Genomic DNA, 57,590 nt, shown 5'->3' with positions numbered 1-57,590 from the left:
TGTCATCATAAATGTCAGTTGCTGAAAATGTTTCTAAACATCCAAAGTCCATTGGCTTCATGAAGGAGATCGCTTTAGACGTTAGATTTTACAGTCTCATAGTCTCTCTACGTTCTCTCCTATGTCCTTCAGATCGCCTCACAGAGGATCTGTCTACAGACACTCTTCAAAGTCATCTAAGTCCAAGTCCTCTCACTCCTACCCGTCAAGCAGATCTAGATCACGTTCCAGGTCCAGGTCCAGGTCCAAAGGCAGTCCAAGGTATAAATATGATCTTTTGTATTTCTTTTAATGTGTTGTAGGAGGACAAAAATACTGATAAGAAGAAGAAATACCTGCATCCCCTAAGCTGTTCTCCTCTCTTTGTCACTCAGGTCACCTCACAGAGGATCAGCCTATAGACGCTCTTCAAAGTTGTTCAAGTCCAAATCATCTCACTCTTACCCTTCAAGCAGATCCAGGTCCAGGTCCAGATCCAAAGGCAGATCAAGGTATTTTGTGCCCTTTTTTTTTTATGTCAATTCAGATTGGTAATCACCTGCATTGTAATTATGAAGGCCTGACAAGTACTGATGTGATTTTAAGGGTGTTGGAAAAATGTGAAAATGCTAAAACAGTAAATAGTGTGCAACGGATTTTAGCCCCTTATGGATCCTGCAAAATTTGCCTAAAAAAATCCTATCCGAGGAAATTGATTGCTGCCCTTGAACCGTTACGGACTACAACATAATACGTAAGACATGAATGAATATAATCCTTTTTTAACATTTTTCCAGGCCCCACTCATCTTCCTCCCGCCACAGAGATCACCGCACCAGCTCCCATTCCTCCCATGCTTACAGCTTTGGTTACAAGCGCTCGCACTCTCCTACAACGTCCTCGTCCTCTTCACCTCGAGCAGGTAACCATTCCAGGCATGAGTCACCATCACATCATCCCCATCATAGAAAGAAATCAGCTACAAGCAGGTCCAGGAAGGGAGGAGAGCACCACAGTGAAGAGGGAGGCTCTGCTGGAAGTTCAGCTGGTTACATGTATCCTCAGAATGCAGAGCAAACGAGCAGCCCAGAGATGGACAGGCAGCGCTACCTTCAATGGAAAAGAGAATACAAAGAGTGGTGTGAGAAACATTTGAGCAGCTACCTGGAGCACTTCCACCAGCTGCCTCCTCTTCCTCCTTTTCCCTTTCCTCCTGGCGGGGACAAAGAAAAAAGCAAATATAACAAGCACGCCAATTTGCGTGACCAGCACCAAGGACGATGTGCTTCCCGGACACATTACCACTCCCCTCCGTCACAGTCCTCCAGTGACAGCTGCTCGACTTCATCTCAGTCTTCAAGTGACAGCAGCTCCAAATCATCTCATGCATCTAGCGACACAAGCTCCTCCCCAACACATTCAACAAACCGCATTCGTTCCCCTACTTCTCTGAATTCCAGTGACAGTCGCTCAACTCAGTCTGAAGACGGAGCTCAGCAGAGGTGCGACGAGAAGTACAGCAAGCGGCCAGACACGCATAAAAAGGAAAGTGAGGGGGTCGGAATAAGAGAAAATAAAAATGTGAAACAGCTTAAAGTGAAGAATTTGGAGAATGTAAGCACCCTAAAACAAGAGGAAAGAAGAGGAGAGGAGTCTTCAATGGACGACTGCAAAAAGGACAACAAGAGCCAAAGTATCTGTAATGATGGTTCCACAGTAGAAGAAGAGGCAACCGGCAGCAAGGCCAGTGACAGTCGCTTAACTCAGTCTGAAGACGGCGCTAAGCAGAGGTGCGACGAGACGTACAGCCAGCGGCCAGACACACATAAAAAGGAAAGTGAGGAGGTTGGAATAAGAGAAAATAAAAATGTGAAACAGCTTAAAGTGAAGAATTTGGAGAATGTAAGCACCCTAAAACAAGAGGAAAGAAGAGGAGAGGAGTCTTCAATGGACGACTGCAAAAAGGACAACAAGAGCCAAAGTGTCTGTAATGATGGTTCCTCAGTAGAAGAAGAGGCAACCGGCAGCAAGGCCTCAGAATCAGCCAAACAACACATGAAACCAGATAAGTATTTGGATAAAGACTATGACAGAGAAAGCAGGGAACAAAGGAATACAGATGTAGAGAAAGGAATGCGAAGAGACAAGTGCTCAGACTCCAGGATTTCGAGAGATGTCACAAAGAACAAAGAAAGATCCAGCACAGGGAAGCACGGGATGGAGAAACACAGACACAGACACCCCATAGCTTCTGACTCCAGATCTGAAAAGAATAGAAAAAGAAAAGGAGAGGACATGGAGAGAAGATCTGAAAAGGCTCAAAGCAGCAAATGGCTGAAAACTAAAACTACAGAGGTCCCTGAACCCCTCCAGGGGGAATCCCAAAATCCATTTGAGAGAACAAAGCAGAAACCAGAGAAGAAATATGAGAAGAAAGCATGGTCTCTGGCAGTCAAAGACATCTGGGAGGATGGGATGAAAGTAAAACCACAGAAGAAGATAAGCATCAACATCAAGCTGGATACAAAACCGAACGAAGACAAAACTGAAGCACATGCCACGTCTTATTCAAAGGAACAAATTGAGCAGGCGGGTGCTAGAGAGGAGGAGATTGGGATTAGAGGAGAAATGGAAACTGACACAGATCAAAACAAGGAATCCAGCAGAGACCAAGAAGAACAAAAAGTAAAGATAGAAGGAGAGGCAAGACAGCTGTGGGCGAAAAATACCTTCAAAGAGGAGACGGTAGATAAAACAGACGTTAGAGGTAAGAAAGAGGACAGAGAATATGAGGAATTGGACAAATGGGACTTTGAGGAGGAGAGGGAAGAGGAGGAAAGTAAAAACTTGTGGGTGGATAAAGAAAGGATGAAGGCCAGTGATAGAGAAGAAGTGATGGATGATGAAGAGAGGAGTGTGAGAGGAAGAAAGGAAAAAGAAAGAGGGGTAAGGAGCGATTGCAGAGGTCAAGAGATGGGAGAGGTGTTTTTAAGTACCGAGAAAGGGGGAGCCAAAGGTGAAATCGCAGGCAAGGAAAACAGAGAAACCCTGCTGGAGAAGGCAGAGCCGAAGGAGATGGAGGGGAGGACAAAAGAAAGAGACGTATCGATGTCAAAGTCACAGAGGAGCAGAAGTGAAAGCAACCAAGAGCAACCGAACACCACTCTGGATGAAGACAGGTTAGGATGTTTCTTCTTTCTTCTTTTAATCTTCTTTGTTCAAAATTTTAATCTTAGATCTTAATTTAACAGATCACTAATCTAAATCACATATTTAAATACATATCCTGTGATTTTCTTCAAACGAAAACCAGTTAAATATTTCAGCATGCACTAGCAGTAAAGATGGGTATCATCCGGATTTTATCGACACCAATGCTGCTTATCGATACACAAAACTTAACGATACGTATACATAATACTCTTCATTATTTGGTATAACAAATAAAGCCATGCCATAAAAGATATCTTAATGTAAAAGATTCTGATAGTAGCATATAAACTCTTATTGTTATACTTTTATTTTCTCATTAATTAGGCTATTAAGAATCAGGCTAATAGTTTACGACGCGCTCTCTGATGCGTCTTGCGTTACGTTAGAACGTCAGTCTGTAAAAAATTATAACCACTCATTTAATCCTGAACTAATTCCAGTACCTATGTTATTGATTACTTTAATCAACAACCCAAGACTACTTCAGATTTACATGAAACGGTGTCAGTAGTGTATGGTATATTTTTTTATTTTCTTTCACCTCTTTGAAATCACAAGTAATTAGACAGTCGTTATATGTAAAAGCTACTTACACAGTGATCCTTCTTCCAGTTCTTTTTTATAGAATAGATTTAAAATGAAAGAATACAGAACATACAAAAAAAAAAAGGGAAGTAAACGGAGCCACGCATGTATAAACACAGGTTTTCCTACTACTCTGTATTCTGTGTGTTTGTGTGTTAAAGCAGCAGCTCTGAGGGTTGTCAGGAGAGAAAAGGGTTGCTGAAAACTCTGGAGGAATACACTGATGACACAGCTGCTGACGAGCTCGTTCTCAAACAGGTTTGTGTTAGGGAGTAGCCTGCAGAATGACACTAAAGAAATTAAAATGTGTGACTCAACAGTAGTTCTGCAGGTGTTTTGTATTATTAGTAACTCTTTAATTGTACTACAAGTTTGAATTGTTATTTTTAGTTAAGAGGTTTATTCTGCAAGAGATTTACAGCCTCAGCACACATGGATACACGTCAGACAAAAACAACTTGTTTTCTCAGTCTTTACTCTCTCTGTCAGGTCCCACGCTCCAAATGGAAGAAGGAAGAGTCTGAGGACAAAGTGTGTCTGCCCTCCACGTCTGTGTCTGTGACAGCAGAGGCAACAACCATCCAAGAAACCGGGAGAGAGACCGCACGTCAGAGAGAGACGTCAACTGAAATAGTTAGAGAAAAGGTGAAGGACGGAGGTAGAGGCAGGGATGGGGAGAAAAACTCACACAGAAGTGTGGCTCCCTCTAGTGGCAGAGACCGACAAGACAACACCCCTTGTTCAGACAGAGACAAGGTGGGAGAGAGGGAGAGTGAGAGATGGAGGGAAAAGCATAAGGAGAGCATAAGATCAAAAGTGAGAACAAGGGAGGAGGATAAAGGGAGAGACAGGGAGAGAGAGAGGAATACTTCCAGGAATGTCCCCCCCTTGTCTCACTCTCACTCCTCTTTGACAAAACATGACTCAGGGAGGAGAGAGAAGCATCCAGAGGGTGATCAGAGCAGGAAGAAGAGTTCCTCATTCCCTGTTGGGAATTCCTTCAGTGGCAAAAGCTGTGAAAGCAGCGCAATAAGTAACGCTTTCAAACTGCCTGATGAAAATGTGCACAAAAGAGATAGAAACATGTCACTTGACTGGAAATGTAAAGACAAAGATCGTCCCAGTTACAGCTGGGAGAGAGACCAACTCTCTTCCAAATCGTCTGAAGGGTCAGCGATTAGTAAGCCCAGAATAGGCAGCTCCGGTCGAGAAGTAACGCACAGCAGTAGAAATGAGAGCAAGGTTGAAAATAAAGAATGGAAGGAGAAAAAAATGAATAAAGTGACAAAAGAAAGAAAAGAAAATCAGGGATTTTTCGCAAGAGAGAAGGAGGTAGTGGACGGAGGCATGAGGCGTAAATCTGGGCAGATGGACTACGCTGACAGGAAAAAGATGGAGGATGGGGAGAGGCCGAGCAGCCGCAGCAGCAACAGTTCTTCATCGAGCCAGGAGAGCTGCAGGGACAACCGGAGAGTAAGAGAAGATGCACAAAAGCTGCTGGAGGAAAAAGGAGGCCTTGTGAAAAGCAAAGATGAGGAGAGTGACGGAGGGGTGAAGGACCACACCAAGCTCTGCTCAGTTACGTCATCTAATCGTCATGGAAAGAAAATCTAATTTACTTGAATAATGTTTTTTTCTTTCTCTGTGCAAAAGTGCCTGGATTATTCTTTTTTTCTTTTTTTTCGTTTCACTTTAAAATATCTCGTATCAGACATGCATCACTCTATGAAAGTAAACAAAATGTGAAGCTAAAGCACTTTAAGAATACAAATGAAAAAAGCAAATGAATGTGAATGACATCAAGTGTAAAACCTTTGACTTCTTGATACTTAATAGTTTGAGTAATTTGCACAATTTGCAGGACTGCCAACAGCGATGGTTTACCTACTGAACATGCAGGATCACAACTAGCAGAAAAAGAAAATATTTATTTTGACAGCAGGCCAGTCGGTCTCATACAGGAGCACAAAGTGCGTCGAGTTTTGCTGAACGCAGTTTGTGATCAATTGAAAACAAATACTGTCCATATTTATGATTTGAACCTCTGTGTTGTATTTAATTTTAATTATTAATTTTGTAAATATTTGGTTTAAATAAAGGAAATGCTGGATGAATGATGAATGCATAACCAGAGGAAAGTTTAGTTTTTTCCTATTTTGAAGGAAATAAAAAAGAAACATCCTTAAAATGTTTGGTGTCTCAATCGTCTTTCTTTATTTTTTATGTTCTCTCTATTTTATTATACATTAGCAATTAGCAGGCTAGTGCTAGCTCGTGAGCATCATGCTCCCCTTTGACACATAATAATAATAATAATAATAATAATAACTTTATTTATATAGCACCTTTTAAAAACACAGGTTTACAAAGTGCTTTGCCGAACAGCAAAAACAAGAACAAAGCAAACTAAATCAAACACAGAAGAATATAAACAACAGCAAGAACATAACAAATGCAAAATACAAAAAATAATTAAATACAATTCAACAGAAAAGAACCCAAAGTGCACGATACACAACAGCCATATATAACCCGACCATCACAAGAACCATCATAAGAACCCAGGAAACACAAGAACCATCATAAGAACCCAACAACACGAGCTGAGACCAAGAGGAACCAAAGATATAAAAAGATGAAAGAAACTAAAAGAGCTGAAAAAAATAAATAAAAAGATAAGAGCAATAAGAAGGTAAGAGCAGTAAAAGAAATAGAAACAAATGGTTAAAGGATCAAAAAACCCCAAACTATAATATTAATAAAAATAAAAAGTAAATCTAAATATGAAACATAAATAGACAAAGTAAGATAAGAAATTACCAAATTAAAACACAAGAGGCGGTTAAGATATGAACATAAATAGGAGATAAGAGCATAAATAAAAGAACAGTAAGAAGTAAAAGAAGATAAAAATAGTAAAACCAGTAAGAGAAGACATTAAGAAGAACATGCACTCCTGAAGATTTTTAAGACATTTCAGGACATGTTGCCCCTGAAATCTTTCTCATGGTGTATTCACACATGCACAAAGTCCTAAATATGTCAGCACATTTCCATGATAAGCTGCATGTGTGAAGACTCTGACTTTAGTCTTAATTCTTTCCTGCCAGCCCCCTAGAAATATTGCGCCGATCGGGTGACTGCAGCAGGTAATCTTCACGATCAAGCTGGAGTAGCTGATGACCTGCTTCATACTCTGCACACCAGCATGATCTTTTTGATTGGTTCGTTGATACTGTTAATAAATACAATCACACGAAGAATTGATTGTATGGCAAAAACCGTCATTATATTGTTGGCCGCCATCTTGGATTTCCACTACATCAAGTCCTGCCTCCTGTGGGATGTTTCAATAAGAAGCTCTGGAAGAGTTCAGGGCCCCCTGTCTGAAACTTTTCTAGAAATGATCTGTAGTTTATGTGTTGTAGTTTAAGTGGCTCAAGTTTCACTTTCACACGTCACTCACTGATGGACAATTTCCTTTGTCAGACAAGAGAGGAGGGGTCTCGAGAGCGCAATCATTGGGGTTAAAGGGACCATGTGGAAGTCACAGTTTGCTTACAACATTTCCAAGATGGCAAGTGAAGCCACAGTGTCTAACACTACAATAACAGTGTTTGTATCCACAGTGTTGTACCGTGAAGATTTTAAAGATATAGTAACCCAATGCAGAGAAATCAATGTCTAAAGTACAGGACAATGATCTCAGTTTGTTCGTTTGTTTATTTGGATCCCCATTAGCTTGAGCATAAGCAATAACTTATTCCTCCTGGTAGATTCACATTCTAAATCAGGGCACACAAACATTACACAACGTACATCACATCTACAGTGACAGAAAAAACAATCAACACAAACTTAAAGAAACAGAAGACAGAAAGACTTTGTCTGAATCTGATATCCAAAATCTAAAAAGGTAAATAGCATTAAATAAGAGGGTTAAAGGGAGCTGAGATAAATGTGTAAGGAATGAACTTGCATGCTTTTTAGCATCATGTCTGTGCTGTCCTTGGGGTTTGTTTGCTCGTTGCCATGACATTGCTTTTTACCTCAAAATAAACTAAAATGTGAAGGTGTCTCGTCTTCCTACAGGTTGTTCTCTGTTAGCCTCTGTAGTGTTTTTTTTCCCTTAGTGTAGGATATTGGAAGATGTTAAAAACAAACAAAGACATGTTCAATATGTCTAGCGCCCGGCTTGTGTTATTGTGTGTGTACGTGTGTGTGAGAGAGTTGATGCTTGAAGTGTATCCAAGCTTTTCTCGCCTCATTAACTCACCACAGGGAAGACATGGCAGAGCTCCAGCCGCCTGTGTCTCTTTCTGTCTCCTCACTATGTTGTCGATGTGACCGTGAGCGCTTGTGACGGTTGTGCCAAGGCATGCTGGGATTGAACAGGGGAAATCTGGTGGGTGTGAGGATGCTCGACCTGGCTCGTGTCCCAAATGTTGGACTGAAGGGTGACCGGAGAGTCTGAAACACATTCCAATGGCTTGTGGCGCTTCGCTGCGTGTCCTCCAAGATGGCTTCCAAGCTCTCTGGGACGCCCTGTTTCCTACTGTGTTTCATCTGCAGTTGTTTTTTTGTTTGGTTTTTTTGGGGGGGCTCTGACTGCTTTTGTGCTGTCTGGCATATCGTGTGTGTGTGTGTGTGGGTTAACACTGCAGACACATACACATAGATGGTAGCAGACTATAACTATATATTTCAGGCTGGCCTTGGATGCTAAAAATAGAAAAACTTAAGAGACAAAATATAGATAAATACACAGACATGCACAGAGAGACACGTCCAGACAGACAGATTCAGATGGACAGACAGGTAGTTGCTCTGATTGAACAATAAAGCAAAATGTACATTAAGATGTCAAAAAAAACCCACTCAGACACTGACCCTGTGTAACACAAAGGCACATTAGAAAATATGAGACATCAGGCAGACAGATGCTCAGACAAAGATCCAGACATGCAGACGGATCGAGACACAGACAGGTGGACCCTGTAGCAATCAGGAGCAACATCCCTCCTGTTCTACCCTGTGTGGCGAGGATCAGAAACGAGGTACGCTTTGTCAGATTTATCTTCAGTCTGCTTTATTTCCGTCGTCCCACCACCCACTTTGTTTCCTCCTCTCTTCTTATTTTAGCCTCTTCTTTTATTGTTGACGTGTCTTTCATTTTGTGTCTGGGTTTCCTTCCATCCTTTTGTGCCTGTGATGTGTGCCGACGTCTCAGGGCGCCGTGCCAGCGCTGCCTGATGAAGACCGAGCTGTGTGTGCTCTTGTTTGTGTGTGTGTGTTGGTGTATGCAGATTGGCTTGTTTTGGGGCGCCGGTGGCAGCTGCAAACACTTGTTTATTGGCACCGCAAGGAAATGGACTTGCTGCCAGTCTGCCCTTTGAAATAACAAAACCCATACTTTAGAATTTGCAATGTCAGAAATGTCCATCAATGTGGACAACAAATCCCTTTTTTTTGGTGCATTCGAGGTCATTTAAAACAAAAACATGTTTGAAATTGCAGTTTGCAGAATCCTCCTTTCTCCACCCTGATTCCATTTTTTATATTATGTTGCAGCTTATTGCTCCTTGATTATTTATCAGAAAATATGATGCATCAGGAAATAATTAAGATAATAAGAAAGCAGAAACAAAATCAGTATAAAAACATATCGTAAGTGTATTCACTATGGCAGCAGTAATGGAAAGCAGATGCATATGATAGTCAGTAATAAATACATAATCATGCAGCAGAAATACCTTTACCTTCTTAGGTTTAATCACTCACTTAGGTTAAAGGTGCACTACTGCAATATTGAAATACTGCATGACAAGTAGACGGTGTGCACATAAATATCTGCTAAAATACTCTCCACAAATTGAAAGTAAAAGCACAATATGTTTCATTAAAAGTTGCCATGTTTGTCCTTGCATATTAGATTATGAGATCCATTTTATGAATGCATCAGTGTGTGAGAAGCATTTTACTCTTACACTAAACTACCTTCAAGAACTAAGTAAAATGCTTCTCACACACTGATGCATTCATAAAATGGACATATTCTAATGATATGATCATATTTTATATTTCTGTATAAAGCACAGTATCCCTCCTCTGGGATGTAGTGGAATAGCATAAAATACAATTGCCTTAAAATGCTGTTTCTATGTGTACATACTACTCCTAGAGCAGTGTGTGTGTGTGTGCGCGGGAGAGAGAGAGTAAGAAATCAGTTCCAACTTAAACATTGCATTAAGTCTGTTACAAGGTCTGAGGTCAGAGGAAACTAAACATCGTTTTTTTTCATTTGTTAGTTTTTTATTTTAATGTCTAAACAAGTGACAAAAAGGTGATGTGTAAATAAGTCGTAGGTTAAGTGTCCTCTAGTGGGGAGTTGTGGTAAAACAGGGACATTCAAACCAATAAAGCCAAAACTTTAGTCCAAAGTTCCATCATTCTTATCATTGTAGAGGATTATTTCAGTGTTGGTTAATTTTTAAAACATTTTTTACAAACAGACAGCACGTTGTGGTTTTACTCTTCTTTCTGTCGCACCCTTCTCAAACTATTAAAAAAGTTTAAAGAGGTAAGGCGGCATTGATAGAATGAGTGTAGTGGTGGCAGATGTTACTCTGGCAGTGATGAAATTTAGACGTGTGTGTGTGTGTGTGTGTGTGTGTGTGTGTGTGTGTGTGTGTGTGTGTGTGTGTGTGTGTGTGTGTGTGTGTGTGTGGTACTACGTGCCATTGTGTATATGCAAATTAGTACTGCTTTTGTGTTTCTTAATCTTGTATGGTATTTAGCATTTGTAATGTGTCATGACACCATGTGCCCCATGGTGTGTGTGTGTGTGTGTGTGTGTGTGTGTGTGTGTGTGTGTGTGTGTGTGTGTGTGTGTGTGTGTGTGTGTGTGTGTGTGTGTGTGTGCATGTCTGAACTCCAGCATGGTCATGTCTGTGACCACAATTGTGTGCAGAATAACAATGAGCATCTTAGGATACCCTGACTTTGTGTGTGAGTGTGTGTTTCTGTAAATGGGAGTATGAGTGAGCATGTGTGTGTTTATTTTCCTACACACACACACACACACACACACACACACACACACACACACACACACACACACACACGCACACATGCACACATGCACACGCTGACTGACTGAATCCATCCTCTCATCCACTCTGCAGTGTGTAGCAGGTTTTTTAGACAAGGTTTTGGACCCCAGAAACAGCTACTAGACAAAAAACAATATCCCCCCTCTCTAATTATAAGCCGTTAAACTCAATAATATGATATAGACATTATTAGTAAAATGAGCTTTTGTAAAAAAAAGACGCTTAAGTTACCAGGAACCTTCATCCATGTTTTGAGATCATTTAAAAAAAAATTCAGCTTTAAAAATATTCTTCTACTGTTCATTTAGATACCTCCAGGTTCATTATTCTGCATGTGTAAGTGTGTGTTCATGAGCAGGAGTCGTGATGAATCAGTCTCTCCTGAAGGAGGAGACAGATCATACATATTTATATAAAGCCTCTCTGCTCTCTCTCCCCTACTCCCATCACTCTGTTGATTTGTATGTTCAACACACAGCAGAGGGCAGACTGTCGCCTGTGCTCGTCTAGACATCTTATTAATGGCTGTGTGTTCTTGTGTTGGTGGCCATCCTCAGAAAACAAGTAGGCATGTCACTTTAAACACACACACACACACACACATCCATTAGTGTGTACTTACAGAAGATGAAAGAGTGATTCTGGTTTGTGCCAAGTATTTATGTATGTTTGGGTTTTCTGTCTGTCATACTTTTTAATCAGCATGTGTGTGTTTTTGTGTGTATGCGTGTCTATGTGTGCGTACACGTGTTTGTGTTAGAGCTCTAACCCCACCACAACACCAGACCGAACTAAGTTTGTGTCTGTTTGGGTGATGTGTACATTCCTCTGTACTCCTGATTGAGTGAACGAGTGAGTCTGCAGCTTTCTGTATAATTAGCGTATCCCCGGCAACTGCTAATTAACATGCAGAGGGGAGGGGCAATAGAGGGTCGGCGGTGGGAATAATGCAAATTGGTGGGCTGTCTTGTGGTCAGACAAAAGCTGAAATGTCATTCTGACACACACACACACACACACACACACACACACACACTCACATCTTTACACACACATTCAATCACTGCTAATATTTGAGCCACTCTCACTGAAGTTTGAGTTTTAAGTCTGAGTAGCTGCATTTCAGGTATAAGGCACGAAAAAAATGTATTTATATTTTTCAAGTTTCATGTTTTTCAGTTTGTTCTGCCTCTGCTATTTTGGGCGCAATAATCCTTCTGTAAACAAGTTTTTTCTTTTCTCTGGAACAGCCTCAAGCTTCATTAAAGAAAAACAAATAAAAATGTTGAGTAATAAAGCGCTCTCTCGCACGCTCTCTCTCTCTCTCTCTCTCTCTCTCTCGCTCTCTCTCTTACTGTTACAACATACAAAAGCCAACTATAGACCATTAGAGAGAGTTCTACTTATACTGACAATGTCTGTTTATCATTAACGCCTAAAAGTTGGTGTGAGCTGATTTGTGAATGCAGCAGGTAATCTTCAGCAAAACTCACCGCAACCAGCTTGGGGCTGATGAAGTTCATAACACAGGACACGTGCGATGTTAGTGCACATAAAACATTCAGATTTTTTTGTTCTATGTATTCTCTTTTCAGCTGATAGTCAATCTGAAGCTGATAAAATAATAATTTGACCGCTGACAATGATTTTTTTTCCAACCTGGAACACATCAGTTTTACATGATAACAGCACTTCCCCGCCCTGGTTGTGAAGCCAGACAGATTACCATCATATGGATATATGTAATATCTTTATTTGGCTCTGACACATCTACTGGCGTTTCTCCACTTGTGACTACTGAGTGGAAATACCCGCAGAGCTTCCTCCACTTTGCTAAGTCGTTCTTTCTCTTTCACTTTCACCCCCCCAACACACATTTCCGATTATAGGAGATATCTATTAATGGTTCAAGAAGGCCAAAATCAAAGTTGTATAAAGGCCTTTCCGAATGTCTATGAATTATATAGGCTATATTTCACACATTTTTATATGAACATTAGTCCTACATATACATACCCTTATTTAAATAGCAGGTTATTGAGACAGGAATTTGGTTGGTGGTATCTGTTGCTGATTATATGTATACACCATAAAGGCTACATAAACGTTCGACCTATTGATCTGTGAGATTATTAACTCACCAGAAAGTCTTATTTCATTCCTATATATGAACTCTGGCCCTCTGAGCTTTACACCCACATCCAGAGATCATATTTACTGTGACAGTAATGAGAAAAACAGAACAGGGCGTTATAAATAAACACAGTGCTCTAATCGACCTGGAGCTGCATCGTCACACACCTCCTACACATTTTTTTTTTCCCTGTTGCTCTGCACTCAGACTGAGCGAGTGTTTGAAGCACATACATAACCCATTTACACGTCGTCATATTGTTGATCACATAAGAGGATGCAAACTGAAGTTAAGGCAAGGCAACTTTATTTGGATAGCACATTTCGGCAACAAGAGAAATTCATGACAAAGGAGAAGAGAGACATTCAAATAACATTTCAAAATAATTCAGACAAAACATTAACAATCACAGAGAAGAGGCCAGATTTGTATTTCAATCATTAAATGTGTCAACGGCAGAAGCTTGTTTCTATGCTGTAGCCCGAGTAACATCATCGACAACTAAGCATTGACTTGTTGCATACATTGTCAACTATCATATTTTGCTGACAAAGACGGGGATTCCAGACGGATGATGATGATGTTATGTATAAAGAAAGAATGTTTAAATTTGAAAATTCCTGTTCAAGAGATTCAAATATGTCATTGTGTGTGATTTAGAAATTCTGTTTTTCCAGGTTTCTCCATGGTTATCTGCTGCTGAGATGTTTGTCTGACGGTAACTCAATGCCGCTATGAATAAGTCATGAAAACTGAAACTCTACACACACTACACACACACTTTCATTAACACAGGAAGATTCCTATGGACTCACTTCAGGACACATCTTTTCTGTTATACACCTACCTTCTTTGTCTCTTTGTTGTGTGACATCTCCTGATTGAATAAGGAAACCCTCCCGATTTCCTCCATTACCAAAAACAATAAATCTCATGGGGCTTACATGCTGCATGGTGGCACATCTCGATGGGACTCAATATTTGATGGAACACCGACAGCGCTGTGTGTGCGCATGTTTGAATGTTTGTGTATGTGAAGCTCCAATGCAATATTAAATCACAAAGTGGAACACCAATATTATGGTATTGCAGATGCAATGTGTGAGGACAAAGACGTAATAGATAGATAGATAGATAGATAGATAGATAGATGGGTAGATAGGTAGATAGAAACCTTATTAATGACAGTGGCGCTACGTTATGGCAGTGTTGCTAAACAACAATGTGTAAAAAAGACACTCGAGGAAATGCATTCTTTTGAAATTTCACATTGGCTTAATTTTTCAAGGTTGACACTTGGTATACATACTTATTAGATAATTGACTTTGGGTTAGGGTTAGCAAGTTAGGGGCTCTTTTGAAACCATTTTATCTTCTAACAGGTAATACAAGATGTAGATTCTCTGTGTCCAGCATGTGTATATGTGTATGTGTGTGTGTGTGTGTGTGTGTGTTTGTTTTCAAGATGATTGCAGGCAGCCAATAATCCATCTGAGTGCAGATGAGAATTTAGGAGTTCATCCTTTATGATTAAATCTAGAAAAATCTATCTGAATGGCTAACTTAAAGTCTGCTACCCCTTAACTTTGTTCATGTGTGTGCATGCATGTGTGTGTGTGTGTGTGTGTGTGTGTGTGTGTGCGCGCGTGCGTGCGTGCATTTGTGTGTGTTTCTTTCCTGTAGAAATATGATGCATTGCATCTGGAACTTGGAGCTTGCTCTGTCGTTGCCTTGGTGACGCCCGTCATGCTGGCAGGCCCCCATTGCACACTCAAACACGCACACACATTCACACACACACACACACACACACACACACTCCAACACGAAAGCACACACATATACACACACACACACACACACACACACACACACACACACACAGTAGTAATGAGAGACTGAGGGACTGGCAGCGTGCCAGGACAATCTACACACACCCCTTCCCCCCTTGCACTAGAACATTCTGAGCACACGTCCAACATATTCACACATGGACTTTGGTTTAGGCCCCTCTGACTGGCACATGGGGGTTGGGGCAGTGTGCGTGTGTGTGTGTTGTGTGTGTGTGTGTGTGTGTGTGTGTGTGTGTGTGTGTGTGTGTGTGTGTGTGTGTGTTTATCTGTGTGCAGAAAAAACAGAAAAGTGTACAATCAATGATTTTGACAGGGTGATTTAAGAATACTTAAACGCGAGTGTGCATAGTTTAATGCGACAAAGTCCTTCACTGTCATGATGAGCTCTCTCTCTCTCTCAGTCATTCCTGTCAGCTACTGTCTCTTTTTTTTCCACTCTCAACACCCCCTCCATCACATCATTCTCCTCTTTGTCATTCACACTTTGAACTGCAGTTACACACTCGCTTATTCTCCACAAGAGGTCTGCTAGCCTGCAGCACTAACAAAAGACCAGCAGTGGCTCTGTCCATGACAATGGACTCTCAGGTCAGCCTGCATGCCACACATTGCATCACAGCCCAGCAGAGAAACTAAACTGGGCTTAATGTTACAAACTGTACAAAAACTCAACCCCTTCAGCAATCTAAACTTCAGACTTATAACGCTTTAAAGGCTACAGCAGTGAACACATCTCAGGAAACAAATGACTAGAACATATAAATAGTAAAGGACGAGGAAAGTAGCAAAATCCAAATCCACATCTCAGATGCTGCTCTTTTGATTTTGGAATCAACAAAACCATTCAGCCCTGGTTAAATATTTCAACACACAAATAGTTAGCCGTCTTACCAGCTGAGGATACTTATACAGTAGCATTTATATAAAGTCTGTATTTGATCATTCTCATTCAACACCTCTGTACCAGTCTTGGCCAGACCAATTTAAAAAGTGAAATTGTATCAATAAGAGATTCAGTGTTTTCTGCTGGAAAGATCTAGAAAACTACATTTTTGCGAAAGTCGACTGAGCAATAAATGACATTCTTCCTTTTAAGTCATCTGTTCTTCACTCCGTCTACCTCCACAGAAACAAGCATGAAAATGACTGAACAGCACAGCCTTCTGTTTACCACTTTTACTGACTGACCTTAGCAAGTTGTTGAGGGCTCATTTTTAGCGTTTGGCTGTATACATGTAATGAAATTGCTTTTTTTCTTTTTTGGTGTGAGGGTTTGTGTGGTACTCCTTGCTGTAGATCAAGTTGACCCTCAGGGACAATAAGGAAATCCTTGATCCTTGGAAGGTACTGTGTGTATCAGTGTAAATGTAAAACAGTCTAATGTCTCCATCTCTGAATAGTAAAATATGTACAAGAGGGATGAATGAAAATAAAACCAGCCAGTCAATGTACCCTGTGACCGGCGATCTGCATGAGTTCCTGTGAATAGGGGAGCAAGGCCAGTATTGGATGAGTGATATGAATATAAATGAGAGTGAATTTGAATAAAGGGGGAACGTTTGAATATGTTATACTGTCACCTAGCACACTTATCAAGACTATCTGCACATCCAAGCCCTGGTGATGGATTATAGGGACGTAAATGAGAAGATCTGTTGGAAATAAAGAAATATTATCTTTCTACGGAGCAGAAAAAAAACTGCATTTGTTTATAATCTGCATGCAAAACACAGTTTGCAAGGGTAAATTAGAGACATCAGGATGTAAAAAAGTCACAAGGAACAGGTTTGATGGATTAGGTTGATATTCAGCTTGTTGGGTGCCAACGAATTGCATGAGAGCAAGAGGGGGGGGGATAAATATTAAGGTAATTGGTAGGTGTTTGTTAATCCACAATAAGTCCATAACAGAGCTGGTACTCTGGGAAAAAGACATGGAGAATCACAGATTGTGAAGCAATGAAGCTTCAACTATTTGTTCTTCTTTTTCTGGTTCAATGCCACACGAAGTACCTGTACCATCCTAAGAGAGCCTCACGTTTTACCGGACACATCATTCCACAGTACATGAAAATTGTTTCCAGCTGATTACTTTCTTAAGGGGGTTGAAGTCACCTCACAGTATATGTTTTTTACAAATATTATTTGATCAAATTAATTAGAGTTAGCGCATCTGTGTGTCTATGATGATAGAAAGTGAAGGAGAAGGTTGGTATAAAGGAGAAGATAATGACCTTAGAAATGGAGAAGGTAAAGACTGATGAAAAGTAAAGGCTGGACGGTGACAGTTTGAAGAAGAGGAAGAAGCAGAGTGACATCAGTCACTAACACACTTAAATAGACATATACTCTAGATGTAATATGAAATACAGAGTAAAATGGAGACAGCAGCAGTTATGTTTTTGGGAGGGCTGCAGTGGCAGCTCGTTGACGCCTGCAGACCACAGAGAGAAACAATGCACTGCATGATGCACCTGCAACAAGCTGCAGCTTAGCAGTGTGCTCAGGACAAGCCTATTACTACTTGACATGCAAATCTCTTTTCTAACCTTCCTCTGCCTGTGAGTCGGTGTGTCTGTCTGTCTGTCTCTTGCATTCTCACCGCTCAACATGAACACTCTCCTCTCACAGACTTTCTGTTCCCCTTCTCTTGCTTGCTGACTTGCCGTCCTGCAACTGTAACAAGAATGTATTTCTGTGTGTGTGTGTGTGTGTGTGTGTGTGTGTGTGTGTGTGTGTGTGTGTGTGTGTGTGTGTGTGTGTGTGTGTGTGTGTGTGTGTGTGTGTGCTCGCATGTTTTTGTTTGTATGCACTTGTAATAAATGCAACCAAATTCACAAAACAATAAAATATTGGGGAAAATTGAAAAAATGTAGCAACCTTTTAACATTTCTTTGCTCATGTAACCAGGATCTCTTTCCTGCATTTGAACTTGTGTGTGTCCGTGTGTGTGTGTGTGTGTGTGTGTGTGTGTGTGTGTGTGCATGTATGTGAATGATTAAACGTCTGCCTGGTCTGCCTGTCAAGGTGACTGACTTATTGCAGACTATTACAAAAGTTTTGGACTTCAGTGCCCCTGCTTTCTGTCTAGTAAACCGTGTTATGCAAACACACACACACACACACACACACACACACACACACACACACACACACACACACACACACACACACACACACCGCTGATTTTAAAATTGTATAATAATCCTTCATTTTAATAAGAGGACAAAAACTGTAATTAATTTGCTGTAATCACTCACATGTGCTTGTTTCGAGACCATTCTTAAAATAAAAATTAGAGGCTTAAGATTTTGTATAAATTCTTTAGATGTCACCACATTTTACAATGTGGCTCTATTCTGTCAAATATTTCTGTCATGTTGCTATCCAGGTTTGATTACCGGCTGTCTCTCGAAATTCCTGCGTTGTGTAAGCCTATCAGCTTATAGGTCCCATATTATGTAAAAAACACTTCACCATGTTTTTTTTAATACTAATATGTGTCCCTTCCCTGTCAACCACCACAAATCATGAGAAAAGGCCCTAGGTGTTTGTTCTGCCCTCTGAGTCTGCCTTTCCACCATACACAATATGGCATGGCACGAGAAAGCCCAGCCACATCACCTTCTAAAGGGGCGTGGTCAGACACAGCTCACTTGCATTTAAAGCCACAGAAACAGAAACAGCCTGTTCTGAGCAGGGCTGAAATAGAGGAGTTTATGGGCATGATCTAATTCTGGATCAGAGTGGATATAAAACAAGAAACTTTGCAGTGTTCACATGTTTTAGGGAGCTCTGAGATGAATTAAATTATTGAAAAGGAGTATTATGACCTTTAATTGAATGTTAGTTTGACTCAGTAAGTGATGCATGAGCAGATTGTTAAGAGACAAGCTAGATAACTTGCAGGTCTTTTGTAGAGGCCTACTTTCGTAGACTTTTTCAAATACACCAGACTTGATAAATTCTGAGTTTAGACATTTGGTACCAATGTAGTTTCGGTCAGAATGCTCCAGCAACACTTGTAGTAAGAATTTAGACCGACGCGTTTCGGCTCGTGGCCTTCATCAGGGACCCTGATGAAGGCCACGAGCCAAAACGCGTCGGTCTAAATTGTTAATAAAGTTGATCTTCTTACTACAAGTGTTGCTGGAGTATTCTGACCTCTTCTAAGCCTTTCACTCTTCATGCACCTTGTCAGTTGGTGAAGTTTGTGCCAGAAAATCCTCTTTTTCACCAATGTAGTTTCACCCAGAGTTACAACCCGACAGGTGTATGAGCTCTGTGGTTTGTTTGTATGGATGTGTCAAAGTGCCCCCGACTATCTACTCCAAATGTCAGCATGTCCTTTACTGCCCCATATGTTCCATGTATTACCAATATTAGCCTAGCCTAGTGTATATTGGGATTTTTCGGTAAGAGGGCATTTTTAACTGTATACATAAATTTCTTGTTACACTAAAATACCATCAACTATCCCGGCCATCTCACGGGGGGTTGTAGACAAACTAGAGAATATTTGTGTTAGAAAACATGGTAAAGTCTATTTTATATATATAATACATATTTAATAAATATGCATTACATCTCATTGTTAGCATTCTCTCATTGTGAATGTTAAAAGCATGGTGATGTTAGCATTAAGCTTAAAGCACCACTTTTCTGTAGACTCTTGTTAGCCTGTGTGTTTTGGCTTTAGCTTCTGGACTTTACACTGGTTATAAACATCCTTTAATAACTATCGCAGCATGTATACAATGATTACCTGTCTGGCTGTTAACTGTCACCACAAAATGCGAGTTGGAAATAAGAACTTTCAGAAAAAGTGCATGAAGGGTGGATTTATCACAAATCAGACATTGTAGAGTAAAGGGGGAAATAAATGATTGTTTAAACAAATGCAAGCCAATAACTGACTTTCTAATGATAATGATCATCAGAATAAAAACTATAACAACCTATTGGCAGCAGTGCCCCACCTTTGAGAGTTTACTCACTTGTTTACATATTGTAAAATCTAATCTCCCTGTCTTTGATACAGGGTCAAATAAAATCACTGTCTGCCAGGATGAACTCTACACCTCTTTCCCTCTCCCTCGAAGTCAAATAAACACAGATAAGAGAGGTAATTTGTGCACAAGGATGGGGGTTGTTTTTGCCAATGACAGTTCAATGGTCATTGCTCTGCACACACGTATTGCTGGTGTCTCCTGTTAGCAGCTTTTGTCCGGTTGGTGAAATGTTGCAGTTGGCAGATTCCTCTCTGTATTTGTTTCTCTGATGTTTAGTCATGCCTCCTCTCTTTTTCCTGTTTGTTAGAGTTGTTTCCTGACATTACAGTTAAAGACATTAGCGGTGCCGTTGTTGGGCCCCAGCACCAAACAGTGTTTGTGTTTTTTGATGTTGAATTTTTTTATGTATCATTATGATGACCTTGCTATAAGATAAGCAACCCCAGACTGTTGAGCGTAATGTGTCAAATATGAACTACACCTGGCCAGTAGCATAACAAATAAAACAGTAGGTGCATTGTTCTCACTCTAGTATTTTTAGACTCAATTTGGGTTCTTTTAGGTGGAAAAAAAAGAGATTAATAGGCTTGAAAAGTTGCCTTGACTTTTCAGGATTGTATTTAGAAAATGCTTTGAAGCACATTTTTTTCCTTGATGCAAGGAAGTTTAAATAATATACCTTGACCTTTCATACAAATCAAATGAAATTCAAAGTGCTTTACAGCGACTGAAAACAAGCAAAATAATAAAATGGTACAAACAGAAATGGATTTAGACTAATGTACACCAATGGCAATAAAATGTACTAAATAAAAAGGTAAAAAATATGTATGATAGATGTAGGATACAAAATCATAATTTTACAGCAGATTGTGCGGTGCAGCCAAAAATGAAACATATTTTCCTGTATGACGTAGGGCTGGGAAATATATCGAGTTTTTAAGATATATCGATATATTTTCAAACAAGATATAGGGTAAGAAAATATCGTTATTATCGATATAGTTTAAGTTGCATTAAAATAACGTTACAGAGGTGCCAGGTCACTTTTTTCTCATCTCACTGCTGATGACTGACTGTCTGTCCCTCTTTACCCTGCTCCTCCTCTCTCTCTCTCTTTTATTGTATTTAAGGAACATTTTTATTTTATAATATTACTTTTTAAATTCACAAACAGGTAGTTTATTTTCCATGTGTTTTCACTGTTAATAAAATACATATCAATATATTTCGAGTATCGCCATTCAGCTAAACAATATCAAGATATGAGTTTTGGTCCATATCGCCCAGCCCTAGTATGACGGATTAATAAAACATTACAGTAGGTGGGCTGTGCCTGTGTTAATATTTTATGTTGAACATTTCCTGCTCTGATAAGGCTGTTTTTCTTACTAATGAATATGGAGAATACCTATAATTAGGCCACTGCAAAATGATCAAAACATAATAAATGACTATTCTCATATATCTTTATATTCTCAGCTCTGATTGCAGTGAATAGAATAGAAAAGAATAGATGTTTATTGCCATTTGCACAGGTACAGGACAGTACAGGTACATTGGAATTCTTGTGCGTTTCTCCCTGAGTCAGCTTCTACAAAAAAAAATAAATAAAATAGACTAGCATTGTAAGAAAAAAAGAGTAGAAAAAAGTACAAAAAAGTAAAAGTAAAAATAAGTAAGTTGTATTAACAGCTAAGTAAATTCAAATAAACTGTACAGAAGTTATACACTGTATTAAAGCAACGATATAATAATAATAATAACTTTATTTATATAGCACCTTTTAAAAACACAGGTTTACAAAGTGCTTTGACAAACAGCAAAAACAAGAACAAAGCAAACTAAACCAAACACAGAAGAATATAAACAACAGCAAGAACATAACAAATGCAAAATACAAAAAATAATTAAATACAATTCAACAGAAAAGAACCCAAAGTGCACGATACCCAACAGACATATTCAACCCGACCATCACAAGAACCATCATAAGAACCCAGGCAACACAAGAACCCAACAACACGAGCTGAGACCAAGAGGAACCAAAGATTTAAAAAGATGTAAGAAACTAAGAGCTGAAAAAAAAGAAGATAAGAGCAATAAGAAGGTAAGAGCAGTAAAAGAAATAGAAACAAGTGGTTAAAGGATCAAAAAACCCAAAACTATAATATTAATAAAAATAAAAAGTAAATATAAATATGAAACATAAATAGACAAAGTAAGATAAGAAATTACCAAATTAAAACACAAGAGGAGATTACGATATGAGCATAAATACGAGATAAGAGCATAAATAAAAGAACAGTAAGAAGTAAAAGAAGATAAAAAAATAGTAAAACCAATAAGAGAAGACATTAAGAAGACGACATCACATAAAAGCAAGTCTGTGAAAGTATGTTTTAAGAAGGGATTTAAAAGAATTGAGGGAATCTGAAGATATAAGTGGTGACATTAGTTGTGGTTTTATTGATTTTAATGAACTGAGCAGCTAAGCTTAACCAGCGTTTACACAAATATCGATAAAGTTGAACTACCTAAAGTTGTTCACTTCTCGCCATTATATTGTATAGTTTCTGTTTATAATATGTCTGCACTCATGCACTTTAACTTATGTCAATACTGTCCATTTACTACTGTTTTTGCACATTTACATTCAATCTTTCATATTTAATCTTCATATTTAAGACTTAGTAATGCTTAGTGAAATCCTGGTTTTATATATTCACATTCTTAGTTTTGATATTTTTAGTACTTATTTACTTTGTAGTTAATATTATATTGTGTTTAGATTTGCTAACATTGTGTTGTTGTTTTTTTTACTCATATTGTGTGTTTGGAGAACCAGCTGCTGTAACACCACAATTTCCCAGTTTGGGATCAATGAAGTAATTCTATTATATTCTATTCTACCTTGTTCTGTGTTTGGTTTTTCTAATTCAGGGGAAGTGGTGGTGAATGTGTTTCCTGCCCTGTGTCTCCCCCCTCCAGAAACACACACACACACACACGCACACACACAGCCGTAGCTTAAGTGAATGCAGAGAGAGAGAGAGAGAGAGAGAGAGAGAGAGAGAGAGAGGAGGGGAAAGCAGAGCTTAAGCGAAAGAAGGTTAGCCCAGCAGTGAGTTAAGAAAATGGCGATCATGCAGGACGGATGCCTCCCCCCGCAGATGCTGCAAACGCGTTGAAAATTTCTTTTTTTTTTTTAGCCTTACAGCCGGCTTTCCTTTCCACTCTGTTGCACTTTATACTTCAATGAGGTACGTTTTGCTTTCACCTTTAACACGATTATACACAATATAACCACGTATTTTTTTTTATTTTTTTATGTCGAGCTTTATGTACACACACAAGCCGAGAGAGAGAGAGAGAGAGAGAGAGAGAGAGCCCGGAGCCGGAGGAGACCTGGCGTTAAGACAAGCTGAGCAGCCCGCTGTTGTTTAGTTAGCTGCGACGCGGCTAAGCTAAGCTAACTAGCCTCCTCCTCCTCCGGCGGCTCGATTGGCATTTTTGCAAACAGACAAACAAAAAGGAGGATTTGCGGGTTTTTTATTTTTTTTCCTTCTGCAGGTTGCTGAACACTTCACGTCGTGTTTGTGTGACAGGCAAGACCTTTGTTTCCCCCCCCCCCTGTATTCGTTAAGGTGCAGGTTGTTCACCTTTTTTTAGTGTGCTAACGCTAACTGTGATCGAGTGTTGGGTTAACCTTAGCTCGGACAGTTGTGCGTACTTACTGACAAAACGCGAGGAAATTATGTTTATTACTGTTTCATAGCGGTTGTTTAAGCGCGATATTTAACAGCTTACATATTCCATCAACCACCGGTTTTTATTTTAAGTCGTTATCTCGCTTAATTTTAAGGGGAAATATCGAGCCGCTTCGTAACGTTAGCTTTCTGGTAGCATTAGCAGCTATGCGATTTTTTTTTTTTTGACGACGCAGGTTTTCCCTTCAGGCGGCGACTCCTGCAGCGCATTACTCCACTGTTTTGTTATGAAATGCAAGCTGGAGACTGACTTTAACGTGTCTTTAAATTATTATTTTTTTTAAAAAAGGTGTACAGTCGCGTTGTGTGAATGCACAATTTTATTGGGTGTTGTAAAAACCTGCAGAAATGTCGGAGTTTTTAACCCCCTCTGTCGGCGGAAAGACGACGCAGCTTCACTATGGCTGGCTTTTGCCGTCGTATTCTCCTTGTGTTTTTTGCAACACTTCTCTGCAAATACAGCAAAGCCGAATCCTATTTTTTTTGTTTCTATCCACTGATATAGGTGCGATATTAAGGTCGTTGTTAGTCTTGGCTGAAGCTGGGGGAAGGGGGGGGGTACCAGACTCACTAGAAGCCATGTTGGTTAAGCTGTAAGTCAGGCAACAGCTGAGATAATGGCCGATCAGGACCCGAGCTGCAACTCTGACCTACGCACACACACACACACACTCTCACTCTGTGGTTTATCTTTCATTCTCACACACGTATTCTCCAGTCACCTTGTAGGGGCCCCAGCTGTACGTGCACTGCCCTGTTATGCAGCTCGACCTGCATTTCAACTAATGGGCATACTCTTCATTCCGCAATTACTGGCTGCTAAGTTTGTTTGTTTGTTTGTTTATGCCTGTCTGTGGGTGGATTTTGTGGGTGAGGTGCATGGCTTTAACCCCGAGCACTGTTTAAAAAAAGAAATGTCAGTGCAGTTACAAAACCAATCACAATCACAATGGGTGGTGAAGGTTGAGGTACTAAACTTCTTTTTTCTCTCGCTTCTTTCTCTTGCAGAGATTCGGAATTGGAAGCTGTTGCCACCAAAGAAGCAGAAGCATCTAAACAGGTTAGTGTACAAAGCACAAGATCCTCGGATGCTTCTGTTTGGCTTTGAGTACAACCTAGTAGTGTGTACCTCTGTATGGTTGGGCTGCTAAAAAGGGGGTGTGTGGGTCAGGGGAGTGGGGGGGGGGGCACAACTGCTGCTTATGCAAGCACATGCAGTTCCGTTTGAATTGAATTGGAGGGTCTGGGTTGGTCTAGGCTGCATTGTGCTGAGTAAGCTTTGCTGTTTTAAAATCGCTAAATGAGAAGCCAGTGTCCTGATGTTTTGTGTGAGGAGAGGTGTTTGTGCAGCACATTGTGTCCAAACAGTTGGTTGAGCAGGCACACAAAAAAGAGAGCCACAGACCAAACTAGTGACCCGCCTGCTCTGAAGGCTACATTTAATCTGATTTGAAATCCTAAACGTGTTTGCAAGTATTGATATTGAGCACAGTTTTCGAGAATAATTATTTTGGACTGTGTGTGGTCATAGAACACCTCTGTATCCATGCATCTTTATTGTTGCTGTTTGTTGTTTTCAGTGTTTAAGGGGGGGGGTGGGGTTTGTTGTTGCTGGTTTATACCCATCTCCTTCAATGTATTTGTTGTGATTCATGGTCTGAAAATAGTTTCTTACTAATGACGTGATGTTATTTCTATTGTGCTGGTTTATTTTGGTTGCTTGCCAAAGCCAGTTGAAGATGATATCTTTGGATTACAGGGACATAATGTCTATTAATGTGTATGTGGGAGTATTTTAAGGGTTAACTATTCAATAAATGAATAGTAAGAAGTTTAGGTTTTTTTTATGTGTTGCCCACAATTGTTTTAAAATTTATCACACTGGTATCATACATACTTTTTTTAACCTCTAATTTAACACAATGTAACACTTAATTGTGTTTATGTTCAAAGGAATCAGTTCTTAAATAAACCTAGATTCAGTCTTTATTTTGTTTCTATAAATAACACACTGCCAGCAGTACAGCACTGCTTAAGGGCATCTCTGTTTCAGTTCATAGTTGGTAAAGTGGTTTCAATTTGATATAATCAGGAGAAGTCCTGTCGTGTGGATGTTTCTATAAAAGGAAAAACCCCGGCAGCGTAAATGTGATACATTTATACGTTTTGTGGCACCAGTGGGGACCACATCCTTCGGGGGCAAAAACTGAAACAGTTTTAAGCGCTCAAACTCTGAAGCCCTCTAGTTACGCATAAACAAATCCGACTGTGAGTCAGTCTCTAGACACAGCCTCACCGTGCAGCATGCTCACAGATACTCACAAATCCAGTTTCTTTCTTGTGGGTCTGTAATCATAACCCAGTGTAAAAATAGCGTATGATTAAGTGTGACTTGTGTTTATAAAATCGCCTGCTCTCTTGGTCCACTTTCGTTTTATTTTTTTTGGTTGTCTGGCTCCATTCTCGAAACTATTGTTCTCTAACTTCTCGTCTAAAAATATCCAGCGACTTCCCAAGAGGTTTAAGAGGTGTTGAAGCCGAAGCACTGTACACTATATTTGGAATTTGGTACAGCAGTGCTATAAATTCATAGCTGCTTTGCTTGAGGATTATGTAGTGACCATTGCCCCTGTGAGCAGTAAAGCCACACCTGCAGATAGTCATGAGACTGAAAACAAGCTTTTGATGCCGTCGTCTACACACTCGGGCAGGGTACATAGATTCAAAGACAATTTGAAGTGAGCATGTTATTTTGGCTATATCCAGCAGCTGATGTGCCTTGGCTTTACAGTGCTTATTGATCAATGGAGCTGACATAATAACTTGTCAAAAACATACTTTTGAAACTTGAACAGGTTTAGACCTGTATAACTTAATTGTAAAGCTCCTGTGAGGTTTTCTTAGCTAGTTATAAAACAGAATCTGCTATAATGACAATGTGATCAGGATGAGACTCTCGATTTAGAAAAATACTGCGTTCAATTGTTCAGGACTCATTTAGCAAAGAGAAATCATTCCTTACGTTGTCCACAGGGGGCATCAAAAACAACATAAACCAAAAGTTTCTTACAGGAGCTTTACATATTTGTCAGGGGTGTCACTGTTCAGAGAGGTCACAGTTTGGTACATACGTCGGTTTTGGGGTCAGTTTCCGTTCAACAGGAAACATAAAATCTGGGATGCATTTTTCTAGGTTTCTCTCATTTATTTTAAACTGGCGTATCACAGTTTATTTAATCTTGTGTCATTCTGAATCTGGGCTACTGCTTGACGCGTATTAAAAATTAAACAAAAAAAAAAAGCTAAAATAGAAAACGACACATAAATTAAGAACATATCCTGATATGACAAATAAAATATGTGCCTTTAGGAGCAATATATCATTTATGATTCATTTTTATTTTATTATGCACCTCTTACCAGCTCGAAATGATCACTCCCAAAGGGTGCCGTCACTGTGAGCAGGATTGGACATTATGCACTGTAATACAAACTTGAATCCGGGGCCCTCTACTACTGCATTAGCACACATACCCAAATGAGCTTCGCTAATGTCTGTGACTCTCTCTGCTTTCACATCCAGAGGCTTTTTAAAAACAGCGGGGATAGGTTGTTCGGGACCTTTTTCTTCTTTCTTTTGCCTAGCTCCAGTGTTTGGCACCTCAGGGTGATGCAGTCTAATTTTTCATTAGCATTTTCGGCATTCTCCCAATGAAAAACCAAACTCGCACCCAAAGTTTCTCTGCTCAACTGATCTTAAGAGGCAGCTGGATACTTCAGGCTACGCTGTATCATCTGGCTGCGGTATATTACTCTGCTGCTTTGTGTGTTTTGTTGCTTCTGCTACTACATCTTCTTCTCTTGCCAGAAAAAAAAAAGAAGTTTCATGACCTGAGATGCACCGACCTGATTTTGACTGCAACGTCATGTTTAATGTAGTCGGGCAGGAAATGTCACGTCTTGCAGTGCCTCACAAAGCCTTCGCTCTCGGGCTGTTTGTGATGAGGAGGCACTTGCTGTCATTGGCTAATTGAGTGATGGCTTCCCTGAACGGAGCCTCCAGTGTTCAGCATCTGTGAGAACATGCTAATTCAAATTGATGCAAATGATGTAATGTTGTACATGCAAATTAGCCACGCGACTACCCCCCTGGCTTTTGTTCTTCAGGCACAGACAGAGTCTTTGGAGTGTTTTCTGATGCTAGTGTTCCTCAGCTTGTGTTTGGGTGTTTGTCTGGCGTGGATGTGTGAAACCTCACACGATCAATACCCCGTCTCCTATAAATTATAAAGTACTTGCTATCTTCACTGTATGACTCAATTTGAAGGAGAAAAACACTCCTACAGGGTCATGGGATGCATCTCTACGAAGTCTTAGAATTCTTTATATCTCTACTGCCTCAGAGACACAAATATCTTTGCTTATTAAATTTTTTTTTTTTAGCTTTCTTTGACAGAAGGCGGAAAGAAAAGAGCAGGCTGTGATTCCTACATGTGTTAGGGTGAAGGGATTGAATGCTTGACTGTAAGCAGGAGATCAAAGGCACTTTAAATTACCACCTTACACATGTTTTGAATGTTTTTAAGTAGATTCTAAGTCTACTTTGTGGACTATAGAAGATTAAATTTGCCTTTAGATAAATATTTGCAGTAATACGCTTTGTCCCATTTATGTGAAGCACATTGGAATGTGAATTTAAAACAAATGTATTTTTATTAACGTTAAATCTAGAGATGGCACTGCCGAATAAATGAAACTCATTTGTGATATATAGTCATTACGTACCAGTTCTTCCTCTTGAACCCTGACCCTTGTCCTGATACACACAGATGCAGCCATGAGCTTTAAAGGTGAAAGTTGAGATGATTAGCCAACCCAGTGTTGTTTGCCAGTTAAATTTCATTTTGACTCTGAGGGTCACTAAACTTGGAGGCTTAATGTTGTTTCTGCACAGTTATAATACATTATACAATTGTAAAACAAAGACAGAAGGAAGCATTTAACTACAGCTGCTTTTCTGGTTCAGAACAGTTTTATTGTTTTGAAGATGTTGCTCTGCTTCTTTAAGTGAAGGAAACTGTCCGCAATAAAAAAAAATTACAATGTGGGGCGCCGTATAGATTAGCGGTTATGTTGAGAACCCCATGTACAGCGGCTACAGTCCTCGTAGCAGCAGTGGGTTCAAATCCGGCCTCAAACCCTTACTGCATGTCATTCCCTCACTCTCCTTCTTTCATTTCCTGTGTCTCTTTAGCTGTCTCATCCAATAAACGCAAAAATGGCCCAAAAACATAACTTTGTAACATTCATTGTAAGCTTTTTTTTGGGGGGGGTTCAAGTTTTTCTCTTCTTGATTTTTAATGACATGTAAAAGTAGGAACCACAAAATGTATAACAAATTCATGCTTGGTCTTCCTCCCTCTCATCTAACACCCTCCTTCCCCTCCCCTGTCAGCTGTAGCTGTCGGGGGTTGGGCAATTGTTGGCCCATTCATAAACAGATGCTGTCCATGGTGTTTATGTGTGCTCTCCAGGAGGGCCCCCACCATGCTTCGCTGCTGTTGTTGTTGTTGAGTCCGGTGCCATCTGCTGAAGTGCTTGATGGTTGGAGAGGAGTGCAGGAAGGAGATGGGGGGGAGTGTGGGAACAGAGGGAGGGAGGGGTGTGTCTGTGTGTGAAGGTGGTAGGCTGCACTGTGTGTGCATTTATACTTAATTATTATAGATAAAGGCAATCGGTTGATGTTATCTGGTATTTATGAATGTTTAAAGAAAAGTTAAATCCATTTCGGCGGGGTTAGGATTTTTATGGATTAATCTGGACTTCTGACCTGAAGATGTGTGATCTTGTGAATCATGCAAATCTTTAAAATAGTAATCCAGGGGTTGGCTATACCATTGTGTACTTACTAAAAATAAAAAGTCAACAGTGTTTCTAAGATCAGTACAGAATTGCAAGTGATGATAATGGGTACATCATTTTGTCGAAGGTTTATTTTTGGGCTTTTGATGCCTTTATTTCGAGATGGGACAGTGGATAGAGTCAGAAATCGGGGAACGACATGCTGGAAAGTTGCCACAGTTTGGATTCAAACCCAGGCCATCCGCTTGGAGGACTACAGCCTCTGTACACCGGGGAATGCGCTAGAGCCACTACACTACCAGCGGCCCCATTTTATTTTATTTTATTCATTATGTAGCAAAGGACTTGTTGTATTGAAATCAAGGTGAAAAATGTGTTTTTGTTCTTTGCTTGATGTCAGTTACTGCAAGCGAACCCATAAACTATCTACTGTGGTGAAGTCGTGCACGTGTCTGAAATGTTTTTATCATGTGGACGACATGTGCCCATTATTACATCCCCAGATGTCTTGTTCGTTTTGCACAACCCAAAGAAGTATTTAGTTTACTGTCACAGAGAAGCCCGACAAACCAGAAACGATTCCTGTATTTTTAAGCTCAAATGAGAGAAAATGTCCTTTACATCTTTAAATATTATTGAAATCATCGATTATCAAACCAGTCAGTGAATCATTTAATGGTTGACACTTTATATATTATTGTTGCAGCTGTAATTGTCCTTCCATCACTTTCCTAATACAATAACATTTCCCAAATGATGACATTGTATTGTACTTAGATTAATTATCCCATATTAGAACATTTCAATATTTCTAGTCAATGTGCATATTATCCATATACTATTCCAATGATTGAAACAGTGCAATGTGCAGACATGCTGTCTGTTGAGTGGTGTGAGCATCTCCGTACGTATGTCTGTTTATAGCTAAACTAAGTGCTGTACTCTAATCCCATTATAGGATTAGTCTGCAGCCTGCAGCTTTCTCCTGCAGGCTAAATGGCACACCCACCACGACGACCAGTGCAGCTAAATGCAACAATCAGTAAAAGAGCCACAGTCTGATTACATTTCTAGTTGGAAGACCTTCATTTTAGTATATTGTCTAAAAAAAATAATATTCTTCTCAGTAAAGTGTTGTGAAGAAGTTTAATTTAAAACCTTTTGATGAAAACATTGATGCCATCACATGCTGCTGTAGCTTTCTTGTCTTATTTGAGGATTTTTCTGTGGTACTCTCATCCTCTGTAACAGCCGTCTTAAGTTCAGCTTGTAGGAACCATAGTGCTTCCCACACAGACTGTAACTGGGCAGGCGGTCCAAGTATCAGCGCTGTTGTCATAACCAAATATTATTGAGTTCCACATTTGAAAACAGAAGTTGTGTTGTTTGGGCAACTTTTAAAAACGTACAGCTGATGAATATGGACCTGCAGTGGTAGGGCACATGCTATTTGGTCTTTAACTTGAAACCAAGAATGCATTTTATGTTCAATATAAGTAGTGTTGCCTCCTGTTGTTCACAGGGTACATACCCATAGAGGGAAGAACAGTGGATGGAAGAGAGAGAGAGACGGAGAGTGTGAAGAGGAAGAAGGATAAGACGATACAGGTCTGGTCAAAAGGTAAGAAAGGATAGTACGGTGTCTGTCACGTCAATTCAGGATGTGAAGTTTCATCTGTCAGGGTCCGTTCAAACATGATACCATCATTCATAGGGAGGTGCAACTGTATTGATTGAGTTGTTTCCTGTTTGATTTATTAGAAGCCCCTGCTACAAGGATACTCACTTCTATTCTTACACAGAAACTCTGCTTCAAATTACTAGATGGTTAAAAGAAGAGGTCCGATTACATTATCTTTCCCTGATTACAAGTTGTTTTCTTCCTTCTTACATTGCACTTGTAGCCTTTGTTTAATAATGGTGGTCACCAAATTTAGGAAAGAATGAGCTAAGTATTTGCCAGTACTGTGCATTTTGAATTTGGCTCTAAATTGGGTTGTACCTCCTTTTCAAGAGGACCATTTTGCCAAACATTTCATGTATTTCTAAGGATAATTTGATAATCTTGTGTAATGGCAGAATTGTACTCTTGGTAGTTGAAAAAACAATGCCTTCAGTGCTACAGTTTAGTTGTGATTCAACTGTGAGGCCTGTAATACATATAGCAATTGTTGCAGTATGAGATATCTCACTGATTCACCTGTGAATCCTTTCACAATATAAGTGTGTATTTTTTACAACTTTTTTTTTTTTTTTTTAAGCTTGAATGGTCTGTGTTGTCTTTTATGGTTTTCCCCCCAGTGCAGTGTGCTTTGCTCCTGTGACACCACTCGTGTCCTTTGCCATGTGACGCAGTAAGGTTTTCCATTTGAAGTGCAGTTACAGTTTCCATTGAGTCCTGTGTTTACAAGCCTACTACAGTTACACCTGAAACCCCGGTCACGGCTAATGTAGGCAGGATGTCTGATAGCGTCTATCTCTGACCTTGAGCTAGTCTTTATGTGTCCGTCGCGCCTCTCCATCCCTCCCCTTCAGTTTGCTGTTAAAAGTCTGTTGTGTGTCAGTACAATCAGATCAGTCTCTGTAGTACCAGAGTGTGAGGTGAAACGTCACAGAGGCTCCCTGACTGATAATGCTTATACAAAAACAAGAGTGGGGTCATTGTTTCTCTGAAAAGACGCAGTGTCTATACTGACTGTGTCGTACTTACAGCTGCAGTCTATAGGCTGATTTACCCTCAGTGGTCTGCAGCTCTTCATCTGGAACCAGCTACATCAGCTTGTCTTCATTCCAGTAGGAATATAAAATGATTCCATCTGTACCACTTGTGACAATTTATTAACATTCAAATTTCATTTTCATTAAAAAATAACGTAGAGTTTATCTGGTCCAAGCTTCTCAAATGTAAAAATTTGCAAGGTTTCCTCATATTATATGAAAAAACCTTGGGAGTTCACCCCTAAAGTCCAGTTTTTTTGACTAGTGCGAGTGCTTCCTTGTTCCTGGCATGGTTGGGAGAGGTGTGCACGGGTACTGACTAAAATGACTCGAAATAAGCCACAAAGTCAGTAAAGTAGCTGTCCTGTCCGATCGCCCTTTTATTTGTTTATTTTCAAGCTGCCTGACTTGTTAACTAAGCACGCTTCATGATTGCGTAAAGCCATTCGTGTGTTGTGTTACGACGTTATGTACAAGAGGTAACCGTGCTCAGGCCCGGTTAAAAGAAAAATCCCTAGTTATGATCCCTTCTAATGGAAATGGACAAATGAACCAACAGTTTCAAAATCCCTCAGTGCTGCAGTTTAGTTTTCAGATCCAAACCAGGTCATGCTTTATAAAAAAAACTATCACAGTATAAAACAACTATTTCAGAACAATTTTGAGAATCCAATCAGGAAAGTGACTTTAATCTTATAGACTGGTTGTTGAGATGATAAAAGTTTTGTGTGTTTGGACAGATTAAGTTATTAATATGTCCAATGGATGGCTGAATGATGGACAAACCAGCTGAATAAGTTAAAATCTAAAGATAGTACTTAGTGCAGACGTGTCGTTTGGTGTTTGCGTGTGCCCCTCTGCGCCCCTCCCAACGATGACGTGAAGGTGGTAGACTGTATGATGAGTGCGCTTATCACCTCTTGCACACATTTTCCCCACACGCATGCAATATCACCTCCTGCGCACTGTTTGGATAGGCACTGATAATGACACCTGGACTCTAGTAAAAGTTTTTTTTTTTTTACACTTGCTCGTGCTCTTCTGTCCTCCATGATGGTCTTACCTGAAACGCGGAAATAAAACTCCAGGCCTGCTTGAGCTTCTCTAATTTACCAGGAGGGGTTTTGCATATTGGAGAGAGACAGACAGACATCTTGCACAGACAAGCCCAGAGGAATTGGGAGTGTTCAGGCGTGTTGCTATGACAACATGGTCTTTTCAAACAACATCTCCAGAAAATACATTTGGGAGATTTTCCCCAACTAGAGTTACAACGATTTCAAAAGAAATCAATTAAATAATCTATAACAATATACGTACTAAGTTTATACAGTTTAGAGAATCAACATTTCAAAGTTGCAGGTTATGTTCAGGATAAGAAATCAGCTTGTAGAAAGAAATGCACACTCGCCAATCAGATCTCTTAATCATGCAGCTCTGTAAACTGATAATGTGAGAAGGAAGCCCAACTAACACCTCGTCTTATCTCTTTTTTTCTTTTACAAAGGAAAAATATGAATGTGAGCTATAAATGTTGCTATTCTGATATCATCATACAACAGAGACTGGAGCCTTGTTGACCTAAAATCACGTGTAGGCGAGGGCTGCACGATATTGAAAAAAGCTCAGATTACAATCTCAAGATAGCTATTAGCTGCCGTCAGAATAACTGATGATAATTAAGTGGTTGGAAAATGTGCTTTTCTTTTTTGGATATATTTTGGGATTTAGGAGCGACATGCTGGAAACACAGGTATTTGTAAAGCCTAATGAACAGGAGAAATACATAGAAACTGACTTATAGATACTATGCACGCTAACATTTATTTATTCCTCGCACTACATATAATCATTGAAATATTGAACAATGTCCAGGCACTTTGCATATTTTACTCATATCATGCAGGCCTAATATGGACTACCTTCATGAATATGTTCAAATAGTCAGCTTTTACAGAATCTTTCAAATGCTGTAAAGGCCAGCCTTTTCTTGCTATTCAGATTTACCTTTGTTTAAGTCCAACTCTTAACAAATACTTCTACCCTCCACCTGAGGTTTCTACAAAGGTAGAAAACGGGGTCAAAAACTCTGTATTCAAGTTAGTCTTTTGATCCTTTAGCTCTCTCTGTGCCCTTGCAGCAGTTGGCTGCTTGGACTCTTTTGCACCCAGAGGTAACCGAGTACACATTGTACTGGGTTCATGACTGACTTCAGGAAGTTGACCTCTGCTTTTTATACATGTTAGAAGCTGCAGCTGCATTCCTCTCTCATCAACCGCAATGACAGGCTCTTTACGCCGGCCTCTTTTTCACATTCCACTCCTCCCTCTCCTTACTTGAGAATCATTCATTTTTTTTCCTATTCTGTTAACATTTCTTTTTCTCACTCTCCCTCAGCCACACTCGCCATGTTTGTGTCTTGTCCCTATATTCCCTCTACCCCCACCCTCTCTTTCTCGCTCTCTCTCTCGGTCTGTCCGTCTGTAAGATGATAGCAGCAGTTGGGCTGCTGCCAGCTCCAGGGGCCCTCATGAAAGCCGTTCTCAGATGGAAGCAGGAGCCGAGATGAACAAACTGTACTCTGTGTACTGAACAGTGGCACTGAACATACTTGTATGGACTAGGGTTGAGCCTCAAGTTTTTAATTGTGGCTATTCAAGAATAACGTAAAAAGAGAATGCAATGGGAGCTGTAATCATTTATCAGCTAAATAAACAGCTGGTAGGTTTTTTTTTGCCTGAAACCTTATAGCAGCATTGTGTTTAAAGGTACATTGTGTTATGTATTTTAAAAAAATCAGTCTCATTGGTCATGTTGTAAAAAACAACATTTCAGCACTTGAAAACTTCAACACAATAAATAGACAAACAAATTGTGCACAATAAGTCCATCTGTCTGCATTACTTTGATTAATTCTGCCTTATAAGGACAACAGCCCTGTGTGTCTCTGCTTTGAATCGAATGCTTTGGTGTTGACGGAGGTGTTTCCATGCGGGACGGTTGAGTCAAGATCCAGAAGTGTAAACAAGCACAGCTTTCTGGAAAGAGGCTTGTACTTTTAAAGTGCTGCAGCTGCTGGAGGGAGCAAGTCAACTCAGAAGGCAATGCTTAAACCTCCTGCTCTGTTTATTTTAAGGAACAAGCATCATTTTAAGAGGCAAGATGAACAATACTTTTCAAATGCTTTGATGGGTGGGAGGTCGTTTTGTTATGATGACTTCATTGTACTGTAGTTTTGATCGTTTCCAGAGAACAGCGAGCGTCTTCTGGCAGCCTTTTCTGTTTAGATGTTGAAATGGTGGCGTATCTCCTCGGTTAACCTCTTCTGTGGAATTCTAAATGAACTCGCTCTCGGATAGGCACTGCATCAGTTTATTTTTTGTTATAATGAAGTTGTACTTGACACTAAACCATAAACGGGCCACTCGACTTATTAAAGTCAATCATTTGGAAAAACATGCCCCAAACTTGTAGCCTTGCATGCTTCATTGCATGTGCACACACAGGCCGCAGTGCACACACGGGTTTGTTTGTTCTCTTATCGTGCTGGCTAGTGAACGGAGTGGTTGCTATTTGCACTAAAGGTTTATAAATAGACATGTGTACTGCTGCAGAAGGCAGTGAGAGCAAGCACACTCTGTAACCTGCAGGAAGAAAAGGTCAGGAGACACGCAGACACACACTTTACTTTCTCGCTGTCAAACACACCGGTCCACTCTTACTGAAGGATGACTGCATCCGTCTTCTCTCTGTTGATCTCTTATTGTTTCTTGTCACTTCACTCTCTTGCATTCCTGTTTTCCCTCTCCTCTAAGATAAGCGGTTGTGGTTACCACTGTGTCCTAGGACAGTGCTGCCAGCTTTAAGCTGGTTGTATAACCCTAATCTAGTCCCATACACATTATATCCCCTTAGTAGAGGGTAGGTAAAAAAAAAAGTAGTGTGAAGGCTTAAGTAAAATTACCATCTTGCACATTTGTGCTTATACATGTATCATACTTCAGTTTACCTTCAACAGGAGGGATGGGAATTATTAGTCTCGCTCAGTGGGTGTAAGAACAGAGTCAAATGATAAGACCTTGTGCACTGAGTCATTACATTAGTAGAGTGGAAGTGGCTAATGTAAAATAGAGCAGATTTTGTTCCACCGCATCAAGCCTGCACCATCTCCTAACTTACTAACTCACTGTCACCAGATGCTGTGGCAACTAAGGGGGTTCCAGGAGGGGACTATAAAATCAGTGATCAGCTGTGGTTGTTTGTGGAGGGTGGGGTTGGTAGAGAGTGAAAAACAACATTAAGAAATCCAATCTTTTGCCTTTTAGCAATGCCAGAAATAATCCTCATATGTGGAATGAAGAATTTAACCACAATTAGTCATGCTGTTACGCCCCATGCTGGGGAATCAAACCCACCAGTTAATGAACCAGTGACAACACCTGGGTAAGCAACTGCTCAGGGACATTCAACCAGACGGCAAACTGGCAATCACATCAGGGGTTAAGATCAGGACCCTTAAGTTGGTGAGGCATTCAGAGAAAACCTAGTTACAGAAGACTGCAGTAATAGTAACTTTGTCATTTGACTAGGTGTGGGGAAAAAACAAATGATAGTGGGGGCCTTTTGCTAATTTAGTAAGTCTGTCCTCCACTAATATCATGTGTTAGATGTAGAAGCAACCAATTTCCTTTAACTTGATGTTTCACACCTTGGTATTCTTGATATTATTGTTCTTTAACAGATCACAGTATTATGGTTGATCTTGCTGGAGACAGTGAAATGGTGCTGTGGTTATGAGTCAAACAGGTGACACATGAAATGCTCCTGAAGCTCTTTAAAAAAAAAAAAAGAAAAAGGGAAAAAAAAGAATACAAATAAAATGTTGGTTTTTGACAGATGTATCGTTTGACTGGTGCTTTTCTTTGGAATTTTTGGTTGCTTACACTCTCTTATCTCTTTTTTTTTTTTTACCTTTTTCTGCAGTGCCAGAGCATACCAAGTGAAGGCAGAGTCCGAAATCTACAACGCACCCCCCCTTCCCCCTCCCCAAACACACACATACACACCAAAACGCACACACTTACAGTCCTCAGCAATGCCAAGGAGGCCTGATCAGCCTGCTGCCCGCTCTGACAAGCCCTGCCTCTTCACCTCAGACCCTTGAGGCTACGCCCTCTGAACTTCAAACTTTGGCCTCCCCTTCGGCGACCTGGGAACCAAAGGTCACCTGTTCGCCACTGAACGCGGGGACACCCTCCTGCCCAGCCGGGAGCTGCTGCCAGGAGCCGCACTCACAGGTAAATACTGAAAAGAGCCAACAGCAGGGAATGACAGTCAAGTCAGAATCCTCAAACACATTCAGGGCCTACACAAGCACAATGTCTGCCAATAATCAAACACTTGAATAAGTATGAAATCAATTTGACAATCACATTTTAATGTCAGTAAATGTTAACATGTGAGTTTGTTATTACACATAGGTGCTGATGAGTTTCAGCTTGTACTTCTGTCCTTGTAGTGCAAAATTGAATCATCCATTCAGAATGAAAACAAACTTTTTTTATGACTGGAATTAATTCATACTGTTGGCTGCTCTAAATGGCATCTTTTAAACATGAGTCATTTGGAGAGAAAGAAACCCTTACTTGTTGCTTCTTTTTCTTTTAAGGACAAAAAATATATATAGTGCAACATTGACCTTTTCTGTTTGGTTTCTTAAGTGTTTCTATATGTGCACTAATTTTCTGACTGTTAACTAAATGCATATCATGACAGCACAATTGATTGTTTGTCAAGCTTTATAATTAAGAAACACTAAAAATTAAATGTCAGCTCAAAAACATCACTCTGAATTATGCAGATCTCTATACCAAACAACTTATTAGCAGAGTAAATTGAATTCAAATATTGGATTAATCCCTTTTTTTTTATTTATTTTTTTATAAATGCTAACTTTGGTAGCTGCCAGCTGGGGCTGTCCACCAATACTTTTGTACTTGCAAGCCTTTTTTGCTTTAAACCCCTCTGACACTAACACACTTTTTCTTCTACATTTGCTTGATTCCCATTGAATATCCTATCTGTGCTTTGCCTAACATCTCCCCACTTTTTGTTTGCTGTCTCTCTCTTACTCCCTCCGAGTCTGTTTGACAGCCTGTCCTCTCTTTCTTTCCAGACATGGCTCCCATTCGGGATTCCGTCAGCCACTCCCCTAATCAAACAGGTGACTACACATTTCCTTCTTCCTTCTCCTGCGTCCCATTCTTGATCCAATGTCTTACTTTGGCTCTCTGCTTTGTGAGGGTCCCACTTGGTAGACCTTGTCTGTCCTGAACTTGAAAGATGGTGCTTTGTATTAGTGGCACATCAGAGAAACGCAGGGAAGAATGAGTGAGGTGAAGGGTGTGAGAGGATACAAGTGAGGACTTGGCAAGCACACTTTAACAGCGGCACAGAGAGCTGGGAACCAGACTATTTGAAAGAGAGAGCTGTGAAGTGAGATGTAAAAAGTGGTGAAAACTTGTATACAGCCATTTCTTTTCAGAGGACTGCTGGTGAAGAATCTGGAAAACAAATCTGTCATTCATCTGTGGTACTGTAACACCACATGGTGCAAGTATCCATCTACCATGTTTAAGTTAGAATTACTAAACCAAATCAAATCTGCTCAAAATTCCAGACTTTTTAAACTTTATTATGATTCACTTTTAACAATACCTTAATGTTTAAATATTGACAAAAGTTAATATATGGATCCATGGCGGTTGAAGCATGTAGAGGGGTTGCTGTTGATTTGAAAATACAGGCAGTTGACATTGTACTTAAATTAAGTGGCCATAAAAGCGAAATCAGGTCAAAATAGATTACTGGAGTCTTTTTTTAGAGACTCTCCAGGAGAATTCTGATGAGACGGTTTCTATTTATTTGGGAAAGTCATTAAGTTTCAAACAAAGTCTTATTCTTTAAGTTGCTACCACCTCCTCCTCTCTTTCCCTTCGCCCATCTTTTCAGCCTCACTTACCATCTACCCTAATGCCCTCCATCTCTCCTCTCCTGCTGATAATTATCCTACACCTCCCTGAATGCTGGTTTAAAGCTTTGGCATGATTTTGGGTCCTGCTGTGGTGACAAAGTGGTGGCAGCTGTGTCCGGGCTCAGGCCTGGCACTAATCACATGCAGAACAGTTGGGCAGCTGAAGGTTGGAGGGATAAAAAAAAAATATCAATAGTGGCCGTGAATAAAGAATAACTGCCATTGTTCTGTATTTAATATAGTATATATTTGTGTCTTATCATTTATTGAAAACAATGACACATCCACTTTGCTGAATGCTTCATTAAATAAACCAATATTCTTCAACTTCTAAAGTTGACATCTAAAAGAATAGGCCATTTTGACACTCTTCTCTTTATTCTCTTTCCAGGTCTGGAGCATCCTGGCTTGGACTCCCAGTATGAGCCTTCCCCCTGGTCCTCTGGCTCTCCCTGCAGCAGTGACAGCAACAGCAACTGGGGCAAAGTCCTAGTGGATGGAAGCACTGACAAACCCAACAACCCGTCTTCAACTAACTCCTCTGTTTGGCCTCCCCCCTCCTCTTCCTTCTCCTGCTCCTCGTCTTCTTCCTCCTCTGGCTGCGGGTCGGGATCAGACCCTGAGCTGGCATCAGAATGTATGGACGCAGACTCTAGCTCCTCGATTGGCTCAGAGAAAAACCTTGCCGCTGTGACGACAGTGATGATGATGTCGGGAAATGCTTCTCCTTCTGTGTCATCAGCGGCTTCTCCGCCAATCTCCCCTTTGGTGACTTCCGCGATGATGGTCGGTGTTTCAGTGAACGGAGACAGCAACGGAAACAGTCGTCAAGTAATTGGTGGAGGTATGGGAGCCATCAGCGGTGCAAATAATGGAAATAATCACATTTCTGGGCCCTCGCACTACTCCATGGCAGGGTCCAGTAGTATTGGCAGCAATAACATGGGTACCCACAACAACAAGCCCGTCAATAACAGTGGTGTGTGGGGCACCCAATCAGGCAGCAACATGATCCCCACTGGCGGAAACAACCCCTGCGTCAATGGAGGGGTGAACCCAAACACTTTAAATCCAAATGCCAACCACGGTGCCTGGCCGCAGAATCCAAGCCCAGCGTCCCAGGGCCAACGGCCTTCACAGGCTCAGGGGATGAGTTCTAAACTGGGTATGACTCCCCAACAGGGCCCCATCCTGGGCTGGGGTGGCATGGCAGCTCCAAACAACAGCAGTATGATGGACGACACTGAGGTGAATAATGGTACAGCAAGCAGCAAGGTGTTAGGAAGCAGCAACAGTGGAAATGGTGGTTTGCAGCCTACCAACCTGAACACTGAATCCAATGGACCAAATAACACTATAATGATGAATACTACTACTACTACTACTAACGCCACAATGACCTCTAGTCCACCAAACTCTACCGCCTCACCCCAGCTCAGCGGGGATTGTTCCTGGGGATCTATAGGAGGAGGTAATGGGGGTCCACTGGCTAATGGAATCTCCTCATCAGCCCCCCAGCAACCCAAAGGTGAGCTTGGGGGTCCTGGGGCCTTCGGTACGCCATGGGGCACCACTTCCTACCCTGGAGACAAGGGCCACCAAAATGCAGACACTGTGAACCCCCAAAACCCTGCCTTAATGCAGGCTGGGAATCCCCCAATCTCCTCTTCTGCTGCTAACAAGAGTAATAATAACCACAATAACACTGGGGCCCCACGCTGGGACCAGGGGCCTGCAACTAACCCAAACCAGCCTCAGAACAACATGTCCTGGGGGGTTGGTCTATATCAAGCCACTGGCTCTGCTGGCCAAACACCAGGAAATGGCAACCAAACCACAATGGGCCCTCCAGCAGGGATACCTCGCCCCTGGGGGAGCAGCACATCGTCTTCTTCCTCGTCCTCATCATCCTCTTCCACATCTAACAACAAGATGTCAAATGGAGACTGGGGATCAGCAGCTCCTGGTAACAACCATGCAGATGCTGGAAGTCATAAAGGAAACTCTGCCAACAATGGCTGGAAGAGCCTGGAGGATGACGCCATGGGCATGGGAGGTGGAGGTGGAGGTGGAGGTGGAGGTGGAGGTGGAGGTGTAGTGGGTGGAGGTGGAGCCCAAGCCTTGGGAAGTGTCACAGGAGTTTGGGGTCGCTCGGGAGGAAGTGAGGGAAGTGGAGAGAGCTCTGGAGGCCGATCAGGCTCAGACAGAGACCAGACAAAAGTGGGAAACCGTAGAAAAGGCCCCCTTGCTGCACCAGTAGTGTCAGCCGTGCCCCAGGGCGATGTGGATCCGAGGGTTCTGTCCAACACTGGATGGGGACAGACACCCATACGGCAGAACACCGCCTGGGATGTCAATTCTCCTCACAATCAGCACCAAGGTCTAAGAGGTGACGTACGAAAGCCAAACAGCGGAGGCTCAGGCTGGGGCACAGCAACACCAGCAGCTCCATCCCAGACCTCTGGAGGTACGGCTGTAATATATCATCAAGAAATCTTTGGATGCAGTCTAGGGATGAAGTCACTTATATTTAAATATAAAACTAAAATGTAACAATTTCCCTTTCTTGTATTCTCAGGTTGGGGAAACGGTTCAGGCAGCTCAGGTCCAGGTACAGGTGGGTCTGGCTGGGGAGAGCGGCCTACTTCTGGATGGGACAGCAAACCCTCAGCAGGTGGAGGATCTGGTCAGAGTGGCTGGGATGATGGATCCAGCTACAAAGGGAACAACAACAGCAGTAACACCTGGAGCAATAACATCAACAAAGATGACAGGTAGTTTATGTTTAGGAATCATAAAATTATTGTAAATATTTGACTGCCATTCATTTTCAAATGTTTTACTTCTTCTCATCCTCTATTGTCCACATTTCAGTTTCCATTTTACTGATCAATTACTGTTTCTTTGTAGGTCCAACACATGGACTAATGCCCCCAAATCGCAGCAGGGCTGGAGTTCCAACACTGGAAATGGAAGTGAAGGATGGGGGAAAGGTGGCGATGGTGCCAGACCAGGGGCCAGCAGTCACTGGGGGGAGCCCCAGAAAGGTGCCGGCTCAGCGAGCTGGGACAGCGACAGTGACCGCTCCGGCTCTGGATGCTGGAGCGAGCCTAGCCGAACCAACACCAGCAGCAGCAACACCTGGGTTGGGAGCGGAGGATCAAATACACCTGACCAGAGCACTCCAAACCCAGGTTCCAACTGGCGTGACTCAGTCCACAAACACAATCCTCAGAGTAACAGCCAGGGCTGGGGTGAGCAGAATCCCAAGCCCTCCAATGAGTGGGGAAAAGGTCCTGAATCCAACATGTCCAGAGGCAATCAAGGCTCCAGCAAGCCCACAGGTAGTCAGCAAATTTATCCAGAACCACTTTCCAGAGCAAGATTCTTCCCTTTTTTTTTTTAAAGGAAAGTCCTCATTTGTCATTTTCCTTTTGTGTATTACTGTACTGTTAGGAAGACGAAATGGTACCAAAATGGAATTCTACTATTCTAGCAATACATAGACAGGCTTGTGGGAGGGCGTACAATTGATGACTCAGTTTAATTCTTGTTTTTCCTCCATCAGGCTGGCTGGGAGGTCCCATACCTACAGTAGGTCAGAAGGAGGAGATGTCATCCGGGTGGGAAGAGCCTTCTCCAGAGTCGATTCGTCGGAGGATGGAGATCGATGATGGGACGGCAGCTTGGGGAGAACCTGGTAAACACTCAAAAAAATTATGAATTTCTTCAAAAGTAGATTTGGTAGTCTTTAATTAAATAAAATGCATTTCCAGGTGCCTCATGACTCACCATGTAATAAAACCTTGTGTCTAGGTAAATACAGTGGTGGACCTGCCACCAAGTGGAACAGGACTGGCCAATCAGCTCAGGAGGCTGTGGGCCCATCCTCTCAGCACCAATCCCACCCAGCACACATTGTCAAGCATCCCCCTCAGCAGCCCCCAAACCCTATGGCACAGGACAAAAGCTGCACTTCTAGTGAGTTTAAATATGAATTTACAGAGGTCATAATAGATTACTGTTTTAACTTAAATGTTTTTACTGAAATGTGTTAAGGAATAGAACACTTTTCTGTCCACTATTCTTTATATATTTCTCAAAGCTTTTACTATGAAAACAAATTAAGACAAATATGCACATACCCATTCACCTTTTGCATGGTTATGCATGTGAAAAAGAGTGATTCTAACACCACTGTCTATTGCTAGATGTGGGCAACCAGGTTAATTAAAATCCTCTAATTTACTATAAAGAGATTTTGATCATTGCACCCTCTTATATGTAAATTTATTTCATAGTTCTACAGATTGTCAGATGTACATTTTTGATAACTTGTGCAATTATACGTTGCACTACCTTGCAGATCAATGTAATTTAGGTTTAGCATTGCATTTAGGTAAAAAATAGAAATGCTAAGATGTGAGCCTGTGAGCCAGTACTTAAAATAGTATGGACGTGTTAGCGCAAGCCTTCTGGTGCAGTCTGGAAGCCATAAGAATAAATTAAAAAACGTGCAAGTCCCACCCACACTCTGGTTTTGAGAAAGCTGAAGCGTGATTTAAAAGATTTAGACCGTACAAACACAAAAGGTGTGGACACACTTATATTTACAAATGTATTCAGGAGCATACGCAGTTTGCACAGTAGTATGGAGAGAAAACAAATAGTCGCTCTCCCCCATCTCCCCATGGTGTTGTCTATGTTGAGAGCTTTTTTGTAAAGCCGGTTGAGTCATCCCTTTGGAATGCTAAGAGCATCGATTTTTCTCTTTCCACGTTCGCCTTTTTTTTTTTTTTTTTTTTCCATGCTCCTTTTCTCTCTCACCCGCCAGCTCTACCTTCTGTAGAAACTCTGGCTTTTGTTGGGTTTGAGAGAAACTGAAAGACAGAGAGAGGGTGAGTGGTAGAGAGGGAGCTCTGGTGACTTAGTAATAGGAACGGTTCCAATGTAAAGTGGGGGCAATAAAAAGGAGGAAGACAGCTTTTCTGTGGCAGAGGGCTTAGAACTGGTAGAGCAGGGGGGAGGGGCTAATAGGGTTATTCAGGGTTGGTTACCAGTGAGCTAATTGGAGCAGCAAACTGGATGGCAAGTAAAGGTGGGGCAAAATAGCAGGCTATTGTGATGAGAAAAAGAATCAGGTCGTAGATAATGATTCAACTCAGGAATTTTAGTTTTATTTCTGTTAACATGAAAGGTAATTTAAGGAAAAAGGCAAAACCATCGTAGAAGATGGAGAAGAAAAAGTGTCAAAGAAACATGCCAATATATTTTAGACTCATTGTGACACCTCCCTCCCACACACACACACACCCACTGTTGTGCAGCCAGTGAAACAATGCTAAAGATACAGCTTAGAGTTACATTTTGTCGATTTGCCTGTCTGCATTGGTTCATATAGACACACAATAGTTTGTTCATATCCTTCGACATGTATCCTGCACGCATCGACCGCTGCACGTCTGTTCAGCTGTGTTTGTTTCTTAGTGTTTTTATGTTCGTTTACTTTTTGCGCCCAGTCACGAGGGACACTGGATCCCGAGGCCACCCCATGACCTGTCCTATTTTTACAGGGAGGCATCCCTAGCATCTCCCCAAGCGCCTCCTGTGCAGGGAGAAAGTAGCCGGTCTGGATGGTCATCTGTAACAGGAGCCTTTTGAACTCGTACTAACATAACCTCGAACATATTCTGACATTTGAAAGTGTATAGGAGCGTGTGCACACATCCACACTCTGACCAGAGTTAAAGTAAACAACACTTACATAAGCAGGTCGATAAAGGGTTCCCCAGGGTCATGAGCAGGGCTCTCATATCGAGCATAGGTGTCTGATTCCAGCAGAGAAACACATTATAAACTTAAAATACTGATGCAAAAATGATTGTATGCATTTTTAGGTCATCTTTTTGGCATCTGAAGATTTAGGGCATCCAAACTGGCGTGGCATGGCTCCTTTTATTAAGAGAACAGTATTGCATAGTTCAACATATTGCTTGTAATGCTTGTTGACACCACAAGAATTAAATCCTCATTCTAATAACTTCACCTCTCTTTCCTCCAGGCTGGGGCGAGCCTTACCAGAAACCCAAAGAGTCTTCAACATGGGGCGAGCAGACCAATGCTCCACCTGTGTCAGTGGACAACGGGACGTCTGCCTGGGGTAAGCCCATGGACACCAGCTCCACCTGGGAGGAACCCAGCAGAGGCAACAGAGACTCTGGACCTGGATGGGGCAACCAGCATAAGTCTGGTAGGTCCATGCGTGATCCTGATTACTTCATCTAAAATGATTGAAAGGATAAGAAGTCATGTTTACTCTTTGACTTTGATGCAAAGTGGCAGGAGTAACAACTGCATGGCAGCAATGTTACTGAATGTAGTCACTTGCTCACATGTAGTTTCTTCCTTTTGTAGCTCCAGGTCCTAAGCCAATGGAGACATGGTGTGGTGAAGAGGGGTCCATGAACAGCTGGGACCAGGAAGAGGAGGTGGAGATCGGCATGTGGAACAACAGTCAACAGGACAACCGGTCCCATGACCAAAACACCTGGAACTACAAGAATAAAACCTCCAACAAGGTTTGTACACCTCAGTGTTGCACATTTGTCCCACCCAAGCATTCAAACATCAAACTGTTTCAAATAAATACCTCATTTGTAAGTAAAAAACATTGTGTGTTAGAGTTTTGAACACTCTAGATGTGACAGAATAGAATATACTGGCAATAAAAGTGAAATTAAACTCTTCTAGTGGCTCAATTATCTTTCCTTTCTGCAATGTTTCAGATGAACAAACCAGTCAACAAACAGGATGAACCCTGGATGAAACCCTTCGTCAACCAGTTCAACAACATGAACTTCTCTGTAAGCAACAGTTCTCTTTTTTTTCTTTAAAAAAAGGTGTCTTTGAATGTTTTGATGTTTCATATATGGAAATATTGATAATTTTGTGAAAAACAATCATTAAAAAACATTTAAATCTGTGATTGCAGGGTGTTATTATTCTGATTGTGACGATCTATCTTGTTTGAAATATTCATCCTTATCCTTCTCTTTTCATCTCCTCCCCTGCAGAGAGACTCTCCCGACGACTCCATGAAGACAGGAGGTGGGATGATGCAGGACAAGCGTATGGACATGGGCAGCATTGGAGACTACAACGGAGTGATGGGGAAGAACCCCGGGTCCCGACACCAGCTCCACAAGGACTCAGCCATGGATCGCAGCCCTTACTATGACAAGGTACGCAGAAATCTGTTAAGTTACCCTAGTGTATTCTGAGTGAGGGGAAGGTCACTTGGGTGAATCTTTGGGATTCAGCAGCTATGTAAAAAAAAAAAAAAAAAACGGTACAACAACAATTTAACAAGCCAAAAAAAATTAGGTAGGTTTAGGAATAATAATTTACATGTTTAGTGACGTAACAATAATGAAGGTTGATCAGTGTCTCTGCACCGCTCATGAGGTAGGTGTGGAGGGGTTAAATCTGCTGCAGTTGTCTGCCTGGCAAGTTGACTCTCAGACCTGTAGCGCCCTTTAGTGGTTGGTCTAACACACTGCACACACCATTTAAAGGAAAGCGCCATTAAACACCTGTCACTTAAAAGCTGCAAAGGAAATATGAACACTTCCATAGTAGTGCGGCAATTACTTTATTTTACATTTCCTTTATTTATTTCTGAAGAAGCTACCATGTTTTTTTGGGTTTCTTTTACGTTGTTGCTTTGCTTCTGCTTGTTTCTGTTTTTATTTTCATCTTCTAGTGCTAGCGTCTCTTTTTCCTTCCTATTGACTTTATCTCTACTGCTCATCCCACTTCTCCCCTTTATGGTCTTCACACTCTACTTCAAAATCTCCTCTACTTTTTCCTCCTCTTTTCTTCTCTTCTTCTGCAAAATTAACTCTTTTCCGTCCTCTCTTTCTCTTTCATTCCCTCTCCGCACTTCTCTGGCTGCCGATGGTGCTTCCTGTCCTTCTGTGCTTGCCATCCATCTGCTGTGCACCCGGCCTTGCCTCTGCAGCTGTCTATGTCCTCCTCTGCTTACGATAGCCAAGCCTCTGATGAGCTTTCCTCCAATCAAAGCATGAGCTTTTCCCCTTCCAATTCTGCTCTGCCTGTCCCGGGTCTCGACTCGGGGCCGTCCCCTTCCCACTCTGGTCCTGGGGTCACTCGGCAGGTGAGTGTGGGAGGATGAAGAGGATTCCATCTTTAGGTCTTGAGCATCAGACCCTGAGATATTAAACCATTAGAATCATTTTGTTGATGTGAAAAAATACACATTACTCGAGCGGTATTCTTTCACATTCATTTCTGACTTTTAATATTTGTGGTTGTGCTTGCACGTGAGTTCATGTAAAAGTCGTAGTGTCAAACCATTTATGTTTGTGTTTTTGTGTCCTCCCCAACCCAGAATGTAAACCCTATGATGGGTGGCAGCAGCGTAGCACAGGGCCGAGGTGGCCCCCAGTCCCAGGTCCCTCCCCAACCCAACCTTCGTAATCAAGTGCCTCCCCCCATCCTCCCCTCTCAGGTAAGACACAAGACTCATGTTGTCTTGCATTTTTCTCCTGAGTTAAATAATTGGTTGATTATGATCTGCTCAACTTGATGTAAAAGTTTGAGAGTTACATGTACCTTCTTCTCTCTTGTCTGGAGTTTGATGTGTACTTATCGTCATATTTACAGAAAGACTATGTGAACTTCAACCAGAACTGTGTTTTTGGTCAGGTCCCTCCTTCCCTGCTAAAGTACCCAGGAGGTAACGGAGGCCTGAACCCTCTGTTCGGCCCTCAGCAGGTGGCTGTGCTCAATCAACTCTCCCAGCTCAACCAGCTGTCTCAGCTCAACCAGATCAAACAGTTACAGGTACGGTGATGGGGAAAATGCTCTGTAACACACAGGCACAGAGAAAAGAGTATTTTTTTTAATGTTTAAAATCATAAGCAGTGCTCTGTTAGAATGAGCCTGTAACACAGATTAGCTGTCAGACACTGTCACTTTAAGACCCCCTCAAATTAATTTTGAGATATGGTCTTGTCTATATGTTTTTTAAAAATATGTAACAAAATAAATCAGAAGATAATAAGCAGTATTTGAAACCGCAAGTGCCAAAAGCAGCAATTCCTGGAGTGGCCGCTTGAAGCCGGCTCTGAAAGCAAATCTATTTCAAAGACTGTGGACGTAGTCTCGGTGACATCGCTCATTGTTTTCTGAAGAGGTGTTATTAAGCCCTAAGATAGGGGTCTACATATTGGAAATGCTACCTCCACCTTACTTTGGATCTGTCCAGTAACAGGCAAAGAGCTGAGGCGGGGCTTAAGACTACTGACTAAAAAGCTACAATGCACCTACCTGTCAGTCAACTCAGCCAAGCTCTTATTATTATATTATCATAACAAACTTGTTGTAAAAACTCACCCCCAGTTTTTACAAATAAACAAAGGAGCTATAGAGACCGACTTAGTTATTGGTACTAGGCTGTAAACATAATTATTTCTGCTATTAAACTGTGCATTTTGTAATTTCAGAGGATCATTTTCAAGGTTAAACAATACACTGTATCTATTCACTTCTTTGATTGTGATTACACTTGTATACAACACATCATGTATATATCATCTGCACTGAAACACATGTATTGAACCTTATAAAATGTTCCCTCGCGGTTTTGTTAGAACCGTGTGCATGTGAATCTGCCTATGAGTGCATCCAAAGTCTCCAGTATTGTGCAAAACATTACTTTAAGTTTCCTCTTATTTGTCTGCAGTGTCTTCTCCTCCAGCAGCAGCAGCAGCAGCAACAGCAGCAGCAGCAGCATCAGAAAGCTCAAAGCCAGAGAGCCATGCCAGTGGGACGACCCACTGAACAGGTGTGTGCGCGTCTTATAATCTAACTGTATCTAATCTGTATCCTGTCCTATCACGGCCAAACACGTGTTGCCTCCTCTAACCTCCCGATTTCTCTCTTTAGACACGTCCTATTGGGTCGTCTCCTTCGATGATGCAGCCACCACGTCACCTGGACCCCTCCCTGCTGAAACAGGCCCCGCCCCTAAAACCGTACTTGGAGAACTACTTGTCCCACAACGCTCCTGAGATGCAGAAGGACACTTCTGGTCTCGGATCCATCAGCAACTTCCCTTTAAGTACGTTGGCTACTATTCTTATTATTTTCTCGTAGTTAAATCAATATATTTTCCCATATTTTGATGGTACTTTTAGGGGTACATTGTGACTGAATTTCTTCCTCTCCTCTTCTCCACCAACTCCCTTCAGGCTTGAACTCTAACCTGAATGTATCCATGGACATGGGCGTGGGCGTGGGCGGTGGTAGTAGTGGAGTTGGAGCTATGAGCTACAAAGAGCCACCCCAGTCCAAACTGAAGAAACTTTGGGCTACTGACCCTCTGGAGCAGAACAGCAAACCTGGTGAGTAAAGAACTGGGTCACAAACTGATGATCATCGACCTGTAGGGTATCAACTACCGTACATGAAAGCGTCTGTGAATGAATGAGTTTGAGCACATTTCCAGCCCTCTAGACCGCGTGGACTTGTAGCTCGCAATATGAAAAATGTCACTGTTCCTCCCCAGAAGGCTTTTCCTGGTTTCCGCTTGGATTCACAGTTTGGCTTCAAAGTTAGACCTAGATAATCTTTAGACATTCTTTCTCTGTGATCAAACGGTGTGTACTACAGCTCAAATATCAACAACAGCCAGTGTTCACTTTTTTACTTGCACTTGAAGCACACACCTTTCAGTATTAATGCCTCAGTTAGGAACTACGTAAAGCTAAAAATGTGGAAAATATGCTTTCAAAAAGTGTATGCATACAAACCTAAGACTCTGAACATTTAAATTGTCTACCTTTTCTTTTCTAAAATGTTTCAACAATTCCTTTTTTTTTTTTTTTCCCTTCCTGTTTGTCCATCAGGTGCTATGTCGTCTGGTCTGCGTCTGGAGGACTCTCCTTTCTATGACTACCTGTCTCCTGGCCCCTCCCCCCTGAGTCCTCCCGGCCAGTCAATGGGCTCTGTGGGTGATGGCTGGCCTCCCCGTGCCAACTCCCCCCCGCCCCATGGAAACACTGTCACCTGGCCCCCAGGTATACATCCTGCCTCCACATCTTTTAAAATAAACAAATAAAACACATTTTTTGTTAAAACAATTAACCATTTGTTTGTGTTTTTGCTTGTGTCTGCAGAGTTCCGGCCCGGGGAGCCTTGGAAAGGTTACCCCAACATTGACCCTGAGACTGACCCTTATGTGACCCCCGGCAGTGTCATCAACAACCTCTCTATCAACACCGTCCGTGACACAGATCACCTCAGGGACAGGAACAACGGTAGGTCACACACTAAGGGACACTCAAAAGAAAGTAGGCTGTTGATAACTGGCTCTATTTTGGTTTTGCTTTTAAGTCGCTTATATTTTAGCAGGTCAGTTAAAAATGGATAATCTCTTAGGAATCTTGTTTGTTTTTAAACCAGCAGCTGATGGTCAAGCTGGTTAAGAAAACAGCTGTCACTGTCAGATTCTGTTATCAGTTCACACCCAGTTTCTGCTCCGCCAAAGATGGTTTATGAGAGCAAGATGCACCACTCTGTCCCATAAACTCTATGCTCTCTTTTTGTGACACAGGGCCATCCTCATCACTGAACACCACGATGCCTTCTAACAGTGCCTGGTCATCCATTCGTGCCTCCAGCCACAGCGGTTCCCTCACCAGTACAGCACAAAGCACTTCAGGTTGGTGGAAATCTTTACCTTTCCTCCCCTTTTGGTTCTGTGTTCTTTTTTTCAGACTTCTGTTTTCCAATAACAAAACACAAATGTGTGACAAAAGAATTTTCTCTCCCTTGGTCCTTGCAGCCAGACCCAATGAGTCAAAATGGTCTCCCGGCGGCGGTTCTGTGTCCAACTCCTCCCTGGCTCACGAGCTGTGGAAGGTCCCCCTGCCTCCCAAGGCTCTGTCTGTGGCGGCCCCCTCCAGACCCCCACCCGGCCTCACCAGCCAAAAGCCCAGCTCTGCCTCCTCCGGCTGGGACGGCTCTGCCCTGAGGCTGGGGGGTTGGGGCTCCTCTGAGTCCAGATACACCCCTGGTGAGAGCAAAGGCAAATTAACTGTTTAACCCATAGCAAGTTGTTTTGTATTTGTGGGATTATTACGGTTCTTAATTATTCTTCTTGTGCTGAAAATGGAAATGAGGATGAAACTGTTAACTGCAGAAAATAAATATTTGGTTCAACATAGAAAAGGAGATATTCATTTTGTTTTAGCTTTTTTTTTTTTTTTTTTTTAACTCCATGACTTCACTCTGCATACAAAGCTTGTGTTGAAGCTGTAGTGATTAAACCTTGTGTGTATTGGCAGGTTCCAGCTGGGGTGACAGCAGCAGCAGCTCAGGGAGATCCCAATGGCTTGTTCTGAAAAATCTCACACCGCAGGTACGTGCACTTCGTATATATACAATATTTAATGGGGCGACAGTAGCTCAGTCTGTAGGGACTTGGTTTGGGAACCGGAGGGTCGCTGGTTCAATGGAAGTTTGTTGGTCTGGTCTCTCCATTACTGCATGTCCATAGGATCCTGTTTGTGCATGTTTATCCCTCTTTTTGTGTGTCTGTGTGTTTAATTTTGTGTTGGTGTGTTTGTCTCATAGATCGACGGCTCCACCCTGAGGACTCTGTGTATGCAGCACGGCCCTCTGATCACATTCCACCTCAACCTGCCGCATGGCAATGCTGTGGTCTGCTACAGCTCTAAAGATGAGGCCGCCAAGGCCCAGAAGAGCCTGCACATGTAAGACCCCCAGACAAAAGCACACATGCAGACTCACTACTTTCTAGCTGTTTTCACACATGTGCTCCTGAAAATGTCAGGACGCGCTGCCCCTTAGATCTTCCTGAAAACACCATCTTTAAAGCCTGGTTTATATGTCTGCTTTGAATCTACGTCCTAGTGGCCTAAATAGTCGTGAGCAAAGCTTACTTATGTGTCTTTGTAGCTCTTCAATACTCCGCCTGTCACAACACTATATATCGCTAGTGTCTGGTTTTTCCACATTCTCTGCTTTATTGTGTACAGGTAAACACAGAGACAGAAACCAAGTGTTATATTGGATTTGGAGGTGATGAATAGCGTTATAGCGTTCTTCCTTCTGCAGATTTGGAAACGGGGCCAGTAATGAAAATGTTCTTAATGCAGGAAACATGATGCTATCCAGCGAAGCAATCACAGGGCTTGCAGTCTGCATCGCTTCAGCTCAATGTTACATATTTGAGGAGGCTATGACTTAACTGTGTCTAAGCAGTCTGTCTAAAGTTAACCTGAGCTCAGACTGGTACATTCTGATCTGGTTATTTGAGTGAGAACAAACTGATGTGAATGTAATGAAGCAGCAGACACTCACTTGTCGTCTTTCTGCAGGTGTGTTTTGGGGAACACTACCATCCTGGCCGAGTTTGCCAGCGAGGAGGAAATCAACCGTTTCTTTGCACAAGGGCAGTCATTGACCACCCCCTCCTCCAGCTGGCAGACCGTCGGCTCCTCTCAGAGCAGGATGGATCAGTCTCACCCCTTCCCCAGCCGCGCTCCTGAACCCAACCAGTGGAACAGCAGCGACCTCCACAGCTCCTCCCTCTGGGGCGGGCCAAACTATTCCAGTAGCCTGTGGGGGAGCCCCAGTTGCACCGAGGTGGGCCGGATCAGCAGCTCCTCTCCAATCAGCTCCTTCCTCCCAGTGGATCACCTGACAGGGGGCGGGGACTCCATGTGAGCCGCCTGCTAATCAAACAGGTGCAAGGAAGGGTCAGTAGAGAATTTATCAATAATCAGCAGAAGAAAATGGGGGAAAAAAGTAATTATAAACGCAATGGCACTAGTCGGACTCTCTCTCACTTACAATATATTCAACAAAACGGGGTCTCCCTGTGGAAAACAAGTTACGTTTCTCTCTCTGCACATATGTCCACTTTGTGTTAGCCCAAAAACATATCAGTTGGAATACTTGAATCATGCAGGCCAATTCTATAATGTGAACAGATGGATATTTGCTTCCAGGTAGTGCTCTTTCAGACCGAAAAAAAGCTTCAATCGAGCTCATTATATTATATATATTTTTTGTTTCATTCGTCATGTTTATTTGAATTCCAATTCTTTTCATTTTTAACTTTTTCTTTTTAATTTTTTTTTTTTTTTGCATTTGTTGGCTGACAATGTTGGATTATGAGCTTTTTTAACTTTGCACTGAATGTGGTTTTTTTCTCAGTATATATAATCTGCAATATAGAGGGAGCAGCCAGTTTTTCCAGTGTAGCTGTTTACTCATTGCGGTCCTTACCGTATGTGTGTATGCGTGTGCACGCGCACGTGTGTGTGTGTGAAAGTACTCTGTGTGTGTGTGTGTGTGTGTGTGTGAGAGATCGCGTGTGTGAACGAGTATGTGTGCGCTCCTCTCTGCCTTGGCACGCCTACCTTACTGCGTTGTCTTGGAGTTCAAGATCAACAGATAGTTCAAGAAGAATAAAAGCTGACTTAGGAGGATTATCTGGTGATAGTAAAAGTGACATTAAAAGTATTGCACCAATTTTGTTTTAAAACTAAAGAACGTTGAGCTCTGCAGTGCAAAGGACTGTAGCCGCAGCTGGGACTAGCAAGCCCTGCCCACCGTAATCGAGGGGGCGGGGTCTATCTAGCAAGCCCTCCCGCTAGCCCCCTAGTGGGCAAGGAGGGAACAGCACTTTCAGAATAGGCTTTCAATGTTTTGGAGGTGCCACACTGCAACCTCTTGTTTACAAGACTTAGGAGGCAGAAGGTGTGTTCATTCTTCATTTTAAAGAGAAGATGGAATAAAATAGAAAATCCTTAAAAAAAAAAAAAAAAAACTTTAAAAAAAAACTTAAAAAAAAAAAAAGCTTTAAAAAATCTATAAAACAAACAAAAAAACGTAATCTCTTATTGAGGATGAAGACGATACTTTGTAACTCTGGGAATTCGGATCAGTGTTTTTTGGCCATGGCGTTGGTTATTTGAACTATTCCTCTTTGTCTGCTAAATAACCAGCAATGGTTCTCAGGAAATCAAGCCAGTTTTCCCCCCCTTGTAGGTGAATTAAAAAAAAAAAAAAACTACTACTCCTTGTAGGAAAGGAAAATCCAACTTCTAGCACTGAAAACTATGTATAGGTCTGTAAGTTTTTTTTCTCTGCCAAATAACTGCTTTAAGCTGGAGAAGCTCAACACACTGCTTTCAATATGCTGTCTTGTGAGGGGGGGGGGGGGGTCCTTATGCTAGGGGCGGGGAGGGGGGGGTCGAGGATTGGCTGTAATAATCCCCTCTCTTCTCCTCCTGTCCTCCACTCCACTGACGTAAAAATCTAAAGTGGGGAGTGTTTATTGTGTGCGTGTGATTGTCAGTTCTGTCTCCTTGTCAGACTTATAAACCAAGAGAAAGGCGAATCTGTATCTATGCATACTGTAGCCTCTCACATGGCCTACTGAGAGGCGTTTTTTTTTTTTTTGTTCCAATGTCTGAAAATGTTTTAAATGTTTCATTGAGTACAACAAATGCGAAATATTACTTGCTTTTTTTTTCTTCGTTGTTTTAATCACTCTCATTGCCACAAATGGTGTTTTGAAAAAAAAAAAAAAAAAAAGGAAAGACGAAAAAAAAAAACGTGTTTTGGTTGAAGATACTATTTTAACAGTGCAAAAGTCGTCCACATTTCATTGCCTTGATCCTATTTGTGTCCGAAGATGCAACAACAAGTCAAGTGGCTTCTACCTGTTTACAAATAGAATATGATTGTATTGTTGTACTGCTTTTTTTTTTTTTTTTTTCCTTATTAGGGGCGGGTGGGAGGGTGGGGGTGTACTCATCTGAAGTTCCTGACCTTATGAATCGTGTGCGCATGTGTGAGTGTGGTATGTGAGGGGAAATGTTGTGAGAGGGAGGGGGGGGTGTGTGTGTGTGTGTGTGTGTGAGAGCGTGTGTGAACAGCGTGAATGTAAACCCAGCAGTGTTGTTTGTTGACAACATCCACATGTGAACGCTAGATTCACCTTTCTAAAAGTGATTGTTTAGTTACTAACGATGCACAAATATTTTGGGGGGGGGGGAATAAAAAAAACAAAAAAAGCTTCAGAGAGCGTGTGTGAACGAGACGTCAGCATTAGCGAAGCCATGGACCTTAATTTCCTTTCTTCATCGTGTTATTATTTTTGCCTGTTGCGTGTGTGTGTTTTCCCACTTAACCGTGAGAGGTTTTAATTTCAGAAGTAGGTCGTCTTTAGTTGTGTTTTTAAGTTTAGCCGTGAATATTTAACAACTTAAAAGCGAACGTAGTGAGGCAGAACCTTGAGTATTAGCCAGACTTGACATTGGTGTGTGCCAGTATTGAACTGCTCTCTACCAAATAATTTAAAGGATTAGTTTACTTAATTCCAGATCTCATTGCTTAAACTATATATATAAATATATCTTATTTGTTTTGTGTCTTGTTAAACAAATGTTATCAAGTGGAACATCTGAACCGTGTTTGTTTCTGTTTTCTGAGTTTAACTTAATCCTACAAATTGAACTGAGGAGCCTTGGATTTTGCACTTGTGGTTTTAGAGAAAAGCCGAGCGAGCGGATACAGAGCCATGGCGGACGGTGTTGGTTCGGTTTGCTTTTTTTTTTTTTTTTTTTTTTTTTGGTAGGTCTGTCTGAGGTGGAGAAGGCAGGATAAAAAGTGTTTGTGTTGTGAGAAGATGGTGCTTTGTTGGCTCCAGTCAGGGAGCAAGCGGAGGAGAGGGTGGCGTTGGCGTCCTCGTCTCCAAGTTTACCTCTCCCTTCTCGCTGGGCCAACTAGTCGTCACAGGATGTAGCCGAGAACGGTTTTAAAAAAAAAAAAGAAGGTTTAAACAAAGGCCTCAAACTTGTATCCAGCACATTGTGGGGAAAAAAAATCAGTTACAGCAACCATGCTCTGTTTTTTTTTTTTTTTTTTGCGTTTTCGTTCGGCGTGTTCAGCTACCGTTCTGAACACAGCAGGAAGACGCTCGGGTCTTTAGATTGACTGAAAAGAGGCGAGGCTTCCCGTCAGCCCCGTAGTGACTCAGGCTCGGGGATGTGACTTGTGACTGGCTTTCAGGGACACAGGGTTACACTTGCCTCTTCAATTCTGGCTTATCCAGGATCAGCCCCCTCTCCAAACTCCTACAGGAGAGGTGGCACAAAACTGACAGGAGGTCTGAGGCAAGTGAACACTAAAGTAGTCGATATTCCCTTTGAACTCTCGCTGAAATGATCTTACACTTCGTTCATTCTGATTCTGCGATGCCTTTTTTTCCAAGTGCTGATCTAGGAGCAGTTACTTCGCTCTTCAGCATCTTTACCGTAAACCAATGAACTGAGCCCAGATCAGCAGCTGAGGAGACGGCATCGCTCTGCTGTTAGAGAAGGGATAAGCAACGTCTGTAAAACGCCTTTCATTGTCGGTGTTACTGTTTTATGTTCCGAGCTTAATCTCGCTCTGTCCGATCTACTGTTAGTGTGTGTGTGTGTGTGTGTGTGTGTGTGTGTGTGTGTGTCGAACATATTATCATGCCAAATCAAGGAGGGAGGGTGAGAGGGAAGGAAAGGGATTGAAATTTTTTTTTTTTTTCTGGTTCTTGTTGTGTATGTGTGTACATGTATTTAAAAAGCTGGACAATGTTAAATGCTTGAAGAAAAAAAAAATGTCATTTGCAAAAAGGATGATGTGAGGAAAACCTTTTTTTAAGTGAAAACCACCACGAGCAATGTACAATCCCCCGGGGGGCTGCCAAGCGGCTTCCTGACAGGGCCAGACAAGGGGAGTAAAAAAAGATAGGAAGGAAAGGAGGGTAGGAGAGGAGGGAAGCTGGCTGGTGATACTACTTTTTAAATGTTTAAGAAAATTAATAATAATGTGACTTTAGTTCCTCTCTTGACTTCACTATCCTGTGAGCTAATGCTATGCTATATCATAACACCACACACCCAACAGCTCCTTATGTTGATCAAAAAGCGCTGAAGCTATTTTTTTGACACGCATACAAAAACAAACACGAAAACTGTGAGAATCTGCTGTTTTTTGTCATTTTACATTTAGTATGAACACAAACAAACCCTGAAAAGCTTTAGTCGAACCAGCACAAAGAAATGGGCGGGATTGGGTGGGGGTGGGAGGGGCGTATTATTGGGGTTGGGTGGGTGGGTCCAGTACAGAGGGGTGGGGTAGGTTTTTCGCTCAGAGAGACTATGCAGTGGAGTGTTGAACCCAGGCTTCCATGTCCAACTTGGGTTTTTTCTTGTTTT

General features: G+C 41.5%; 2 protein-coding genes across 8 annotated transcripts in view; both read left to right on the top strand.

Annotated features, from left to right (window-relative positions):
* The window catches only part of LOC109993845 (E3 ubiquitin-protein ligase RBBP6), a 17,760-nt gene extending 11,793 nt beyond the window's left edge, over positions 1-5,967 (top strand). The window contains exons 15-19 of one of the 2 annotated variants that reach the window (XM_020646941.3): positions 133-261; positions 375-491; positions 777-3,158; positions 3,939-4,035; positions 4,267-5,967. In XM_020646941.3, coding sequence (XP_020502597.2) covers positions 133-261; positions 375-491; positions 777-3,158; positions 3,939-4,035; positions 4,267-5,391 — 3,850 coding nt within the window. In that variant the 3' untranslated portion in view covers positions 5,392-5,967. The remainder of the gene's footprint in view (positions 1-132; positions 262-374; positions 492-776; positions 3,159-3,938; positions 4,036-4,266) is intronic. The other variant, XM_020646942.3, reaches the window with a different exon arrangement.
* Positions 5,968-22,951: 16,984 nt separating this feature from the next.
* Positions 22,952-54,959, top strand: LOC109993848 (trinucleotide repeat containing adaptor 6A). 6 transcript variants are annotated; one of them, XM_020646949.3, is made up of 27 exons: positions 22,952-23,150; positions 24,666-24,717; positions 31,042-31,140; positions 37,221-37,534; positions 38,413-38,460; positions 39,662-41,737; positions 41,849-42,044; positions 42,181-42,614; positions 42,839-42,970; positions 43,087-43,251; positions 45,332-45,520; positions 45,685-45,848; positions 46,056-46,133; positions 46,344-46,511; positions 47,291-47,446; positions 47,681-47,800; positions 47,998-48,135; positions 49,037-49,138; positions 49,240-49,414; positions 49,545-49,697; positions 50,202-50,372; positions 50,472-50,612; positions 50,909-51,016; positions 51,140-51,370; positions 51,642-51,715; positions 51,931-52,070; positions 52,698-54,959. In XM_020646949.3, the coding sequence occupies exons 5-27, from the start codon at positions 38,415-38,417 to the stop codon at positions 53,044-53,046; spliced, it is 5,706 nt and encodes a 1,901-aa protein (XP_020502605.2). In that variant the 5' UTR covers positions 22,952-23,150; positions 24,666-24,717; positions 31,042-31,140; positions 37,221-37,534; positions 38,413-38,414; the 3' UTR covers positions 53,047-54,959. The 6 variants fall into 6 exon arrangements, with proteins under 6 accessions (XP_020502605.2, XP_020502602.2, XP_020502604.2 ...); XM_020646946.3 differs by having other exon boundaries at positions 47,956-48,135; XM_020646948.3 differs by lacking the exon at positions 31,042-31,140 and having other exon boundaries at positions 47,956-48,135.
* The last annotated feature ends 2,631 nt before the right edge of the window (positions 54,960-57,590 follow it).

The sequence above is a fragment of the Labrus bergylta genome, chromosome 16, assembly GCF_963930695.1.
Source record: "Labrus bergylta chromosome 16, fLabBer1.1, whole genome shotgun sequence".
NCBI lineage: Eukaryota > Metazoa > Chordata > Actinopteri > Labriformes > Labridae > Labrus > Labrus bergylta.
This window is presented reverse-complemented; position numbering and strand designations above follow the sequence as displayed.

Excerpts from the sequence above, each read along its gene's own strand:
- LOC109993848 (XM_020646948.3), top strand. The coding sequence starts at position 38,415 with ATGGCTCCCATTCGGGATTCCGTCAGCCACTCCCCTAATCAAACAG. Across the intron at positions 47,447-47,680 it reads GTCCTGGGGTCACTCGGCAG|AATGTAAACCCTATGATGGG; the intron begins GTGAGTGTGGGA and ends TCCCCAACCCAG. Across the intron at positions 48,136-49,036 it reads ACCAGATCAAACAGTTACAG|TGTCTTCTCCTCCAGCAGCA; the intron begins GTACGGTGATGG and ends ATTTGTCTGCAG.